General features: G+C 41.8%; 1 protein-coding gene across 1 annotated transcript; it reads left to right on the forward strand.

Moving 5' to 3' along the window:
• Nucleotides 1–29,429: 29,429 nt before the first annotated feature.
• PTP4A2 (protein tyrosine phosphatase 4A2) lies at nt 29,430–59,979 on the forward strand. The gene is made up of 6 exons (XM_079777051.1): nt 29,430–29,809; nt 47,483–48,177; nt 50,507–50,599; nt 55,255–55,385; nt 56,379–56,453; nt 57,469–59,979. The coding sequence occupies exons 2-6, from the start codon at nt 48,082–48,084 to the stop codon at nt 57,575–57,577; spliced, it is 504 nt and encodes a 167-aa protein (XP_079633177.1). The 5' UTR covers nt 29,430–29,809; nt 47,483–48,081; the 3' UTR covers nt 57,578–59,979.
• Nucleotides 59,980–72,089: the final 12,110 nt, after the last annotated feature.

The following is a 72,089-nucleotide window of genomic DNA, read 5'->3' on the forward strand; positions in this document are numbered from 1 at the left end:
AAGATGTGAAGACTAGTCCTAGCTGGTTTGACTTAGTGGATAAAGTGTCGGCTTGCGGACTGAAGGGTCCCAGGTTCGATTCTGGTCAAGGGCACATGCCCAGGTTGCAGGCTCGATCCTCAGTGGAGGGTGTACAGTGGATCATTCTCTCTCATTATTGATGTTCCTCTCTCTCTCTCTCTCTCTCTCTTCCCCCTTCCTCTCTGAAATCTATAAAAAATACATTTTTAAAAAAATTAAGATTCCTTAAAAAAAATATGTGAAGAGACTGATTCCCACAGACATTTTGAGCCCCTGGATCAACCAGCATGAAGTCCATCCTACCAGTCAACTCTCAATTAAGTGAGCCAATAAATTTCCTTTTGCTTAAGCCAATTTGTATTGGTTTCAGTCACTTGTAACAAAAAATGTCTGACTAATATACTCCCCCACTAGACTGCAAACTCCATAAAGGCAGTACTGCCTGGCATGTGATAGGAATTTAGCAAATAGGGATTTAAGGAAGGAAAAATGGAAGCATTCTTCCTCTTCACTTTGTTGGATCCTTCCTTCTGATATCTCCTGCCAGATGACACTCCAGCTATTTATCCTCAAGTCTACCCTTGCTGCTCTGAGGGTGGCTCATTCATTCTCAGCCATGGATCTCTGCTCCCTGATTCCTTTTAAGTTTACTTGCCTGTCCCACTAAAGATTCTGATGGCTGTTCCTCAGCTGTCTGCTCTCCAGAACCTCTTTGCTGGTCAATCTAACCAGCCACACCTTCTAGGTGGAAGATTTCTCTTCCGCATTACTGGAGCACATAGATTCTATAAAAAGCACTCCTCTACAGCCTTTTGAAATTTTAGTGCTTTGATGGATTTTGTAATTATTTTTACCTAGCTTTATTTTCTAACTACAGAGTAGTAGTTGTTAAAAGCACAAGTTCAGGAGACCAACTCCAGGGTTTGAATACCAGCACTATCAGCTGTGTGACTTTTAGAAAGTTACTTAACCTCTCTGAGCCCCAGTTTCCTCATCTATAAAATGGAGATGATAATAGTACTTACTTTAGAGTGTTGTTGTGAGAATTAAATTAATTGATAATGTAAAAAGACAAGGTTACACTGAGGGAAAAGTCGCACATGGGACATTTCACAAAGGAAGTGAAAACAAGGCCAGGTTTCTAAGTTACTAACAATGGCTTAGCTGGTTGTGGTAAATGCCGCAGAATTATAGCCTGAGTAACTTACCAGTAACTTCTAATGAGTTCCCTTGTCTTTATTTTATCTGCAATGTGTTCTTTTTTATATCCTTCCCTGAGGATATGTTTATTGAGAGGGGGCGGGGAGGAGAGAGAGAAACACTGATGTGAGAGAGAAACATTGATAGGTTGCCTCCCGTACATACCCCGACTGGGGGACTGGGGATCAAGCCCACAACCTAGGTATGAGCTCTGACTGGAAATCGAACCTGCAATGTTTTGGTATATGGGCTGACACTCCAACCAATTGAGCCACAATGACATCATTAGTGAAATTATTTTCAAGGGTTTGGAATCTCACTGGGGTTCAAGAGCCAGAATGGTGGCCAATAACCATAAAGGGACGGTGGTGTTTGCTGCAAAACTTGGGGAATAGCATTCTTTATACTGTACAGAGTATGTATTTCATTTGCATAATAGTTAGGATCTATGATTCCAGCACATGGATATCCATGTTACAGAGAAGATATATGACCTCCTCCAGCCATTACCAAACTCTGGAACTGCACATAGCTGGGACAAGGTAAACATTGCAGTTTTAAGAGCATGGGCTTTGCAGTTGGTCATATCTGGGTTTAAGTCTTATTACTGCTTTTTGCCTGCTTGTGTGAACTTAAACTATTAATTTAGCCTCATTGAGCCTCTATTTTCTCCTCTGTAGAAGTGGATAAAGTAATTGCTCCGAAGTTTGTCTTCTGGCCCAATAAAAGGATTGCCAATCACAACATATGCTATACTTTGACAGCACCAACTTTACAAGGTGGTTGTGCAGATTAAATGAGATGGTTCCTGTAAGGCAGTTTCTCAGCACTCAGTATATGTGAGTTGCTATTCTTAGTTATTTTACATGTGGAAGTACTGATAATCATCATCACAATAGCAGGAGAATGTAGAGTCAGGCGAGTTAGTGAGGAAGGCTTTCTGAGGAGATCCTAAGGTTTAAACTGGATTTGAAAAGTGGGGAGGGACTTACTTTGGCAAAGATTAGGGTGAGTGTTCTGAGAAGAGCGAGCAGGTGTCTCTGTGACCAAAATGAGGTACTTGGATGCAGCTCAGCCCTGTCCTCAGGGCACTGTTGGGCCCCTGCCAGTAGTGGGGAATCCCAGAAGCTTCTCTGGCTTGGCTGCAGAAGGAAACAGACATCTCCCACCGAGAGAAAGGGAAGTCACGGAGCTGCTGTCCGGTGGTGCCCGAGATTGGGGCCAAACCGGACCGTGAACCAATTTCTGTGTGAGCAGGGGAGCTGGCAGGGTGAGGGCCTGAGAGTCGCTAGCCCAGGACTCCTTGGTCATGTGGGCAGCTGGGCTGGAGGCTTCTTTCTCCCTGCAAAGTTAGCAGGGCTGGTGCAGTGGCTTCTTCCCAGATGCTCAGAATCCCTGTCTTCTATGTACCATCCTTTTGGGCTCTTCTTCAGGGAAGGAAGGAGAGTGCTGCACAGGGAAGACTAAAGGGAACTCTGAGAGTTCTAAAACTCTGGCCTGGGCTTCCAAAAGGTCATCAGGGGACTGCAGGACAGCCAGCCAGACCAGGCTCTGCTGCTTTCTTCTTCTTTTTTTTTTTTAATATATTTTATTGATTTTTTACAGAGAGGAAGAGAGAGGGATAGAGAGTTAGAAACATCGATGAGAGAGATACATCGATCAGCTGCCTCTTGCACACCCCCTACTGGGAATGTGCCCGCAACCAAGGTACATGCCCTTGACCGGAATCGAACCTGGGACCCTTGAGTCCACAGGCCGACGCTCTATCCACTGAGCCAAACCGGTTTCGGCTCTGCTGCTTTCTTGTTGGGCAAACTATGTCCTATCTGCCCCTCCAGATCTACACTTCACCCTGTTCTGGGTCTGACTTGTTTCAATACCTCAGCAGACCCCTTTGCCTTCTGGCTTCAGACTGGAGTCAGACAATGGGGAGTCTGTAGATGAGAGAGACAAGAGGAGAGAAAGGTCAGGATATTTTTTCCCTTGGCTCCCTCCATAGGCTGGCAGTGTGCCTTGATCGACAGTCACTGCTCTTCTTAAGGAGGCCCCGTCTCCAGAACTCCCTCCAGATTCAGGGACCAGCTTCCCACTGTCCTTCCAGGCCTAGGAGTGGCGACAGCTCCATGTGGTTCTCCTACACTGCCTACATCATCATCAACGAACCCCTTCAAATTATTCTAATGTGAGTGTGCTATCTGTGTTTGGTTGGGACCCTGACTGATACATTTGCCAAATAAGGATTCTTTTGGTGTCTCAAGGAGAGAGAGAGAGAGAGAGAGAGAGAGAGAGAGAGAGAGAGAGAGAGAGAGAGAGAGAGAGAATATGAATATAAATGAGTGCCTCGTTATTGCCTCATATACCTGAAACTTGAGGAACAGACGTTAGACATGTCTGTTCAAGTGTTTAGGCAAGAGCTCAAAATTTGCAGGCTTCAGTTTCTTTCTCTCCTTTAGCTCTTGTTTCCTTTGGATTTGCTTTGCACTCAGACACTCTTTCCACCTGGGAATCCGTAGTAGCTCCAAGCTTATATCCTCTCAACGTCAGGTCTGAAACAGGTTCATCTCTCTCCTAATGGATTCAACAAAGTTCCAGCATTCTCATTGACTTGGCATGGGTCTCAAGTTCACTCTTAAACCAATTCTTGTGATTGGAGGGATGGAATAAGCAATTAGCCAGGCCTGGGTCACATACACTCCCCTGGAGCTTGAAATAGAGGTGTCAACCCCACTGTATCAAATGGCCTGAAGGCAGGGGAAGGTGTTTAAAAAGAGAGTGGCATGGATGCTGAGTAGGGCAAAACCATGAGTCTATGCTACTTGGCTGTGTGAATTTGGATGTGACCTCTGAACTTCTTTCTGTGCCCTCTTCTCCAAGAGTACTAAGAATATCTAATGATTACTGAGCAGTTACTATGTGTCAGGTATTACACTAAGGACTTTAGGTGAATCTTTGGTAGGTACCATTATTTCCCCCCATTTATAGATGAGCAAACCAAGCAGGGTTGTTGTGAGGTTTGAAAGACATATAAGAAAAATAATAGCCCTAGCTGGTTTGGCTCAGAGGCTAGAGCATCAGCCTGTGGACTGAAGGGTCCTGGGTTCGATTATGGTCAAGGGCACATGCCAGGGTTGTGGGCTCAATACCCAGTAGGGGGTGTGCAGGAGGCAGCCGATCAATGATTCTCTCTCATCATTGATCTTTCCATCTCTCTCTCCCTCTCATTTCCTCTCTGAAATCAATAAAAATATATTAAAAAAAGAAAAACAATAAAGCCAACATTTATTGTGCGGCCCTGAGCCAAATATTCTACATGGATTCATATTTAATCCTTGGAACAACGCTCTCAGCCCTGGAAACACAGCACAGCCCCTGGTCCAGTAGGAACTCAATGGCAGCTTCTCTCCCCTTATGCTCCCTGACTTTTCGTGTCGGTTCAAGTATCTTCCCAGTGGTGGCCATCCTAGATTCTTCAAGGTTGCCCAGGGTCTCTGAGCTCTTTTTCCTGCTACTTAGAAGCTGAGAAGAGACTGGAGAAGTCCTGATGGGTTGACAGGGTTCAATCAGAGGAGGGCAGGTGGGAAAATAGGCATGGTGAAGTGATTGATTAGCATCACCCAGTCAGTGTTTTTCCTCTGAGCAGATTTGGACATTTTAAAACATCTCTAGGGGATTGGGATTTACCCTATTGGGTAAGTGAGAGGTAGAGGGTTGATGAGTTCAAGACTTCCCAGAAAGCTGATATAAGGACCAGATACACATTCTGGTTTGCGCTTCAATCCCCTTGACGGCTTTCATCCTGAGGCTAGTTGTCTATCTTTGTCTTGTCAGGTGCCAGGACCTGATGATTTTCCCAAATGATTGTTGTTACCTAAGAGGTTCTTTGTTGAAATCTTTGACCAAGTTTTGTCCTTTGGGATTGAGGGTAGGGACTGTATCTTTCATTTTGTGTGTGTGTGTGTGTGTGTGTGTGTGTGTGTGTGTGTGTGTGTGTGTGTTTCCAGCAACTAAATGCTTAATGTTTAATCAAACTTAATAATAGTGATAATTTATTCAGAGCCTCCTGTGAGCCTGTTACTGATCATTACATTTAATCATCACAACAACCTTGTGGTATAGCTATATATTTTTTATCCCTATTTTACAGAAGAGGAAAGTGACTCTGAGAAGACAGGTGACTTGTCTAAGGTCTCAAGGCTAGCAAGTAGCTAAATGGCAAGCTAGTAAGTGCTTGAAACGCTCTCTTGAACTCCAGCTAGGCACCTCTAGCTGCCTATTTGACACATTCCCTGGACTGAGTTCCTGGTGTCCACTCCCCACAGCCTGTTCAGTTATTTGCAACTGCATCTGTCAGTTGCTCAGGACAAAAACCCGAGTTATCCTTAACTTCTTCCTCACACACCTAGCCCTAATCCATCAACACACTCCTTTACCTCTACCTTCACAATACCTCCAGAATTGACCACTTCTCACCCTCTCTACTGCTGCCTTCTGGTCCAAGCCATCGTCATCACTCACCTGATTATTGTGATATCCTGCCTCCTCACTGGTTTCCCTGTTTCTGCCTTTGCCCTCTTTAATCTATTCATGACAGATTGACATGTCACACCTCTGCTGGAAACCCTTTAATGGGTAAATTGATGACTGAAAGCAAAAGTTCTTATTCTGAGCTGCAAATGGTATTCTGAGCTGGCTTCCTGAGACTTCTCTCACCTCATTTGCAGTCTCTCCCATCCCCATCACTCTGCTATACCCACTTTTCCTCAGACCATGCATTCTCTCACTTCAGAGACTTTGCATATGTTGTTTACTCTGCCTGGAAATCTCTCCCCCCAGATACCTTTTCCAGATCTCTTTCAGGTCTTTACTCCAATGTCATCTTCTTGGTAAAGCTTTTCTTGGATACCCTATGCAACATTTTACACCCTCCACTGATATTTCCTATTCTCCTTCCCTATGTTATTTTTTTTTCCTTTTGGAGACTTACCACCATCTAAGATAATATATCTATTCTGGATTATGTCACTCAAAAATGTATGCTCCATTATAGCAGATTTCTGGTCAGTTTTGCTCACTGCTGAATCTCCAGCTCCTTTAACAATGCCTGACACATACTAGATGCTTAATAAATATTTGTTGAGTACATGTTTACTTATGTCTTTGTTGAGTGAATTTAGAAGGAGAAATGAGGTCTGCTGACTCATTCCATTGCTCCATCCTACCTCTCCAAATTCAATGTCTATAATATACAAGGTTTGATGGTACTCATCCCACACCCCCCGTGCTGCTGGGGTTCTGGGGACTAGTCAATAAATAGCACCCTCCTTGCTTGAAAATGTTCTGAATCATTTGAGAAATAAGACAAAGGAATAAGGCATATGGGGACCAAAATACCAGTCTTTTTATTGAAAACACACACACACACACACACACACACACACACACACACACACACAACTGATCTTGAAGATAGTGGCTATGTCTATGGATTGGTGTGCTTCCTAAAATCAATCTCAGAATTAGACAAATTTTACCACCAATTCATTGGTAGTGCTTCATACTGCAGGACCTAAGGCATAGAGAAATAGGCATACCTGTTCTTCCTCCCAAACTCACTTACTAGTAAGTCACTTCTCTCCTTTTAGGGGAGGAGTGAGTTGGAGGCAGAAGGAAGCCTATGGATGCCTTTCCCATGGAGGAAACAATGAGGATGCATGTTTCTTATTTAACAATCCCCAACTCTTATTTTAAAACTAGAGGCCTGGTGCACAAATTCGTGCACAGGTGGGGTCCCTTGGCCTGGCTGGCGATCAAGGCATATCGGGGGGCTGGCTGACTGGGGGGAGGGACCCCAGGAGGTTGGCCGGCCGGGCCCCCCAATTGGGGTCCAGGGTGAGTGACCATGGGAGGTTGGCTGGCCATAGGGGTGGAGGTAGGGGCTGCAGGAGGTTGACCGGCTGGCACCCCCCCCCCCATCAGGGCCGATCAGGGGGTTGGCTGTCAGGGGTGGGAAAAGGCCACGGGAAGTTGGCTGTGGGAGCACACTGACCACCAGGGGCAGCTCCTGTGTTGAGGACTGCCGCCTGGTGGTCAGTGTGCATCATAGTGACTGGCCGGCCAGTCGTTCTGGTTGTTCCCGTCGGTTGGCCATAACGGTCACTTAGGCTTTTATATATATAGATAACAGCTTTATTGATATATAATTCACATACCATAAAATTCACTCTTTTAAGTATAAAAGTCAGTAGGTTTTAGTATAGTCACAGAGTTGTGCAACCATCACCATTCTTTAACTCCAGAATGTTTTATTGCCCCAATGTCCTTTGAAACACAAAAGTTTTTAATGTCTACAGAGTCCAATTTATCTCTTTTTTCTATTGTTGCTTGTTCTTTTGGTGTCATATCTAAGAAACTATTGCTTAATCCAATGTTAGGAAGATTTACTCCAATGCTTTCTTCTAAGAGTTTTATAGTTTTAGCTCTTACATTTAGATCTATGATACATTTTGAATTAAATTGTTTATATGGTGTAAGGAGGGGTTCAACTTCATTCTTTTGCATGTGGATATCCAGTTGTTGTCTCCACACTCTTGTCTAAAATTAATTGATCATACATATAAGGGTTTATTTCTGAATTCTCATTTCTAGTTCACGAATCTATATGTTTACTATTATTTTTAAAATTCTCAATCGAGGAGTGAGGATATTTTTTCCATTAATTCTAGAGATTGGAAGGGAGGTGGGGGGAGAGAGAAACATTGATGTGTCAGAGACACATTGACGGGGCAGGGGATCGGACCTGCAACCCAGGTACGTGCCCTTGACTGGGAATCGAACCCACAATCCTCCAGTGCCAGGCTGGCCAGGGCAATATGTTTATTCTTTTTATTGTTGTTGTTAATCCTCACCTGAGGGTATTTTCCCCCCATTGGTTTTTTTAGAGAGAATGGAAGGGAGGGGGAGAGACAGAGAGAGAGAAACATTGATGTGAGAGAGACACATCGATTGGTTGCCTCCCACATGTGCCTGGTCTGGGTTTGGGGATCGAGCCTACAACCGAGGTATGTGCCCTTGACTGAAATTGAACCTGGGGCCCTTCAGTCTGCAGGCCGATGCTCTAACCACTGAGCCAAACCAGCCAGGGCAAACATGTTTATTCTTATGCTAGTACTACAGTCAGACTTACTGATTGTTAAACACTTGCTTTTTAATTCTTAACTGTGAATCTTGAAGATCATTCTATAGCAGCGCATACAGATCTACCTCATTCTTTTTAACAGCTGCAGACTATTCCTTTTTGTCCAAATGTTCCCATACTGAGGGATATTTAAACTATTTCCAGTTTTTTACTGTTACCAACAATTCTGCAGCAAACATCCTTGTATTGATTTATTTGTACATGTCAAGCTGCTTTGGGAAATACTTTGAAAAGTAAAAGAACTGTATAAGAACAAGGTTTTTATGATTAGGAGGTTTGCTGTTATCTTTCTGCAACCCTACCTTCTACTTTCTGGAACCCCCAGCCTTGACCATCAGTGCTCTCAATCAGACAGGAAAGTGTGAGGAAACCGATCATTGTCCCACTAGCAGAGAAGTGTGGACAAGGAACCCGGAAGGCTGGTTAACCTTGGAAGCTCTGAAAGGCCAGAGCCAATCACTCACTGTCTAATTGAGACAATGATAGCTGAAGCAACTTCCACCTGTCGATCTTATGTAAATCCTTGCTGATTGGCTATTACTGGCTATGGGTGGATCCCAAACCTTAATAAAAGGGATTGCAAGGCCAGAGCGCGTGGTAGTCCTCCCCCTAGAGGTGGGCTCCCGCCTGGCTCCCAATATTCCCAAATTAATACTTTTCTAGTCTCTTTCATTTGTGTGCGGCCTCCTCCAGAACCCCAACCCTGAACCTGAACCCTGAACCCTGAACCACGTGGGACATGAAAGGGGTTCCCACAGGAAAGCTCTCCATCACTGGCTCTAGCAGTTGGAATAGAGTGTCTCCTGGGACACTGGCTTGGAGTGAACAGCACTGTTCAGCAGTTATTAGATTCAGCCTGGCTGCTCCCAGGTCATGGCCTGTTTTAGTCTGGAGTGCTGAGCTACTGATGCTGGTGTGCAGCACATTGATGACTGCAGTAGCTAAGAGCCATGCCTCTGGGATGACCTTGGCTGTCAGGGTGCACTGGGTGCTGTTTTGCTCTATCAGGCTCTTATGTCTTCTGACCAGGAGAGGGCAGTATTAAGCTGCCTAGCACTTCTGCCAGGCTCATGGAAGGCTCTTCACCCAGTACAAGTTGTTTCTGTCTGGAGCAGCACCATTAAATCTCTTTATTCTTGAAGAAGGAAGATGTGTTAGAGGAAAGTTGGTAGAATATGCGTTGAGGATAATATAGGAGAAAATAAAATCAAGGTAGCTTCCCTCACCATGAAAATAGCTTTATTTTTTCTCATAAATATAATGTACACACACTATAAAAACTTCAAACAATACAAAGAAGTACAAAGCAGAAATGAAAAACTGCCTGAATCCCATGGCATGAAATAACCACTGTTCACATTTTTGGAAGTATTTTTGTAACCTGCATTTTTTTTTACCTGGAAGATGTGGACATCTATTCTTGTCAATACCTTTAATGTTTGAGGCCTCAGGACCTGTAGGTACATAAATGCTTCTTAATTTTTCCACCTGTGTTACCCCAAAGGCAGAGAAGATGAATGAATGCATTGCTGAGCAGGCGGTGTGTGAGATAGTGTGTGGTGCTGAAATGTAAGAGAGAGGGAAAAACTTCTTTGAAATTATTGGGATTTTACCTTTAAAATTCAGATAAATTTTGTATTATACCCCATAACATTAAAACAATTTTTAAAAATCCTTACCCAAGGATATTTTTCCATTGATTTTTAGAGAGAATGGAAGGTAGGGATGGAGGAAGGAAGGGAGGAGGAGGAAAGAGAGAGAGAGAGAGACATCGATTGGAGAGAGAGACATCAGTTGGTTGCCTCCCACATGTGCCCCAACCAGAGCCAGAGATCCAACCTGCAACCCAGGTACATGCCCTTGACTGGGAATCAAACCCGTGACCCTAAAGTGCCAACACTCTAACCACTGAGCACACTGGCCAGGATACCTCATAACATTTTGCATTCTATTCCATGTTTATTTTAATTTTAAAATATTGTCTTTTCTCTTTCAAATCTTTTTATAACATTCTATTGTATGTATGCACCATAATCTACTGAGTAAAATGCAGTGTTTGACATTTAAATAATTTACAATTTTTCTCTAATATAAATACTATTGCAATGAGCATTCTTATGTATATATATATTTTTCTGGTCTGAGTACATGAATTATTAGAATAGAGTTCTAGAATGGGCACTTTTAAATATTTTAAAACATATTTTTATTGATTTTAGAGAGAAAGGGAGAGGGAGAGAGAGATAGAAACATCAATGATGAGAGAGAATCATTGATTGGCTGCCTCCGCACGCACCACACTGGGGATCAAGCCCACAACCCAGGTATGTGTCCTGACCAGGAATCGAACCGTGACTTCCTGGTTCACAGGCACTGAGCCACGCAGGCCAGGTGTAGAATGGGCACTTTAAAAAATAAAAATATCCTCTTCCTCCTCAATGCTTTTGAAAAATTGACACAAATGAAATGAAAAAAAGGTGCCGATGGGGATAGGGGTTGTCCCTTTAAGCTTCCTTTTCTAGTCCTGGCTGGGATTTAAGGGTGGATTGGCTGTAGGGTTGGACCCAATGCTTCTCCAGTATTTAGCACATACTGATTACATTATATGCTAAATACTAGCTTCTTGGTGCCTGTGCTGTGCTAAGCTCTTCTTTCCACCTTATCTCATTCAGTCTTCACAACAACCTGGGAGCGTAAGCATTCTTATTCCATTTTACAGAGTGGGAGCCAGTACAGTGAATCCAGGTGTTTTGGCCAAGGTTACACAGCTAGTAATTAGATGTGGGGGTGTCTCAATTCAGGAAGCCAGGGTCTTTGTCAGCCTAGTGAATAGGACATCTTGGCTGCAGACTTGTTCCTAGGACAGTTGTCTACAAACCTTTTAGTTACAAGACAAAACAAAACAAAACCTCCACAAACATTAAAGCTTTTTTTTTTTTTTTTAAAGGGAGGGTGATGGTGGGGAGAGAATTCTTTGCACACAGAGAAATCTCATGCAACCCAAGAGGAGAAGTAATTAGTCTTATGAGGGATAAGGAAGCAGCTCACTCTTTGTTGTTCTCTTCTCTCTTATTTATTCTCTCTCTCTCTCTCTCTCTCTCTCTCTCTCTCTCTCTCTCTCAGAAATCATAGCCTCCAGCCTCTGCTTCCACGTATGTGTCAGCCTCATTCTTCTTCAGCAGATCAGTTTCTCTGCTGTTCCATGACTATGACCTCCCCCCTGCTTCCAATTTTACATTTTATATTTACAAGTTTAAGCATGCAGCTCAGGCTGAACTAGGATCTCTCAGTGCTAAACCTGAAACCCCAGGAGAGAGAATCTGATCTGATTATGCCGCAATGCGTGTCCACTTCTGGTTCAACCAGTTGTAGCCTTGGGACGCAGGGTTCAGAGGTACGAATACGGCTGTTAGTCTAGTCTGTGGGCAGGGGCAGTTCTTTGAAAAAGGGGATCATTGTGGGCTGGGAAGATTCCTACAAAAGTGTATGTCTCTGTCTACTATAAATCCCTATCTATAAAATCCCAACATTAATCAGCACTCTTTGGGATATAAGTGACAGAAACTCAAGATGACTTAAACACAAAAAGGGAATTTATTGCCTCTAAGAGAACAGTCAAGGGCTTGGCTTCAGGCACCGCTAGAGCCAGTTGCTCAAAAAATACTATTAGGAACCTATCTCTTTCCATTTTTTAGTTAGACCTTCTTCTGTTTTTGCTTCATTCCTAGATAGGCTTTCTCCTCACGGTGATAATATGGTCACGAGTAGCTCGAGGCTTATATTCTCATGACTTCGCTTCCTTTGTGGAAAGCAAATTTCTCCTTTCCAATCATTTTAGCTCTGATTGGATTTGATTGACTTATAAGCCCATTCTGAACCAATCACAGTGACCAGGGGATAGTTTCATCTGATTGGCTAGCCCTGGGTCGCACAACTATTTCTAGAGCTGACATTGAGTGGAATGGGGGAAGGACAGTTCCTTAAAGGAAAAATGGGGTGCTATTACCAGAGGTTCCAGAAACTACTATTTTAAAACAGTGAATTGAGCCCTGACCAGGTAGCTCAGTTGGTTAGCACGTTGTCCCCATATGCAAGGTTGCTGATTTAATCTTCATCGGCACGTACAAGAAGTAACCAATGAATGCATAGATAAGTGGAACAACAAATCCATTTATCTCTCTTTCTCTTCCCATCCTTCTCTCCCTCTCTCAAATCAATCGATTAAAAAAAAAAAAGCACACACCAAAACAACAGTGAATTGAAATTTGCACCAATATCCTCCTAGGATATGGTGAGAGAAGGGTGAGGAGATGCCTTTCATTCTTTTATTCAATATACATTTATTGAGGGTTCTATATGTGCTCGGTATTGTACTAGGCTCAGGATACAACAGTGAATCAGAGAGGCAAGATCTTTGTTCTCATGAGCTTAAATTCCAGTAGTGTACCAACAAATAAATGTTTCTTGAGCACCTACTGTGTATAAAGCACTGTGCTCCAACTCCAATTCCTTTCCTTCCCTCTCCATATAGAGAGAAAAATGTCGCCTTTCCCTCTAGGATCTTACAATACACCAAAGCAAATAAAATCATGATAAGTAAGAGCAAATGGTAAATGCCCAGAGAATTATACAAACAAGAAGGTGCTTTGAGAGAGAGAGGACTGGGCTGGGAAACAATACTACTACCACTGCTAATGGCAATAATAATAATGGCTAACATTCATTCAGTGCTTACTGGGTGCCAGGCACTGTGGGAAGAGATTTCTGAGCATCTCCTTTAATACCACTAATGACCCTATACAGAAAGTACCCTATTTGCCCAGCCGGCATGGCTCAGTGGTTGAGTATTCACCTATAGACCATGAGGTCATGGTTCGATTCCCGGCCAGGGCACATAACCGGGTTGCAGGCTTGATCCCCAGTGTGGGGCATACAGGAGGCAGCCAATCAATGATTCTCTCTCATCATTGATGTTTCTCTCTCTCTCTCTCTCTCTCTCTCTCTCTCTCTCTCTCTCTCTCTCTCTCTCTCCATCTCTCTGAAATGTGTGTGGGTGTGTATGTGTGTGTGTGTGTGTGTGTGTGTGTGTGTGTAAAAGTACCCTGTTTGACAGAGGAAGGAACTGAGGCTCAGAGAGATGAAGTGACTTAAGAACACACAGCTGGGGAGTTGCAGAGTCAGCACGTGAACCCAGTTCTGTCGGACTTCCGAGCCCATAACTTTATTACATAGTCCTAGGCCTGAGTAGTACAAGGGCAGGAGGTGTTGGGTCAGGAAACATGGGCATGTGGTCAACGTGAGGGAAAAGGAGCCTGCAGGAATAGGCTTTGTTTTCCCCTCTACGCAGAGGGCTGTCTCTGCTTCTCCATACAAATGGCAGAAAGTGGCTGTCCCCAGCTCTGGGTCCAGGGCCTAAACCTGACTCTGATGCCGATTGTAAACTGGCAGCCCTGTAGGCCAAATATGATGCACAAGATATTCTTAGCTCGTGGCATTTAAAAGAATGAATTAGTGCCCAATATTCAAAAATTGGGAAATTTCACATAAAAATCTGGAAAGTCAGAATATCTGTCACGTCTGGACCTATATCCCTATGGCAACCATCTGCTAAGCAGAGTAGCAGCTGCTACTTTTAGACAAGGAACAGACTCTCCATTTGCCACAATTGCCCATTCCCCATTGTCTCTCATTGGGCTGTTTCATTCATTTTCATTGCTGATGTGACCCTTGGGAACATGATTAGAGTCACTATGTCCCAGTTTCAGAGTTCCAGGAGATAGAATTCAGTCCAGTTTGGTCAAATGTACACCTCTGGTTCAAAACACCGTGGTGATAGCAGGGCAAGCTTCGGTAAGGTCAACATGGAATCTAGGGGCACCTCTTCAGCAAGATGTGTGGGCAACCGTGGGTTTTCAGGAAAAGGACTGTAGCTGGCCAGGCACTCCAAGATAAGTCTAGTAGAAAGGGGAAAAAGCTCAGACCTAGAGCCCACTTTTAAGGTGTGTAATAGTCTAGGCTTCAAGTCATGATGAAGGCCTGAGCTGAAGCAGAAACAGGGATGGAGGGGACAGGGGGAGATTTATACAATGTTAAGAGGATCATGATTTGTAGGCAGGACAGGGAGAGGGCAAGGTGACCTTTGAGCCTCTGGCTTATGTAACAGGGTAAAATGTGGTGTCATTCATCAAGATCAGGAGAAAGAGCAGGTTTTGAGGGGAGCTAAAGAGTTCAGTTTGGGGCATGTTGTGCTTGGGGTCATGCAAGAAGAGCTGCTTAGTAGGCAGATGGCGTTTTGGGGGAAGATCTGGGCTGGAGATATGGTCTGGGAACAGCGAAGAGGTGGATGTTAAAAGACTTGGGCACCGATTAAACCTGGGAGGGGCCATGAAGAATAGAAGAGAAGGGGAGTAAGAGCAGGACCACTGAGGAACAACATTTAAGGGATGGAAAGCAGCCAGTACCAAAAAGTGCAGTTGCAGAGAGAGGAGAGCCAGGGGGCTGTGGCTCCAGAAGAGAGTGTCAACCGATGTTTAGAGAAGACAAGGAGGAAAGGCCTGGAGACGGTCTTTTGGATTTGGCAATTAAGATCATTGATGAGTGTAATGGGAGCGGAGTGGTTGGGCAGATGTTACAGGGGCTGAGAAAGGAGTGGGTAGGGAGGATGGGAGATAGGGTGTAAACTCTCCCTAGGACTGGGGTGTGGAGGGAAGGAGAGGGTTTGTCCTAGAGGGCAAAGAGTTTGTGTCAAATAAGATTCTATGGGAAGGCCTGGCTGTGGGTAGAAACCCAGGTATAATTAATGTCTTGTTCTGTGTATTGGGTGGGGGGGGTGGGGGGTGGGGGGTTGGAGGGTGGGGAGGTTTAGGAAGGCCTCAGCTGCCAGGTGCTGTCTTGTTTACGGAACCGTAATGAAAGCTCATCCTAGGGGCCAGCAAAGGGAACTACCCTAAGAGGAGGCCCAGACTCTGTGGCTGGGTTTCCCCCACTCTGCATCTAATTTCCTTGATCCACTGATTATCTTGGGCCGGTTTTGCTGAATGACTCAGGAGCTTGAGCAACCTTTGCATACTGGGTTTCAAAGCTCTGGGGGAGGGAAAGTCTGATTCTTTCCTGATAACCAAGAAACAGTCATTAGATATTGCAAGAAGGACAACTAGCCCCACCTTTAGGAAAAAAAAGGGGGGGTGTCTCTAAACATTAGAGAATTCCAGCGTTTGGATCTGGGAGCTGATGCTGGAGTGCTTTTCCTCTCTGCCTCCCCCCGAGTCTTAATAAAAATAATAATATCTAATAGTTAATGAGTTCTTTTATAATTGTCAGGCCCTGTTCTGTGGGGCTTTATCTCTGACATTAAGTACTCTTATCCCATTTGACATGAGAAAGTTGAGAGTTAGAGAGGTGACATGACTTCCAGTAACTGAAAGAGCTGAGAATGGACTGCCACAAGCCCATGTTATTTTTAAAATTTGTTATTATTTTTTACTTATTGATCTTAGAAAGAGGAAGGGAGGGAGGAACATCGATTTGTTGTTCCACTTATTTATGCATTTATTGGTTGATTCTAGTATGTGCCCTGATCAGGGGCTTGAACTCACAGCCTCGGTGGATAGGGGCAATGCTCTAACCAACTGTGCTATCTGGCCAGGACACAAGCCCATGCTCTTTACCACTGTGCAACAACACTGCACACCTCAGGAGGTCTCTTGGTGACCTAGCCAGGCTGTGGAATTGATGAAGATCCCAGGCAAATGGCTGGAAAACACGGTTCTTAAAAGAACCTTCTCTCCAGTTAGGATTTCTACTGGGAAGGAAGGGACAGGATCCTCTGAGCTAGTTCTGAGGCTCCTGGTTACCTGAGACCCCTTCCATGGCTCCCTCCCCTGAGCTTCTAAACTCGGTGATAAAGGGCCTATTCATCGGGCCTCCGAGAGCTGGGTCTGGAAGCTGGCCCTGGCACCGGCCAGCCAGTGGTTAGTCCCTCCCTCCTTGAGCCTGCTTCCCCTGCCCCTCCTTCTGGACTCAACACCTGGTATCTCTTTCTTCTGTCCCTGAGCCCAGGGCGCGTGAGGCCCAGGTAGGTACAGTATCACTTTCTTCCTAAACTGTCCCCAAAGCAGGGACAGCTTGGTGTGCTGCCCGCTCCTACTGTCGGTGCATACTTCCAAGGGTTCCTGTGGAATCCAATCTCCCGTAAACACCCAAAGAGGAGGAAGTGGGCCAAGCAATGAGCCTGCGATTGCATCAGGGCTGACGCACTCCCATTGCCTTTCCCCTCTCTCAGTCTCCAGAGGAGCCCCATGGGACCAAGCCCAGGCCCTCTCCCCTTCATTCAGCCTAGCAGAGAGGCTAAGGTTAAGGCAGAAAAGTAATATTTACACAGTGCCAACCAGGCGCCATGTAACAATAATTAATATCTGACTCAGGACACCTTAGGCACTGGATCAGCATCTCTCATTCTGTAATAAGAAGCAACTAGCATTTTATTGTACGCTGGTGCTATGTGGTTTACATGAATTATCTCAGCTAATTCTAGCAACACTCTTTTTATTTATTTATTTATTTATTACTAGAGGCCCAGTGCATGAAATTCATGCACGGTGGGGGGGTGCCCCTCAGCCCAGCCTGCACCCTCTCAAATCTGGGACCCCTCTCACAATCCAGGACTGCTGGCTCCCAACTGCTCGCCTGCTTGCCTTCCTGATTGCCCCTAACCCTTCTGCCTGCCAGCCTGATCACCCCCTAACCACTCCCCTGCCAGCCTGATTGATGCCTAACTGCTCCCCTGCCAGCCTGTTTGCCCCAAATTGCCCTTCCCTGCAGGCCTGGTCACTTCCAACTTCCCTCCTCTGCCAGCCTGGTCACCCCTAACTGCCCTCCCCTGCAGGCTTGATCGCCCCCAACTGCCCTCCCTTGCAAGCCTGGTCCCTCCCAACTGCCCTCCACTGCTAGCCATCTTGTGTCCACATGGGGGCAGGATCTTTGACCACATGGGAGCAGCCATCTTGTGTGTTGGAGTGATGGTCAGTTTGCATATTATTCTTTTATTAGATAGGATAGAGGCCTGGTGCACAGATGGGTCCAGCTGGTTTGCCATGAAGGGTGTCCCGGATCAGGGCTGGGGTTCCCTTGGGGCATGGGGCGGCCTTGGCAAGGGGCCTGTGGTGGTTTGCAGGCTGGCCATGCCCCCCGGCAACCCAAGCAGAGGCCCTGGTATCTGGGATTTATTTATCTTCTACAATTGAAACTTTGTAGCCTGGAGCGGAGCCAAGCCCTCTGCTCGCTCCATGGCAGCAGCCATTTCTGTTGGGATTTATTTATCTTCTATAATTGAAACTTTGTAGCCTGGAGTGGAGGCCTAGGCCGGCCAGGACAGGTGGAAAGCTTGGCTTCCTCCATCGCTGGGAGCACCCTAGCCTCCTGCTCTCTCCAGCTCCGTGGCTGCTGCCATTTCTGTTGGGATTTATTTATCTTCTATCATTGAAACTTTGTAGCATTGAGTGGAGGCCTAGGCCGGCAAGGGCATGTGGAAAGCTTGGCTTCCTCCATTGCTGAGGAAACCCAAGCCTCCCTCCTGATCTCTCTGTGGCCACAGCAATCTTGGTTGGGCTTATTTGCATATTTGCTCCTGATTGGCTGGTGGGCGTGGCTTGTGGGCATGGCTTGTGGGTGTAGCGGAGGTATGGTCAATTTGCATATTACTCTTTTATTAGATAGGATTATTTTTTTAAAATATATTTTATTGTTTTTTTACAGAGAGGAAGGGAAAGGGATAGAGAGTTAGAAACATCGATGAGAGAGAAACATCGATCAGCTGCCTTCTGCACACTCCCTACTGGGGACGTGTCCGCAACCAAGGTACATGCCCTTGACCGGAATCGAACCCGGGACCCTTCAGTCCACAGGCAGACGCTCTATCCACTGAACCAAACCAGCCAGGGCAGCAACACTCTTTTTAAAAATATATATATTTTATTGTTTTTTTACAGAGAGAAAGGGAGAGGGATAGAGAGTTAGAAACATCGATGAGAGAGAAACATCTATCAGCTGCCTCCTGCACACTCCCCACTGGGTATGTGCCCGCAATCAAGGTACATGCCCTTGACCGGAATTGAACCTGGGACCCTTGAGTCCACAGGCCGCCGCTTTATCCACTGAGCCAAACCAGCTAGGGCATCTAGCAACACTCTTAAGAGTTAGTATGATATGATTACCTTTTGACAGGTGAGAACACTCAGACTCAGAGAGGTTCAAGTTCAGAATTATTCAAGATCACTCAGTTGGGCATTGGAGAGTCGGGTTTTGGATCTGGGTCGATTTGCTCTTTGCAGCATTAACTAATGCAATTATTAGCTTTGGTTTGTAGATGGGGAAACTGAGGCTCAGGAAAGTGAATCCATTTGCCTGAGGTCAAAGTGCAAGTCTCAATTCTTGTCACCTTTAATGTGATGCATTCGTGCTGAACTATAGTGGGCTCAAGAGGAAAGGAATCCTTACTGGAGTTTCCTGAGAATGTCCCCAGTGCAGTGTGGGTTTCACATCACTTCTCCCCTCTCCTATCTCTAGGCAGTGATAGAATCAGCACCTGCCTCTGTGAAGTCATTTTTCATATCGGTTTGTGGTCGGTCATCTGCTGTCCCCGCCTTCCCTCTACACTGCCAGCTCTCTGAGGGCCAACTCTGGCTATTCGGTCTCCTGTCAGTACTCACTAGTGCCTGACCCAGAGGAGGGCTTAGTTGAATGAATAAATGGATTCATTAGGAGCTGGGATTTGAACCCAGGTCTTTTGGGCTCTGCCAGAGCTATTTCCGCTCCCTCACCTGCTTCAGGGCCCTCTCACCCAGGGAGGCCTAGTTACACAAGCTGAGAAGCAAATGGCCGAGGCGGCAGGCAAACTGTTTTAGAATCCTTCCCTCTCCTCCCCTTTTCTTGTTCAGAAGCCAAGGGGAAACATGAAAACTCAAAGGTGCCCCAACCAGTCTCAACCCCCAAGTCAAGGAATGCAAAAGGTGAGGAGTCGCCATGGTAACAGCAGCACCAGGTGTGTTGGTGAATACTTAGTTCCTGCAGCAATGGGCAGGGAAAGCCTGCCCAGAGCCTGTTTGAAGGCTTGCATTTTCTGGCTACAGGGAACTGCATTTCATTTGTTCCTCTTAATGGGACATTACAGGAGACTTTGCTTTTCATTGCTTCCATTTTCTTATAAGTGAAAGGGGAGGGAAAAAACCATTTTCCTTCCCCTCCAACCCACTCAGAGAAAGGCCAAAAAAACACCCGCATTCCCATCAGAGGCTCTGTTGCCGCTGGTCATGAAACCCCATCATCACTGAAATCACTCCTCTGTTTTAAAGGTCTGTGAAAACTGCACCAAATTGATTTTTCCCATATCACTTCTATCTGTTATTTCTGTGGTTTCTCTTTTTCGCTGCTGCATTTCCCAGGGGGCAGGAGAGCAAGTCTATATGGAAACTTGAGGTACTCTTATGTGGTTTGGGAAACAAAAAAAATAAAAGTATTTGAGAGGGTACTAAGTTGTTTTCTTTTACTTACACAGATACATACATATTTATTTTATTTTTTTGGTTAATCCTCACCAGAGGATATTTTTCCATTGATTTTTTAGAGAGAGTGAAAGGGAAGAGAAGAGATAGAGAGAGAGAAACATCAATGTGAGAGAGACACATCGATTGGTTACCTCCCACATGCACCCTGACCAAGGTCGGGATTGAGCCTGCAACCAAGGTACATACCCTTGACCACAGTACGTACCCTTGACAGGAATCAAACCTGGGACACTTCAGTCTGAAGGTCGACACTCTATCCATTGAGCCAAACTGGCTAGAGTCATACATATTTATTTTTACCCCAAGGTCTGTTGAAAAGGATTTGGCTCACAGATTCCAAACTCAATTTAGCTTCAGCCTTAATCACTTTTTTAAAAACAAGTTTTTATTCATTTTTAGAGAGAGAGGAATAGAGAAATAGAAACATGGATGAAAGAGGAACATGCCTCCTACATGCACTCCTACTGGGGATCAAGCCCACAACCCTGGCAAGTGCGCTGGCAGGGAATTGAACCGGATACTGCTTGGGTCAATGCTCAACCACTGAGCCACACTGGCCAGGATGTCTTAATCATTTTTGAGCAAAGGATCTTATGGCCACAGGGATGGAAAGAACTCTAGAAGCTACCTGGCTCACAGGTCCTCTGACTTTTAGGCACCATCAGTAGTCAAAACTTCAAAAAATGCGTAAGGGGCACTGAGATATAGTTGTCAGCTTTTAGTTTGGCCAAACAACATCATGAAAGAAAACAACTATCATGTTGCAACCACCGCTTCATAAAAGGAAGGATATTTTAATACCAAAGAAAGTAAGAAGGGTATACTCTCAGAATGAAAGACTGTCCCTTAAACTGAATAAACTTAGCCCCGTGGTTGGCAAACTGCGGCTCGCGAGCCACGTGCGGCTCTTTGGCCCCTGGAGTGTGGCTCTTCCACAAAATACCACGGCCTGGGCGAGTCTATTTTGAAGAAGTGGCATTAGAAGAAGTTTAAGTTTAAAAAATTTGGCTCTCAAAAGAAATTTCAATCGTTGTACCGTTGATATTTGGCTCTGTTGACTAATGAGTATGCCGACCACTGACTTAGCCTATGAAAAGTCAACTCTGCATCCTTATTTTTCTCCTTTCCCCAGTCTGAGGGTGAACATTTGAGGACCACTGATTTGGTTTACTGTTCTTACCAGTATTTCTTGGGGATGGTGTCTTGGCCTCTGCTCGGATACCTCTGATGGCTGGGGTGCTCACTAGTTATCTCTTTGGATAATTCAAACTGTTGCTTCTTTTTCATTGCCCCTTTCTTGCCTGCTCCCCTCCTTCAGGCTGGTTAATGTCCCTTTTCTCTGCTTCCTTATCTCCCTCTGGTGATCACTTTTGTAGTGCTTATCTCACAGTGTTGTAATTGCCAGTTAACACATTCATCAACAATTAGACTCTCAACTTCTTGAGGGCAGGGTCTACATCTTTTCACTGTTGGATTCTCAGGCTTCATCACATGGCAGAAGCTCACCAATAATTGTTGACTGAAGAAATGGACTTCTACCCACCAGTCTAATAATATTGTGAAATAACTGTCACAATAATCATGAAAATAACTAACATATACTTAATGTGTACTATATTCTAGGCACTTTATGTGATTTTGATCAGGAACAGGCTTTATGTCAGGCCGTTTGGAATAGTATGCAAATGATAATTTATGAAGCATGTTATTTTAAAAGGAACAGTTTATCTGGGGACTTATCCTACAGAACTCCCCTAAAAGAGTTCCATAATGTATATGCAGAAATGTCTACTGCAGTATAGTATTGCTTATAATAGCAAAATATGAAACAATCCAAATATCGATCACTACAGAACCTATTAAATAAATTATAGTTCAGCCATACTATGTAGGCAGCCTTTTAAAGCATAAGGTAGCTCTGGTTGGTGGTTCAGTTGATTGGAACATTGTCCCGATGTGCCAGGATTGGGTTCGATCCCTCGTCCAGGCACATGCAGGAAGAAACCAATGAGTGCATGAATAAGTTGAGCAACAAATCAATGTTTCTCTCTCTCTCCCTCCCTTCTTTCTTTCTAAAATAAATAAACAAACAAATAAATAAATAAATTTAAAAGAAAAAAAAGAATAAGGTAGATATAAATGTACTGACATAGAAAACTGTCCAAGACATATTAAGAGAAACCCATTTCTTTTAAACACACACATGTACACATATATAAATACACAGAAAACCTATGAATGTACAAAGAAAAGTCTGGAGGAACAATATAATACAAATTGTTAATAGTGGTTCTTTCTCTGGGTATGATCTTAGGGGACTTTTTATTAAGCATTCATCTCTGTAATTAAAAAAATTTATAAGAAACTTATCTTATTAGCTCTGGCCAGATTGCTCAGTTGGTTAGACTAGAGCATCTTTCCAATATGCCAAGGTTGCGGATTCAAACCCTGGTCAGGGCACATCACGAATCAACCAATGGCTCTAGCTGGTTTGGCTCAGGGGATAGAGCATTGGCCTGCGGACTGAAGGGTCCCAGGTTCGATTCTGGTCAAGGGCACGTACCTTGGTTGCAGACTCCATCCCTGCAGAAAGTGACCAATCAATGATTCTCTCTCATCATTGATGTTTCTCTCTCTCTCTCCCTCTATAAAAGCCTAAGCGACTGAATGACCAGAACGACTGGAAGGACCAGTCGCTATGATGTGCACTGACCACCAGGGGGCAGACGCTCAATGCAGGAGCTGCCCCCTGGTGGTCAGTACTCTCCCACAGTGGGAGCGCCACTCAGCTGAGACCCGTCCTGGCGGCCTACCAGCCCGGCAGCAGCCACTAACTCCCTCAGTATCCCTGCAGGTCCCATCTCCAGAGAACGGGCCAGGCACCGAGGGATCCCAACAGCGCCACTGGCCTCCTGGAAGTTGGCCTTGGGCACTGTGGCTGCTTCCCCTCCCTAGACACTCCCCAAGGAAGAAACAATATAAAAGCAGCCACCAGGTGGCTCCTAACAACCTGCGCAAATGTCAGCAGACAGATCTGAATGCTGCTTGGAGGGCTGATTGCGTCCAGCCCCACCCCCCTGGGAACCCCACCCATGCATGAATTCGTGCACTGGGCCTCTAGGATATATATAAAAGGAATCAATCAACGAATGCATAAATAGTGGAAAAACAAATTGATAGTTCTCTCTCTCAAATCAATAAATAAAAAAGAACTCGTTTTTTAATAGCTTTATTAAACTATAATTTACATATCATAAAATGCACACACCATTTTTAAGGCTGGGAGCAGGGGAAATTTTTTAAAACACAACTAGAAGGAAAGCCTCCTGACATTGAAGCTAATCTAATCTTTTGTCCCTCTGCCTGCCTTCTGTTCCCTTCCCACAATGGGTTTCCCCTCCCCCCTTCTCAATAGCTCTGCTTGGCCTGGAAAACTCTTTTGCTTTACCTGGGCCTATAAAAGGAGGGCTTGCACTAACTGACTTCTCAAGTTCTTTTAGACATTACTGATAATTTGGGTAAGTTCATAGTCCTGCTCTTCCTCCTACCAAACTCATTTTTAGAGAGGATCTGATCATCTCATTCTCACTACATAAAAATGACTGGTGAGGCCCAGTTTATTTTTTCTCTCTCGTGATGTTTGCATTTGAACAAAAGATGAAATATTTTTTGGCTTTAAACCAAGAAAGAAACCTTCAACTGTGCAGTTTTATGTGCACACAAAGCTGAGGATATTTGTGTGTGTGTGTGTGTGTGTGTGTGTGTGTTTTGGCGGGGGGGGGGGGGCAAGGCAACCTTTTCAGTATCCTTGAAAAACATAGCAGTAGGCAAGTTAGGATCATTGGTGTGGAGATGGGTACTTGAGGTTCTGTTAGGTAACATGGAACCCACTGTGGAGGAAAAGTCAAGATTCTGGCCATAGCACCTGCCAGAATTAAGACAACTGTGCACCTGCCAGGGCAGGAGTGCTCTCAATTTCACAATGTGACCTTGATTGCCCCATTTAACCTGGTGCTTTGATGTCTCAGTGTGTAGAAACATTATCACAGGCAGAGAGCATATATTAAACATTTATACACAAACAGATAATCTAAGTCACTCTGAGACAGGTTGCCATAATGAAAAGAGCTTACACTGTTAAGCTAACATCCAGGATGTAGGTAGACTGTAACCACATTCTCATTTGAGAAGTAGTAGAGGGCACAGTGGTTGAGGCTGTGTGTGTGTGGAGGTGGTCCTGGATAAATACTCCCTGGGATCAAATCCTGCCTCTATCATCTTACTCTCTGGGTGACCTTGGTCAAGTTCGCTTAACTGGCTCTCATTTGTTTTCCCATTTGTAAAATGAGGATAATAATTTCCACCTCCTGGGATTATTGTGAAAATTATATTAGTTAATACATATAAAGTGCTTAGAACAGTGCTTGGCACGCAGTACAATGTTAGCTGTGAACATCATTACCTCCTAATCCCTTCGTTGTGTAGGGAGATTTTCTGCTTCACTTCCAACAGCTTTTGTTTCCGTTGTTAATAAATTCTCTGATATTTTCCAACTTCCAGATGGGGAAACTAAGTCTGGAGGTATCGCACAATGCTGTGCACTGAGCCCAGAAGGCAGCGTAGCGCCAGACATGGAGTTCGCTGCTAATTCTCAGTACCGCCTCGAGCAGATCCCCGCGCTCTCCGAGCCTCAGTTGCCTTATCTTTAGAGGTAAAACAGGAAGTTGAGCCAGGTTTCTCAACTTTTCCCCTTCCCTCGCTCCCAGTTCCTGAGGCCGTTTCCTTTCTGGATTTCTGGCTGAAGTCCAGTTGCACCTGACGGAGGTGGAGATGGGATCCCAATAGCTGATTGGCCGCGGGAAGCATCTCCAAAGAGGTCGCGGCCTTCCCAGAGCACTGAGGCCCTTTGGAGACCCAGCCGCAGCCTTCCAGCTCCCAGCCGCACCAGGAGAGGGACCTCTCCGCCCGCGGCCCCACCCCGGAGCGAGCGCGGAGTCTCCCGGAATTCACAGCTCCTTTCCGTCCCCCGCTGGGCTCCCCACCAAGTTCGTGCAGGGAGGTTGCTAGGAGCTAACTGCCTGGGTGTGTGCACGACTCCCAGGGGTTTCCCGCAGAAGCTGATTGGCGAGGGGGGCTTCCTGCAGCTGGCGGTCACCGACGCCCTGCCCCCTCCGCCTCCACCCTGTAAAAGAGGGCTGTAAAATTCCGGAAGAGAGATTAGAGGCAGGGGATGGGTGGGGCGGTGAATCAGTACATTCCTTCCTCCCCCTGCCTCCTCCCTTCCAGCTATCGCTTTGGGAGGGTGGGGTCCGTTCAGGGCCTTCTCTTGACCACTCCACTGGCACGGTCCAGGAAAGCTAAGTAGTTAGTACTGGGCTGGATCCTCGTAGGGGTCTTCCAAGCTCAGCTGAACTTTGTAGAGTCTGGATCCCCTATTTTGCAGCTCATGACCCCCTTTGGTTTCGGGTTGGGGAATTTTGGTCGTTGCTTCCAACTGGCTCTTTTCCTTGAGAGTGGATCCCACATATTGAGCAAGCCCCTACTGTGAGGTAAGGTCTGTGCTGGGTCAGTCAGTCTTACCTTCCTAAAACTTTGCAATGTAGGCATGCCCTGTCTCAAGTTAGAGGCAAGGAATCTGAAAGATGAGAGATGTTAGGTAACTTGCCCAAGGTCACACAGTAGCAGAGCCAGGAGTAATCCCTGCTCTATTGGTTCCATTAACCTTTTGCACTCGGATGTCGAGTGTGACTCGACACGGTGAGCATTGGTAGCAGCTCGTTTGTCGAATTGTATTGAATGTATCAATAATTTGAAATATAAAAAAATCCAAATAAATAAGTTTGTATGAAAAGAAACTCCAGTTTTTTATTCTACTGCCGCGCTTTGTAAAATCTGGGGTATTTAAAAAATTAAATCCCGAGTAGAATAAAGGAATCGAGAAAAAAGCAAACGAGTGCAAAGGGTTAATTTCCCACCACACCCTGTGGCTTCCTTTACTTTAGGACACTGAAAAACAACACTAACCAGGGGTAGGGAAGTAACATGTATGGACCACCTCCCACGGTGCTAGGTACTTTAAATATATTGTCTTTAATTATTCAAATTTTTTTTCACAACACACCCCTGAGATAGATGTGATCACCTTGCCCATATTACACAAGAGGAAACTTTAGAAGCCTGGAATTTAAGGGGCAGACCTGGAATTCCTGTACAGTCACAGTACAAACCAAGTTAATGTTTGTATAGTGCTTGACAGTTTATAAAGCACTGTGAAGACCTTCATTTCAGAGCAACCCTATTTCACAGATGAGAATAGAAGAGGTTCAATCATGAAGTTAAGCAATCTATCTGTCCAAGGTCACAAAACCAATAGTAAGTAGCAGAGCCTACAATTTTGAAATAAACTCTACACAGTTAATAGTAGCAAAACTCATCCCGTGTATTTATTCCACAATGCCAGATACCATTCTAATAATTGTATTAATAGTTAACATTTATTGAACATTTACTCTGTCCAGTATGGTGCTGAGCTACATACTCAAAACTGCATTATGAGCTAAGTTGTGTTACCTTTTTCAGTTTACAGATGGGGAAATTAAGACTGGATTAAGTAACGTCCCAAAGTTACCCAGCAAATAAATGGCAATGCCAGGATGCCAGATGAAACAGTCTGGAGCCCCATAGTATGAACCAGGTAGCTGGGTTGTGTCCCCACTTCTGTATCAAACCACTTCGCCCAGGATTTTGGTTTCTTTGTCACACCACCATCACTTCTTTCTCTAACCCCTGTGTGTGGCAGGCCCACACAGCTCCTGCTTCAAAGAGCTAAGGCTGCCGAAACCGGTTTGGCTCAGTGGATAGAGTGTTGGCCTGTGGACTGAAAGGTCCCGAGTTTGATTCTAGTCAAGGGCACATGCCTGGGTTGCGGGCTCAGTCCCCAGTGGTGGTGGCGGGGGAGGGGAGAGGGGGCAGGGAGGAGGGGGAAGGGGGGCCGTGCAGGAGTCAACCAATCGGTGATCCTCTCTCATCATTGATGTTTCTATCTCTCTCTCCCTCTCACTTCCTCTCTGAAATCAATAAAAATATATTTAAAAAAAATAAAGAGGTAAGGCTCTGCTCTATAAAATCAGGAATACCACCAGTTTGCCTCACATGGGCACTGGGAGGATTAATAAGCTAATGGCACTTGGAATGCTTCAGCAAAGGCAGTGGATAAGCTCAGGGCACTTGTTACATATAAAACTCACTACTAAGGGTAGTTCACGCTGTAACTAGGCACCTGTAGCCCAACTCCTGATCTGTTTGCGGTGTGCAGTCTTCCTCGGGAACCATTTGGTCACTCATGGTGTGGGGAGTTGGTGGTGCCATGATCTCAGGCCTTTTGCTGTCAGAGGAGGGTATTTCCAACATCTCAAAAGGGATTCCAGGTGAATCTGAGGGGCACCAGTTATTGACTGGAGTCAGAGACTAACATCATGTTTATTTGGGCTTTAGAGGAAGACAGCTGGGCTGAATGAATCCTGCTTCTGTCACTTCATTTCTCTGAGTCTCAATCCCTTTTAAAATGAGGATAATAATACCTTTTTCATAGGTTTATTCTGAAGCATAAACTTGATAATATATTTTAAAACACCTTGCCCATGGCTTAGAATAGGGCAGATGCTTCGTAAATGGTAGCCATTATCGTAGCCATTATTGTTACCCTTATGTTATTATATTATTTACTGACATTTTAGGGCCAGGCTGACAGCTAGTTGGACTAGTTGCCTGTCAGTCATTTGTTCAACAGTCTACTAGACTGTGCCAAGTAGGTCAGTTTAAGTAGGGGAGAACCATGAAAACAGGCATTTATAAATGCTATGATAGGAGATTGCATAAGGTGTTTTGAGATTTTAGCGGAAGAATGAATAATAACCAAGAGACTCCGCAAAAAATTGTGCAGAGGAGATAGTTGTCTGTTTCAAGCCTGTGCTTGGAGGAAGTGGAAAATGCTGCCTGCTGGAGGCAGGTAGAGTGCACGGGGCAGCTGAGCCGGTGCTCCTCACCCAAGGGCGGCGAATCTGATCTTCAGTCCCTCTCGCTTCAAGGCCTCTCTACTCCCACACAGCCCTGCCAGCCAGCCTTGCCCTGGAATACCCCCTCCTGGGCCACCTGCTGGCGGTGAACATCCTGGGTTCTGGGCTGTGGCTTGATGTGGCTGAGTCATAAGACCTTTCTTTTCACTGCTAAGCTCTAATGGAAGCCTTCTGGTCGGAAGCAATGCCCCCACCTTGTGTGGAAGGCCTCATGATGACTACTGACCAGGGTTTCTCCCCACAGGGCCAGATGAATAGGTGTGCGCTGGCAACTGGGTGAGGGGAGAGGCAGCCCAAGGGACAGTAGTCCCTTCTACATAGGTGCTAGTTCTGGGAAGGGGAGACTTCCCAGGGGGGAAAGGGAAGACAGAGCAGCCCCTTCCCCGAAAAGCTTATGAGTAAGCCTCCTATCTTTGTCCCAACCGGCTTCCAGTGCCTCTTTCTGGCTGCCACCTGGCAGGAGCCCAGACCAGTCTCTCAACTCACCGGTGACCACATTGTCCATAGTCTGACAAAGAACTAAATACTTTCTGGCCGCCTTTCAAATGCAGGAGAGAATGGTTTAATCTCGAGGATAATCAATCCCTGTCGTTAAAGGGGACATTAGGTTAGAGACCTTGAAATTCAGGGTCTCCTCTTCATCAGGCATCTTTTTTTTTCTTCTTCCCATAGTTACATTATTGATATGTGGAAAGAGCCCCGCGAGGTAGCTGATAACTATTTCTACTTAATGTTTGAGAATACTCAGAGGAAATAACTTGCCCAAGATGCTGCATCCCGGAAGTTTGAACTTTGGTCCGTCAGGGAGGGTTCTTAGGTCTGGGTGTGCGTGGCGGCAGGGCTGCGGGGGGAGGCGCAGAAACATCCTTTGCAATCGTAGACGCACACGCCATTTATTTGGGGCCTCGAGGAAGGGCAGCCAAGAACTGAGCTGTCCTGGTTCTCACATGTGAGTTGGAAATCCCCAAGCAAAGGGCTCGGTCGCTGTCTCACCCCAAAAGGATCTGGCCCCAGCCCCACCGCCCGAAACGCAGGAAAAAGCCCTTGGACCTTGCAGGTCACACGGCGGCCTTCGGGCCTCTCCCCAGCCCAGGTGCGGACGGGCGGGCCGGGGCGTGGGCGAACGGCTCCCTAGGCCTCCTCCCACGCTCTCCCTGGTCACATGGATGCGCTTCCGCAGCCAGCAGAGCAGAGCGGAGCGGAACGAAGGCCGAGAAGACGCGGGCGAGGCGCCGAGGGCAGTGGGTTAGCGCCCGGCGGGGCAGTGGGCGGGCCCAACCGCCCCGCGCCGGCCGGCCAGCCAATCAGCGGGTGCGGTGGGAGGGCCGACGGGCGCGCGCCGCGCCCCGCAGCGCCCCCTGAGGGGCGGCGGCGGGAGCTGGTTCCGGCTGCGCGCGCAGCGGTGGTGGCGGAGGCGCGATCGTGGGGCTGTAACCGTCGTCCGTCCGGGTAGCGGCTGGAGCGGCAGCGGCGGCCGGGCACGGCACTAGGCGACGCCACCGGGCAGCGGCGGCAGCGGGGGCAGCGGCGGTAGCAGGAGACGCAGCGGCGGCCGCAGCAGCAGCAGCAAGACGGACTCGTGGACACGCGCCGCCGCCGCCGGGCCGGGCCGGGTGTCGCGCGCCGAGGCTGGGGGGGAGTCGTCGCCGCCGCCACCGCTACCGCCGCCGCCGCCGCCGCCGAGGTGACTGAGGAGAGAGGCGCCTCCTCGCTCCCGCCTCCGCCGGACGTCAATGCCCAGGCCCCAGCTCGCCAGCGTGAGTGCGCTGCTCCCGGGCGGCCCCCGCGCCGGCCCCCGGGGCCTCGGGGAAGGGAGGGCGGGAGGCGCCGCAGCCATTAGCGCAGGCCCGAGACACGTCCCCGGAAGGAGAGCCGGCCGGGGCCGGGAGGGGGAGCGCGGCCGGGAAGCGTGGAGCAGGAGGGTGGGTGAGGAAGGCGGGGGAACAGTGTGTGTGTGTAAGAATGTTGTGAGTGTGGGCGGGGGGGAATGTGCGTGCGTGAAGGGGGTGAAGAGGGAGTTGGGGAGAGGGCCGAGTGTGCATGCGGGGGTGAGCGGAGGGAGCTGGGGGTGCCAAAGTGTGGCTGGAGGTGGTTGGGGCAGGATGGAGGGGAGTGTGTGGGAGTGTGGGGTGAGTGTACGGGAGGGTGTGCGGGGCGACAGTGTCCGTGTGGATGGTGTGGGGAGAGCAGGAGTGTCGGAGGAGAGTGACTGTGGGGGGCAGCGTGTGGGAACGAGTGAGTGTGGGGAGAGGATGAGTGCAGCGTGGGAGGTGGGGGAGGGCGTGGGGAAGGGTGAACCTGCGTCTGTCCGGAGTGGGAGCAGGCGTCCTGGAGGCTCGCCTTGGCCGAGGTGGATGGCGGTAGTGAGTCCCGGTGCCCCGAGTTCGGGAGTTCTTTCCAGGAGCGTCCTGTCCCTGGGTTCTTGGGTTCAAGGGTGAGGAAGAGGGTATAGGAGTGTATTCCAGCGGCACTGTCATTTTCGAGTTCTGGGATTTTTAAAAGAATGTGCTTTCCCCCCCCTTCTATCTGTACCTCCCCCTTTCATGCCATCTACATAAATTTCTAAATTTGTCAAGGATGTGGTTGTCATCCCATTTTAGTCTGGGGATGTGAGAGCTAACTAAAACTTGTCTATTGCCCAGGATCCTAGGTTTTTGAACCTTTATTCAGCAGCATAGACTCTTGTAAAGTATTGTTAGCTTTTCAGGGGAGGTGAAAGGTATTTTATTTTTAGGTAAATTGAAGTCATATTTTTAGATTGTGGCTCTTTCCTAATCTTCTGGAGAAGAGCTCTTAAGAAATAATGCTGCTGCTGCTGCTGCTATGATGTAATGATGATGGAGAAGAACCGTAGGCTAGTTTTTTATTTTCTGGAATTTGTGAAGAGACATATAAAGTGTCTAGCAGTTCTGGCATCACTGTAGGCGTTCAGCAAATGCTGCTTGTCTGTTTGGAGTCACCAAACGACAACCACTGCTGGATTAGGATATGGTAGTTATTTGCTGCCATACTCTATATTACAGTAGTTTCAGATAGGAAGTTATGCTTCGTTAAATGTGCAAAAAGAAATTAAGGCTATAAAAGGATACTTTATTTATTAAGGTTTCAGAATCTCTTGTCAGTATACCATTGTGTTGGTGAAGATGGTGAGAAGTTGTTTGCCAGTATTCTGATCTTGACATTTTAAAAGTTGTTTTTTATTGGATTGTGAATGAACTAAGCACTATCATGGACTTTTCCCAGATTCTTGTAGAAGTTAGGGGTTCTAGATAAAGAGTGCCTTATATGGACTTTACACCTTAATGATGAGATTTTTATTAGAAGTTGGGAGTTTTTCAATATGATAACCGAAGAGTTAGATAGTAGACATAATAGAATCACAGGCAAAAGCAGTGATGTGTCAAATTATATTTTTCTTAGAGCATTCTTTTTCTTAATCACTGGCATGCCCTCTGTTTTTGAAAATAGTAAATAATGTTACTATTCAGTGTGGACCTGGATTAATTAGTATTAAGTGCCTACTATGTACCAGGTGCTTTTTATATTCATTTAATTCTCACGGCTATTAAAAGGTGGTAAGTGTCTTCATTTATATTTATTTGGCACATATTGATTGGCTTCTATTTGCCAGGAATAGGGATACAGTGATGAGCTCTCATTGACTTAAAGTGATGAAGAGACTCAAAGAAATAACTTGTTCTAGGTCAGAAGATAATAGGAATTGGATTAAAAACTCAGGTCTTTCTGACTCCAAAGTGCTTGATTTTTCCACTACATAATTACTATCTTCACATTAGGTTGTCTCACTTTGGGGTATTTTACCACACAGTGACCTGTCAGCTTGTACAGGTGAGAGATGTTGAAGTTATAGCAGAAGAGTAAATGGCTGGAGGCAAGGGGATCATTTAGGAGATGCTGACTAGGAGGCTCTTCAGGATCTAAGCAAGGGTTTTATGTGGGTGGAGCTTAGCCTTGAAACTCTCCTGGGGCCCCAGGATGTGTGCTTTGAGACAGAGTTTTTATGAGGCACCTGGAATATGTCTGGGAGAGGAAAGTCTGATTAAAGAAACTCAGCAGCCTTTTATGTTTTTTATTTTGGGGGGCTAAGAGTCAGCTAGTAGTAGTCACTTCTTTGTTAAAGTCTTTGTTCAGCCGTGTGGGGTATTTTCCTCCCCGAGATTGTGAACAGCAAGTGAGAAAATATATATGAAAGCACTTTGTTAAATTATACATTGAAATACAGATTCAAAGTATTATTACCATTAAGACTTTTCTACTAAGGCAATAGTTTAATTGTTACATTTAGTACCTGGAAAAGACTAGCAATTTAGAACACCTATACAAATGAGAAATTGTTTAGAACTGCTGGACCTGGTATATTCTGACTCAAAATAGCAAAAGTCAAACCACTCCCTCCGTGAGTCAGTCAAGTAATATTTAATTTGAACGAACCAAACTTATAGGCAGAAACCATTTATATCAGTGAACTTTGATGGCATTAGGAAAGAGTAAATGTTTTGAATGCTTATGCACATAATTTTCTTAAAAGGTCTTGAAAGCCCCATATTTATATTTTACTTGAAAAGACATTTGTGTGTACAAGGTAAAAAAGATTTATGTTTCTTAAGAATTAACTTTTTACTGTCTTTCAAAGGTAATATTTCTCTCTGCAGTAGTTACAGAACACTATGATTTTGAGGCACAAAATTGGAATTTAGTAGAAATTTATTTTACAGGATTTGACTGTACTTTCTTTTTGTTGGAAGTTGTGATTGGTAACTAGTGAAGCCTCGAGAAAAAGCATTACAAATAAGATGCAGAGGAGCAGTACATAAATTTTTAACTGTTGCTCTTGGAAGAGTGAAACCTAAGTTAGGCAGATTTCTTTCAGTGCTATACCATTAGTTGTACTATTCATAGAAGTTGGGGATCTTTAAAATTTTTTAGTGACTTGAAATCAGGATCCATAGTTTAACGTGGTAGACTTAGTTATGTTGAGAAGACTAATGGTAGAATTCTTGAGGTCTTAACTACTTGTGAAGTCCCAACATTGTGTTTAGGTTTCAATATTCCCTTCTTGAGATAATTTCCTTTGTGCTGAATCACAAATCATCTCATTTACAGTTCATAATAATCCTGTGAGTAAGTGGCATTCTTTCAGTTTTACAGATAAGGAAATTGGTTTATAGATCAATTGTTGAATCCCAGGTTTTGGAATCCAATTTAAATAGTATCCGTAAATAAATGGTAGAGGATAAAATAAATTTCCCCTTGGGGCTTAAAGTACTTAAATCTCTGGCTAAACTTTTTTTTAGTTAACTTTAGCCAGTTTATAGGGCGCTTTGTAGGAGTTAAGTAGATGTTAAGGAAGTCAGCCGTTGTTTTTTTTTTTGCTTGAATTTTAATTTTTTTAATGTAAAATTAAAAAAATACATTATTTTATTGATTTTTAGAGAGAGGAAGGGAGAGAGATAGAAAGAAATATTGATGAGAGAGAAACATTAACATCAGTCGACTGCCTCTTGCATGCCCCCTATTGGGGACTGAGCCCTCAACCTAGGCATGTACTCTGACCTGAATTGAACCGAGACCTCCTGGTTCATAGGTCAATGCTCAAACACCTATGCATACCCGCCAGGCTATTTTTTTTTTTTTAAGGGTACTTCAGGTACTTGCATACATTTTTTACTCTCTTGGGGATGTTGCTGCTTTGAGATTTTTCTCAAGACACTGGTTGGGTTACATAGAAACTGATGATTCTCTAAGTTTAAAAAGTAAGAGCCCTTGATGTTACAATTCAAATTTTGTACTTGGGATGGTTAAATGAACAGTGGATATCACCAGTTATAATTACTTTGGGAAGTGGCGATTTGAGTCTATTAATCTGGGATATTAGAAGAGCCTTTTTTCCATTTTCAACTTCAGAACTAATTTATGTGTAGAGGGGTCTGTTAGCTTTTTCTAGTTATCTTTTGTTTTATTGACTAAACAACATCCTCTAGCTCCTTTGACTTCCTGGCTACTGTAGGGATTTGAAGCCTTGCTGGGTTGCTTGGTGTAACATTCAAGTGGCTATTGTATGCAAATTTGTCGTTCCTTAGAGTTGTAGAGGTCTATGCTGTACCAGAAACTGTCACTACTCTAGCACCTCCACTCTACGAAAAAAGCTTCACAGCACTGTAGGCTTTGTCTACTTTCCACAGTTACCCTGTGGAGTTACCAGGAAGCAGGGGGGAAAATGACTCTTCTCCTGCAGTGTCTTAGGTGGTTTTCCCTGCATTATCTGTTCAATCAGTATAGATATACTGGCACAAAATCTTTTCCAGAAAAATGGCTATGAGGAATTGACACATTATACTAACAGTTATGTGACTGTAATACAAATGGTTGTTGTTTTTTTGCCTGAACGGATTTCTGTCCCATAGGTTCTGTAACACAGCATCCACTCTATTTTAAGTAGCCTAGAAACTAAATTTCATCATTTGAATATAAATTTACATTGCACGGCATTGCCGTTTTAAACTGGAGAGAATTTTAAGACTAACCTTTTTTTGCTAGTTGGGTCTGTTTTGAAAAAATATTTTGACCATTAGAACAGTCTTTACCTTTAGGGAATTGTGTATTTAATTCCTTTCATAGTATTTTTGGGTTGAAATTTCATTCTTCTCAGAAAATGTTAATTCTTTTGGCATAAAATACACACATGATATATTTGCTTTAGCAGATCAGATAAATTACTTTATATTTTTATTTCTGCAGTGGTAAAAAATGTTGGCTCTGTACTAATGTATCATTTGACAGGAGTTCAAATTTACAATTAGGTCTGCTTTCTTCTAGTCATCCTTTAGTCTTAGTTGAGATTTAAGCATAGCTTTTTCTTGCACTCTTTTATAGGAAATATTCACTAGGTTGTATCACCACAATGTTTGTAAGTTGTATTTATATATATATGTGGATATTTACTGTTTTTAGTAGCAAAAAAATTGATGTGTTTTCTGCTTTCCATTATTGGTGAAAAGCATATCATGAGGGAACAGAGTGACTGGTTAGTGCAGAAGGATATGAGTCATCAGCAGGATTTGTCAGCAAATTGGGAAGGATATGATGGAGAAACAATAGATTCTAGTGACATTATTCTTCTTTCCCACATATGTGGTTACAAACAAGTTTCCTTTTGGTGATTGGTTTAAATTAAAATAATTTAGATCTTTCTGGACACAAAGCACTTCAAATTTAAGTCATAGACTATACTTTGAATTGTTTTTCTTTTCTTTTTAAAAAAAATTTTTTTTATTGATTTCAGAAAGGGAGGGAGAGGGAGAGAGAGAGCTAGAAACATGAATGGTGAGAGAGAATCATTGATTGGCTGCCTCCTGCATGACCCCTACTGGGGATCGAGCCTGCAGCCCAGGCATATGCCCTTGACTGGAATTGAACCTGGGACCCTTCAGTCTGCAGGCTGACGCTCTATCCACTGAGCCAAACCAGCTAGGGCTGAATTGTTTTTCTAGTGAGTTTCGATCTTCATTTGGAGGTCATCCACAAGTAGAATCCTCCTATATAATAAAGAGCTAATATGCTAATTAGACCGAACAGCAGAACAACTGTCTGACGAAGCCCGGGCTGCGAGGGCCTAGCCCCTTGCACGAATTTCATGCATAGAGTCTCTAGTTTAGTTAATAAACTCATCTGTTTACAAGGAAGAAGAATTTATCAGGTAGGATTTAATAAGTTGAGAGATTCTTTGTGAAACTTGTTGGTAATTATGGAGTTGCTCAGTAGATCAGAAATGCCCACCAATATGACAATACACTCTGACCCTTGAACAACATGGGTTTGAACTGCCCAGATCCACTTATACATGGACTTTTAAAAATAAATGCCTCACTCTGGCTGGGTGCCTCAGTTGGTTGGAGCATTGTCCCTACACCAAAAGGTTGTGGATTTGATTGCCTGTCAGGGCACATACCTAGGTTCTTGGTTTGATCCCTGGTCATGGAACATATGGGAGGCAGCCAGTTGATGTTTCTCTCTTACATCAATCTTTCTCTCTCAAAAAATCAATAAAAAAGCATATCCTTGGGTGAGGATTAAAATAATAATAATAACAAATAATAATAAATAAATGCCTCTACTGTTTTTTTTTTAAACAACATATATATTTTTATTGAATTCGGAGAAGAAGGGAAGGGGAGATAGAAACATCAATGATGAGAGAGAATCATTGATTGGCTGCCTCTTACACACCCCCTAATGGGGATCGAGCCCACAACCCGGGCATGTGCCCTCGACTGGAATCAAACCTGGGACCCTTCAGTCCGCAGGCCAACGTTCTATCCACTAAGCCAAACCAGCTAGGCCTGCCTCTACTGTTTTTTTATTTATTTATTTTTTTAATATATTTTATTGATTTTTCACAGAGAGGAAGGGAGAGGGATAGAGAGCCAGAAACATCGATGAGAGAGAAACATCGACCAGCCGCCTCCTGCACATCCCCCACCAGGAGATGTGCCCGCAACCAATGTACATGCCCTTGACCGGAATCGAACCTGGGACCTTCCAGTCCGTAGACCGACGCTCTATCCACTGAGCCAAACCTGTTTCAGCCTGCCTCTACTGTTTTTGATTCATGGTTGGGAGTCTGTAGATGTAGAGGGCTGACTGTGTGTTGATCTACATTTTATATAGGGGACTTGAGCATCCGAGGATTTTGGTATCTGTGGGGGTGGGAGGGCTGGAACCAATCCCCCTCCGATACCGAGGGGCAACTTAAGTTTTTGGGGAGCCAAAAGTTATATACAGATTTTCAACTGCATGTGTGTGTGTGTGTGTGTGTGTGTGTGTGTGTGTGTGTGGCGGGGAGGGCGGGTATGTGCCTCTAGCTCCTTGTTGTTCAAGGCTCAATCAACTGTGTTTGTTTTCTCTTAGGGAGCAAAGAGTTGCTTCCTGATTACTATTATACTTTTAATTTCCTAAGAGCTTTTATTGCATCTGAACTGATCTGAAATTATCAGCATGGTCAAGTCCTCACCAGAGATATGTAACCAGAGACTTGGGTCCTTTCCTAAGTTATGCTATGTCCCTTCACTGTTTCTACCAATCTTGTCGTAAAAGTCTTACCTTTCCTCAGAAGTCTTAATTAATCCTACTTCATTCTACTCACACTCACTTTGTATCTTCTGAGTATGTAGTATCAGTATGAAATATTAATGCCCATCATAAAATACTTTTCATCCACATTGATTGTTTTTGGATCTTGATTCTGGATGTTTGTATGGTATACGCACAGAACTCCACAAATATTTGTAAGACCAATGTGCTGCATTTTAGTATCATTCAGAGGTGGTATGTTGCCTCTCATCTCAGTAGGTATTTGGAGTAAGAGGACAAAAAAGATTAAATTTTGCATTACATTTTTTTTTTTTTTGCATTCTTTAAGTGGAAAGAGAAGAGGAATCCATGTTGAAATTGAACTAAGGTAGTGAGCAAAGGATAATAACCCCTTGACATGGCATTATAGAGTATTTCACCATTTTTGCTTCACATTAACATATAAGGTAAAACAACTGTATAGTTTTTAAAGATTGTGAATGTTGTGTTTTACGAAAATAAACATCAAGCTATTATTGGGCAAATAATGGGTAGACAGTATATTTTAAAAGGCCACTAGCAGCTCCAAATAGAATGATTTAGGTTCTTGCCTATTTATCTTGTACTATACTCAGTACACAGAGAGATGGCTGTGAAGTATAATGTGATTTATAAGAAGTAAATTTAGGAGAGGAAGTGAAGTGTAATTTACCCAGCTTTAGGGGAAACTTGAACCAAAATACCCTAACAGCAGAAAAATTTCTGGGGCTTAAACAAAAGAATTTGTGCTGACAAGATGTTATTTGTAATGTTTTTTATTTCATATCCTGACATAGAGAGCTTCCTTCCCCCTCTTTTGGTGGTAGATACTTGAACAGGACCAATACATTTTACAAAATAGGGAAATGAAAGAATTAAGCTGACCCATAAACTGCTAAGTTCTGAAACATATTTTAAATAATGCTAACAATAGCCTGGAAGTTTTTGCTTTGCATGCTGCTCCTGTGCTGTAGGTTATTTTGAAAGGTGACTCAAGTAACCTTTAACCAAGTATCTATTTTGCAACCTCAGGAAACTTGCAGCTGTTATAGTCATTCAAACTGTCCTGATATAGGTCAGAAAACATTTCAAAGTGGTGTTGACATGGTGAATTCAGGAGTCCTTTTGAATTTTTCCTACTGAATTTGCTTTATTACAGTTGCATTAAAAATTTTTTTGCATTGAAGTTTAGAATCTCAAGTACATTTTTTTATTAAAGAAGTAATTGATTCAATGGTTCTTGGGATAATGTATGTATAGCGATGTTGGAAACTTAAGATAATTAAGACCTAAATTGTTCTCTAAGACAGTTACATAGCCTTTTGAGATTGAAGACAGAAAGATGGAAGGAAAGAAGAAAACAAACATTAGGGGATTTAATTTTATGGGGATGCAGCTGAGTTTGAGATAATTTGTATTGTATAAAGGAGGCTTACCGCAGTTAAGTTTAAAACTTAATAATAATAAAGAAGCTTGGGAGTCTTAAAACAACTAAAGTCTATGGAGAGGAAACCATGATACCTTTGTCTGGAAATGAATATAACCAATTTAATAGAGCCGAAGAGCTTAATTTTTAGAAGAGTCACTGAAAACAATAAGATTAATGCCCAATATTTGGATTGTGCTGTTGAGATTTTTAATGTTATTACTGGTATTCAGATAATTTTTTAGAAAATGAAAACTGGCTATAGTGCTGTTACCTCCATTTAAATTTATTAATGAAATGAAAAATAACAATTTGGACAAGAGATTTATCTGGAGAATTGTTAATCTTTAAAAGAACAATAGAGTACAAAATTGAAAATAAATATTTTCAAGTGTAGCAGGAAAATATTTAATGCAATTTTTGTCTTATAGTTATTCGTTGAGGTAGGAGTTACTAGAAAAGGACAACTACTTCTAATCACCAGGGTACATACAAACTTGAAAACCACTCCCTTTTCATTTGAGTGGGAACAGGGCCCACAAGACTTCAGTAAATAACTGTCACTGTTCTCAGAAGCAGGTGTGGTTGTTGGTTAATTGCTTTCCTTTTTTCCAAGTAGCTCTGAAATGTTAAGATATTTTCTCACCCTCAAGGTCGTACTTTCTTTTTATAGAACTGATTATTGATTTCTGTACTGGAGCTTGATTCTCAAGTTCCCTCCTTAAATGAGGAAGTAGAAAAGTGGGAATAACCAAGAGAGTAGAGTAACTATGAAACTTTTTTAGCAGTGAAGAAGCATCTTGCTGTTTTTTAGCTTGTTTACATATATTTTGGACCCTAATTTGTGTAGAATTTAATGAATACCTCTTTCTTTATCAACTTCCATGACTGTAGTCATTGGGGCAGGAGAACTAACATTAATTTGAATTGTCTAAGTTCAAGGATCCACAATCTTAGTTTGATAAATGCAACAGTAGAGGGATGAAGAAAGATAAGTAGCACAGAGAATAGAGCTCTTATTTCTACAGGGCTCTGATGAGTTGGGAGTAGGATATGAGAGATGAGTAAAATTTCATCTTGAGCCCAGTTAACCAGACAATGTTTAATTAGCAAAGTTGAATTCTTTTTAGTTTACAAGTCTTAAGATATTTTTTCTCTCAAATGTTCAAAATGCAAAGATACAGTAATACTTAACAGAATAATTTCCCTACTTTTCTTCCTTGATGGTTGGTGAAGATTTTATAATCTGTTGTAGAATAGTTTCTGAATATTGTGAGGGATTTACGAGTTCTTATAGTTACTTAGAGCCTTGATTCTTTTTTTCAGACTCCATATCCAGTCTATAGACAAATCTTAAAATTGATCCCTTTTTATGTTTTGTATTTCTACTACCTTGGTCCAAGCCATCATTGTCTTTTTCCTGGATTATAGCACAGGCTCCTGTCTGATCTCTGCTTCCACCCTTATTACTCATATAATCTGTCTCCACGTAGCAGCCAGAGTGAGCCTTTTAAGCATAAAATGTCACTCTTGCTTGAAATCTTCTCATCTTTTCCAAATAAAAGCCAAACATTGGCCTATAGGTCCTCTTTTACTTCTCTGACCCTATTCACTCCCTTGCCTTCTTTGCTCTGGTAACACTGCCCCCCCCCCCCCCCCCCCCCCGCTCTAAGAACACTGCAAGGCCCCATCTCATAACCTTTGCAACAGCTAATCCCTCTGCCTAGAATGCTCCCTCAAATATCTATTTGGCTCACACCCCCAGGTCTTGGATAAAATGTCACTTTTTTCAGTGAGGCCTTTCCTGATAGCCTTATTTAGAATTGGAGGCACTGAAGATTCCCCTGCTTTGCATTTTTTTCCATAGCAGTGGCATATTTTATTTGTCTTTTTCTGCCTACAAAAATATAAGACCCATCCTGACAGTTTTTGTTTGTTTACTGCTCTTGCTTGAGTATGTGACATATAGTATAGTGACCGATAGATATTTGAATTAATAATTCTTTTTTTTAATGCTGTATAAACAGCAAACTTTTATTGAGGGCTTTTAAAAATTATTGATTTGAGAGAGAGAAAGAGAAAGAGAGAAACATTGATTTATTTCATTTATTTACACATTCACCAGTTGATTTTTTAAAAATTATTTTATTATTTATCTGTTTGTTTTCAACATTTTTTAAAAAAATTCTCACTCAAGGGTATTTTTCCATTGATTTTTAGAGAGAGTGAAAGAGAGAGGGAAAGACAGAGAGAAATATCGATGTGAGAGAAACATTGATTGGTTGCCTCCTTCACTCGCCCTGGAGCCTGCAACCGAGGTACGTGCCCTTGACTGGAGTAGAGTCTGGGACCCTTCAGTCCTCAGGCTGATACACTATCCACTGAGCCAAACCGGCTAGGACAATAAATTCTTAACTAGCCAAATTACAAGGAAAAAATGTCTAACTTCAGAGAATGATTTTTTTTTTTTACTGTTGACAGATTAGTCATACTTTAAGGGAAGTGCAGGTGTCTGTGTTGAAGTGAAATAAATTTGCCTTAGGAAAAAATTGTTGCAAGGTTTTAGTCTTATATACAGCATTATGCTTTCATGTTGCCTGTTTGTAGAAACCAACCTAACTCAAATTTGCATGACTTCCTGTAGAATTTCTGGTTAGGAAAAATAACATAGTGTGTGCTTATTTGTTTGTCAGACCTTTGCTTTTAGATTTTATTTTCTTAGATCTAGACTACTTTATTGTGCATTTATATTATGTGCTGTTTTAATTTGGTGACTACTGGCATAACCCATCAAATTAGAGGGTTTACTGTATCATTTGCTTTAATTTAGAAATAGGGGTGATTTCTCAGTGGATAGTTTGATGTACTAGTAAGTGGATTGACAGGATTTTCAAAAGGCTGCCCAGTAAGTTTGGGTCACTTAAATGGGGTTGATTTTGTAAAGTTCCTTCATGCCCTTGAATACTCTATTTTTATATTTTAACTTAGAATTACAATTGCCAAAGCAGGACCTGAATTTTACTCAATAATTTAGTATCTTTAACAAAGAAGAACACTGTCTTTCTAGAATTGTATGTAGGTATTGGCCTGCCTGGAACAGAGGGACTAGCCCTCTCGAGGCTCTTTGTAATCCCATGGCTATAGCACTGTTAAGAATGTAATTAGCCGAAACCGGTTTGGCTCAGTGGATAGAGCGTCGGTCTGCGGACTGAGGGGTCCCAGGTTCGATTCCGGTCAAGGGCATGTACATTGGTTGCGGGCACATCCCTGGTAGGGGGTATGCAGGAGGCAGCTGGTCGATGTTTCTCTCTCATCGATGTTTCTAGCTCTCTGTCCCTCTCCTTTCCTCTCTGTAAAAATTCAATAAAATATATTTTTAAAAAAAAGAATGTAATTAGATTGTACATCATTATAGGTCTTTATCACCCTAGAATAAAAAAAAATTAAGGTAACGTGTATATGGAAAAAGATTGAAACAGTTCAAAAGGCATATATTATGATAAATAAAGTAAATCATGCTCCCAGGTAACCATTGTTACCTCTTATCTTTGTGTAGTTTTCCAGATAGTTCATGGATATGGAAGCATATATGATACTCACAAATATTTCTGTATACACTGTTACAGACCTTGCTCTTTTTACTTATTAGTGTCTCTTAGCCATCTTTCCATAACAGTTCATATAAATCTATTTTATTCTTTTTGACCTCTGCATAGTTTCCATTTTATGAATGTGCCATGATTAAATGATGGATATTATATTATATATTGTAGTAAAACCTTGATATAATGGACTTATTTGGGTGAACAGGTGTCCCTTAAAGATGAAAATCCATTATATAATAAAGTAGGTTTTCCGAATGCATTATGTTAAAAATTTTACAAATTAGTTTACCTGTTTTTACTTATGTAGACATGTTTGTGTAATTAAAATTAAGTACATAAGAAAAATTTAATTTCACAGGAAAGCTTCCTTTGTGTATTACAGTAATTTTAAATCTATACTGAATAGATCTAGTAAATGAGTACATTCACCAGTCACAACGAGCAAACAAATGCACATGGCTGGCTTAGCACATTTGCTGCAGAAAGTCACGCCATGCAACAACAGAACCAATTACCACGAGAGATATGGTGTGATCATGTGCTAATCACTCACTGAACATTGTTTACGAGCAGCGAGCCTTGGATTTGAATATGTAGACTATAGCTGTAGATATGTAAGATTTATTTATGTGGCTGAAATTACTATTACTACAGTGTTTTTTCCAACATATGGCCTACTGTTAAAATTTGTTAAAAATAATAATGAACTAATAAAAAAACAACCTGTTAATCTTTTGTAATAATAAAAGTGTAATATGCTAATTAGACCAGACAGCTGAACAACCTTCCGGATGACCTTCTGGACGAAGCCAGGGCTGCGAGGGCCAAGCCCCTTGCACGAATTTTGTGCTTCGGGCCTCTAGTTATAATTATAAGCACATCTTGTTTAAAAACATTTTAAAGTTAACGGGGTGTTAATTTTACATATGACATATGGACTGGAAATTTTGTTTGTTAATTCTGAAATCCATTAAATTGAGGTCAGCAAAATCAAGGGCTTACTGTATTTCATGCATTTTAGTTTTTGATTCTCTTCTAGGTCAATATTGGCAGTAGAGGGTTGACCCTAGACATTTAAACTCTAGCAACCTTGGTTCTTGAACTGAATTTGTTCTGGAAGGTTAAAAAACCAAAGCATTTTTTCCCATTAGAAATCATGTACATTGAATTAATCTGTTCTAGGCCCCAAATGATTCCCTCTTTTCACCTTATATACAGTACATGTTTAATGTACTATTTAATTTATAAATAAACACTTCAAAGACAAAAAGGACATGAAATGTAAATGAAAATTTAAAAAGGAAATATTTATAGTAAAAAATTAAAATTTAATAATAATAAGCAGCAACAAAAGCAAAAAAAAAAGTGAAAATATTCACAGAACTATTTCCTGAGATGTTAACGGTGGTAAACTGACTCATGCTAGAATTCTTTCCTTGTTTGTCACCTAAGAGTCAGGTGATTGATCATACAGGTATAAAGGGTAGTCGGGTTGAGAAGCGAATTGTTCGAGATGGGAGACGTTTGAGAATTGAGGTTTGACTTGTGTTATTCACTTACTGTTATTGGCAGTGCACTCTCTTAGCTTGGTAGGCCTCTGCTTACTTGCTGTTCTTCCAGCCCCCTCTTTCTTTGTCCTTCTTTCGTTATTCTCTTTCTTCCTTCCCTTCTTCCTTAATTTAAAAGAATATTTTGGCACAGACCATCCTTTCTAATCCTTCAGTGAAGTTCTGTGTTTTTTTTGTTTTTTTTTTTTGTTAAAAATGGAAATGTCCCAAATGCAGCATTTTAAAAGTTAGGTTCCATAAAAGTAAAGGGTGAAGAGAATATTTAGATGCATATTTGAATTGGCCACTATTATTTGTCAAGTAAACCAACCTCTTGCCCTAGCTAGTTTGTTCAGTGCTTTGAGTGCCAGCCTGCGGACTGGTGGATCCCAGGTTCGATTTCTGTCGTGGCACATACCTTGGTTGCATGCTGATCCCTGCGGGAGGCAACCAATCGATATCTCTCTCTCACACTGATGTTTCTCTCTCTCTCTCTTTCTCCCGCCCCATCCCCCCTACCCCCCTTCCACCCGCTCTAAGAATCATTGGGAAAAATATCCTCCAGTGAGGATTAACAACAACAAAAAACAGCCTCTTCCATCACCTGGTAAATTAAAGCAAGAATCAATTTTTACTTAAGTAGATAGAGCAGAATTAATGCCAGAGAGAACTTTAGAAGAAGGTTTTTCTGTAAGGAGTACAGGTGCTGAGTTTATGCTACAGTACTTTCCAGCTGCAGTACGCTTACGATTTTTTTTACAGACTGTTTGCTTTGTATTCTTATGCATGTCACAGGAATTAACATTAGTTATCTGAATTGACAGGTGCAAGAACATATAACTGTTGATGTGTAGTTGAACTCTTGTGGATGGGGGAAGGAGCAGAAGCTTGCTTTTATCATGTATTTGTTAACTTTGATAGAACATACTGTTTCATTTGGCAGAAATTATTTTGCTGGGGATCTCAGTATGGGGTTAAGAATTGAAAATCTAATAATTTAATTATCCTTATCCCTGGAAGTGGTCCTTCCAAAATGAGTTTGGGAGGGATAAGATGGGATAAAGTTTGCTCTGTTTGCTGAGCAGACAAACACTGGAGACTAGGTAGAAAACGTAATGCTAGAGCTGTAACTTTTAAGCCTGGACATCACTACAATGCAGGTCTTTCAGTGCCTTTATTCAGGTGACACAAATTAGCTGTGATAACATCATTAAACCAAGGGGATTCAGACAGGTTAGAATTTCCTTGTGTTTTGCTCTGCACTGCATGCAAACCATTGTTCTTTGAGTAGTTACCTTATTAATCGTTTCTCCCCTTATTATAAGGTCACAGAGTTGCAGATGAACATCCAAACAAATATTTGAAAAGTTACACTTACATGAAAAAAGAGTGTGACTTAAATATGTGGATACCTCCATTAGGCAAAATTGAAGGAAAAATAAATAGGGAGTTAGTAGACCTGGGCTGTTGTCTTTGATCTGCCTGTCATTTTGACTTCTCGTGAGCCCAAATATCATCTTTTTTTTTTTTTTTTTTTTTTAAGGTCAGAGTAGTTGATTCCTTTTTTCTTCCAGCTTTAAAATTCCTTGACTGTACAAGGAATACTCTATATGAAATGTGTAATCTAAGGTGGCTGTGTTTTGGAGTTACAGTTAGAATTATGAGTTAGGAAGAGTGTTGCCCTGGCTAGTTTTGCTCGGTGGTTATAGCGTCGGCCTAAAGACTGAAGGGTTGCTGCTTGGAACCCATGCCTGGGGCATGTGCGGGAGGCAACCAATCATGTGTTGATCTCACGTTCTTGTCCTCCCTCCTCCTCCTCCCTTCCCTCCTCCTCCTCCTTCCTTCCACTCTGTCTGAAAATCAATGGAAAAATATCCTTGGGTGAGGATTTAAAAAAGGACCAAAAAAAAAAAGGGAAGAGTGTTGTATGTTTTTGTTTTTCTTAGTTTGAGTGTAGAAGTTTTGTGTATTTACTGTAGTGGGTAACTCTTTTGAGTTATTAATGTTCATAGAATGCCATTTTTTAATTTTTTAATTTCTTTATTGATTAAGGTGTCACATATTTGTCCTCATCCCCCCATTCCCATGCCACACCCCTCCTAGAATGCCATTTTGAATTTATCTGTCATTCATATTTCAGGAATGTTTTAGTTTTGTGCGTGTCCATGGTGATAACATCACAAGTATATAACCTATAAAATAAAATGCCTTAAGAATATCATAAAATGAAGACAGGATAGATGAATAGGCTTGAATTAATCTATATTTCAGTTTCTTCCTGAAAATGGTTCTATAGTCATTATCTTTTATGTCTTTTTCTGTCTGATCACAATTATATTTTTTAGGGACTTCTAAATAAGCATTTATTGGAGGCTTAAGAAAGAGGCAAGTGAAAGAACTTGACTTTGTCCCTATTTCCAGAGGAAGTTATGATTATGTTGACATTCTGACTGAGCCAGCTATAAAGATTACTGTGTTTCATAGCAGTGGCCTAAAATAATATTAAAATTCTGCCATTTCTTTTTCTTGTCTTGTTTTTGGTACAGATTAATACATATTTGGTCAGGAGAATGCTGTGTGAATTGAACTTTAAATGCATTTGTACTTTAGAGGTAGTGATGTGGGAAATAAAAAGGTAAACTGGACTAGAAAATGTGAGGATGGGATTTACACATTGGATGAGTCAGCTGACACTATGGTACAGTGGAAAAAACATGGAACTAACAGAAGACTTGGTTTAGAATTTGGGCTCAACTAATTCATTTACCTTAGACAAGTCACTTCACTTTTCTGATCCTCTTTCCTCATTACTCATAGGTAGTAACAACTACTCAGAGTTGTGAGGAAAAGAAGATAATTTTTTTAAGGAAGTGCTTTATGGAATAGTATCCTAATTGGGGTCAAATGCATATATTTTAGATAGAAATAATTAAATCCTCAAAGTGGAGTTTTGGTAAATATCTTCTATCCATTTATAGATTTATCTTATTTCAAACAAAGAGTATATGTGGAAGACTTTACCATCAAAACAGGAAAAGAAGATCATTGTAAACTTTATGAAGAGTCCATGGAGGGAAGATTGCTTTAAGGATCTTTTAAAGCACTTAAGGACTTGTGGTCTTGGCTGGTGTGGCTCGATTGAGTGTTGTCCCATGCACCAAAAGGTCACGGGTTCGATTCCTGGCCAGGACACATGCCTGGGTTGTGGCTCAATCCCCAGTAGGTGGCCAGTTAAAAATAATGTTTTTAAAGAAAATATTTCAGTTGACTTTTATAGAGTAAGGGAGAGGGAGATAGAAACATCAATGTGAGAGTGAAGCATTGATTGGCTGCCTCCTGCATGCTCCCTATTGGGAACCGGGGAATGAGCCTGCAACCTGGGCATGTGCCCTGATGGAAATCAGACCCGTGACCTTTCAGCACACAGGATGATGCCCAAGCATCTGAGCCACACTGGCCAGGGCTAAAAGTAATCTTGTTAGCACAGAAACTTTGCTGCTTGGATCGTGTTTTGAAAAAAGAAAGACATGCTTGACTTGAATCTCTAGCTTTTAAAACTCTTGGTATATACTTTTATCCTATTCTTTATAGATGGCAATAATTTAGAATTGGTGACATTTCAGATGTCTTCAGGCTCATAAAGAATGTGTTCTTGACTTTGAGCATTGTGTTTATGAATGCTATCAACCTCCAGTTCATTTTACTTATGCTTTTCTCTTCCAGGTTTTTCGTTGGAATATACGTTGCACATTTATGGCGATTCTGAGTGTGAGGGCAGAATTCTGCCAGGCTCAGCACAGCGTTTTTGCTGACAAGTGAGCTTGGGGGGTTCTATGTGCCATAATTAATATTGCCTTGAAGACTCTGGACACCGAGACTGGCCTCAGAAATAGTTGGCTTTTTTTTTTTTATTGCAAGCATATTTCTTTTAATGACTCCAGTAAAATTAAGCATCAAGTAAACAAAAGTGGAAAGTAATCTACACTTTTAACTTGTCTCACTAGTGCCTAAATGTAGTAAAGGCTGCTTACGTTTTGTATGTAGTTGGATGTTTTTGGAGTCCGAAGGTATCCATCTGCAGACATTGAGGCCCAAGTTGAATTTGATTCAAGTGGATTCTGAATACTTCTGCTTATCTTGAAGAGAGAAGCTACTTAAAGAATAAACACGTTGAATAGAGAAAACACTGATTGATAATAGGCATTTTAGTGGTCTTTTTAATGTTTTCTGCTGTGAAACATTTCAAGATTTATTGATTTTTTTTTGTTTTCATTTTCCCCATCACACTCACACACGCACGCTCACACTTTTTATTTGCCATAATGAATCGTCCAGCCCCTGTGGAGATCTCCTATGAGAACATGCGTTTTCTGATAACTCACAACCCTACCAATGCTACCCTCAACAAGTTCACAGAGGTAAGATTGTAGTATGGTGTACTTTTTGGATTGATATATCGGTAAAATCCCATTAAAATTAACACCATTATAAAGAAATCTCTTATTACAAAGCCATTTATTTCCGTGATTGGCATATGATGGTCATCCTACCAGTCTTTTTTTTTTTTTTTAATGGTTTAGATTAATTATAACAGATTTTTAAAAGAATATTTATGGAATTTGGGGAGATCTTAGAAAATATCTAGTGCTATGTTTTTTCTTATATCTTTTCTACATTATTAGCAATTTTCTGATCATACTTTCAATAATAAAAATAATTAACATTTATTGAACACTTTGTACCCAGCATTACAATAAGCAATTTCATACAGTATGTCATTTACACTTCACAATAACCCTGTGAGGTATAGGTACTATTATTATCTCTCTCTTAGAGAGATATAGGTATAGGTACTATACCCTGTGAGGTATAGGTACTATTATTATCTCTCTCTTACAGATGAGGAAACTGAAATTCAGAGCAATTTAGTAGTTTGCCTGAAGGCACACAGTACATAGTAGAACTGTCTCTGACACTAAAACCTGTGTCTACCTCGAATATCCTACCTCAAATATTCTAATCACTTTTGTTGAAAAGCTATCCCAGAACTACTTGCAATAGTAGCCATCATATACAATATAAGGGTTCAGAAACTTAGGGGAAGGAAAGATATTATAGGTAGCTTTTAATCATTCCCTGGTTGTTCAGTCTCAATGTGATTTCTATTGAGGTATTTTATGGAATAGACTTAGAGAGCTGGATGAATTCTTAGGGATTCTAAATCCATCTGTCTCATTTTTCAGATGGCAAAACTGAGTTCAAAAAAGTTTTTGACTTGCTTAAGGCCACAAATATTTACCATGAAAAATTCTACCATATCCTTCCAATGAATGGCTACTATGAAGTCCATTTCAATGGGATTTTATTTGTATCTTGAAACTTCTTAAAATTACTGACTTAGTTATAATACTTAACAACTTTCCTGAACATACTTTATAAGAAGGCCTTTTTGTGAAAAATAAAGTCCTTTAGCAATTAATAACCAAACAGGATATCACTGTTCCTGCTTATTTATACTTAATTAAGTCCTAAGCTCCTTAACTTTGTGTGCACAGTGTACAAGTTGATTCTAGGCTTGTGCCCTTAGGTTGATCAGTCACCTTTAAGCCTGGCTTAAATTATGTGATACTATTTTCAGCCTGTGGATTCCTTGGGCATAGATTCCAAAAGTGGCAGAAGTCACTGTCCTCCTGCAACTATAAAAAGATGTTGGTGGTCCCTTGAAGATAGGTAGTCACTGTATTAGGCATTATTGTAGGAAAGTTTTTAAAGGAGCAAGACTTCTGGCTATAATTACTAGTATTTTGTATGTTAGTTGGCTTTGTAATATAATACCACTTTTTCATCTTAATTTCAAAATAACTTTGTTTCCTTAAATTAAAAAAAAGAACAGTAAGTATTTACCAAATAAAAATCAGAAGATACAGATAAGCAAAAGACACTTTAAAAATACTTAACTGTTGCCCTAGCTGGTTTGGCTCAGTGGATAGAGTGTCGGCCTGCAGACTGAAGGGTCCTGGGTTCAATTCCAGTCCAGGGCACATGCCTGGGTTGCAGGCTCAATCCCCAGTAGGGGGCATTCAGGAGGCAGCTGATCAATGATTCTCTCCCATCATTGATGTTTCTCTCTCCCTTCCTCTCTGAAGTTAATTAAAAAAAAAAAAAAAAAAAAATATATATATATATATATATATAAAATAAATACTGTTTCTTTAAAAAAACCTGTTAATACTTGGCTTCTAAATGTTTGTTTCTGTGATCCTACATATAGATAGGATCATACTGTATATTTAAAATAAATCTTCCCCCAACCTCCTTAGTATTGTTTTCATAGCTGTCATAGTATTCTGTATGGCTGGTCCATACTTTCTTTAACCATTCCCTTGTTCAGACCATTAATGTTGTTTCCAGGTTTTTACCATTCCAAACTGTGCTGAACATGCTTGGCACCTAAATGTGTATATCTTTAATTATTTCGTTAGTAAAAATTCCCAGAAGTAGGATTTCTAGGTCAAAGTATATGTGTTCTTTTAAAGTTTTTGTGTTATGCTACTAAATTGCCCTTTATAAACGTGAGTCTTATTGATATTTCTACTGAGCGTGCAAGAATGTCCATTATATATGTTGCCTCAATGAGAATGATTTTGGTTTTTATTGAAGAACGATGTCTCATTGTTTCAATTCAAAAGAGTAAATTTTTAAAGCTTTGGTTGCAGATTCTAAAAGCAAATTTATTTTTCTTTAAAGGAACTTAAGAAATATGGAGTGACAACTTTGGTTCGAGTTTGTGATGCTACATACGATAAAGCTCCAGTTGAAAAAGAAGGAATCCATGTTCTAGTGAGTGTGTAGTGTTTTAATTTTTTATTACAAACAAATTGCACCTTTCATACATAGATATTTATAAAACTTGGAACCCAGTTTTGCTTTTTGAGTTTATACTAGGAGAATACAGTGTTTATAGCAACCTTTAAATTCTTTTGTATTAGCAGTTTTGCTCATTTGTGCTCTTAAAGTCTACACTTGCAGGATATTTTCAATAAATAAGTAAAATTTAGTGAATACTTATTTTAAGAAAAAGGAAGTTTGCATTTTGTTTTTCCTAGGAAATTAATGCAATAGTTGGCTTTTGTTTCTAGGCTACCAGTTTGACTCTAACAAAGTAATTTCCATCAAACATTTTTTTTTTTTTTCCCTTTTTCTCCCCATCAGACATTCTTAAGTCACATGGAAATATTCTCTTACTTTGCAAGTACAAATTAGTTACTTAATATTTTGTAGCTAACTTGTAGGGGACAAAAAGGTGGGAGAAGAGGATAAGAAGGGAGAAGGAGAAGGCATCTTGCTCCACAGTTATCAGCCTAGTTTCTGATATTTTTTTAGGTTTCTAAGCTTTTGTGTGATTAGATTTCTTTAATAGTTCAGTTTGGACAAAAAGTGATTGGAATTACTTTAAATTAAAATACTCCCTAGCCTCTATATATGCTATTTTATTATACAAAGCAGGAGCCTCATATTAGGTAAAATTTTATACCTTTTCCCCTAAATAGTTATTTAAATTGCCGGAGTATGTAATGAAATGACCTTGTAGTCATTGGTGTTTTAGAGCTATCTGATTTAATTGTGGGAAGATAGTGAAGTAGGATGAGAACTGGAGATTTTTTTAGTAGTTGATGAGGAAGAAAATAATAAAGAAGATATTGGTATCAGATTATATTCCTACTTTTTATTGAGAGCTAGTTTTGCAGTCTTTATTGCATTGGTTAGTAGTTGGGAAGGTTGTTGATGCAAAGAAAATACATGTCCTGTTGGTAAGGCAGTCATCTCCTATCTGATCCATAAAGTTTCCTCACCTTCATTCGGGTGAAAATAGAAGAACTAAATAGCCAAAACATTATGTTTTTTAAAGAATACTATGTACTCAGATGTATTTGAGTGGTATGGCATGGCAGTAATTTGTTTACATTCTCATTCCTAAATGACTTTAAGTTCTCCTGGCTGGAAATCACGGGGGATAAGTATAAACATGTGTTAAATGTAGCCCTGTGTTTAAGAACACACACACATACAGAATAAGTCAAAGACAAGTATCACATGATCGCACTCATATCTGGAATCTAAGTAACAAAATAAACTGATGATTGGAGTGGATCCAGAGACATGGAAGCATGGAACAGAGTGCAGAATTTCAGAGGGAAGGCGTGGGATGGTGGGTGGGTGGTAGGTAATCAACCAAAGACCTTGTACGTATAACCCTTGGACACAGACAATAGGGTGCTGAAGGCCTGGGGGTGGGGGTGGGGGGCTGGAGGGAGTTAATGGGGGGAAAAAGGGGACATATGTAATACTTTCAACAAAAAAGAATTAATATATATATATATATAAAAAAGAACACATAAAAATACACAAAAATTTAACTTCTGATGTAGCCCTGTGTTTAAACAAAACAAAACTTTGCTTCTGAAGCTAGGCTGAATTACAAGTTTTTCCCCCTGTAAGTATAGTGGACCCCCTTACCTGTGGTTTTGCTTTCCACAGTTTCTGTTACTTTGTGGGGTCAACTGTGGTCTTAAATTATTAAATGGAAAATTCCAGAAATAAACAATTGATACATTTTAAATTGTGTGCTATTCTGAGTAATATGATGAAGTCTTGCTTCATTCCACCCAAAGTGCAAAAATAGTGATACTGGCAATTCAGACATGCCAAGGAGTAGCTGGAAAATGCTTTCTTTAACTGAAAAGGTGGAAGTTATCCACTTAATAAGGAAAGTAAAAAGTAGGCTGAAGTTGCTATGATCACAATAGGAATGAGTCTTCTTTGTGAAAGTGTGAAGAAGGAAAAAGAAATTTATGCTAGTTTTGCTGTGCACCTCAGACTGCAAAAGTTATAGCCAGTGTATGTTAAGATGGAAACAGCATTAAATTTATGGGTGGAAGACATGAATAGAAACATTCCAATTGACAGCAAATGTTGCACCAGAAAGCCTTAAGCCTATATGAACACAAGGGATCCCCAACAAGTAAGAGATGGTTACACAGATTCAGGAATAGGTTTGGACTGAAAATATAAAAATTATTGCAGAGAGAGAGATACCACATTTGCATAACCTTTATTACAGTATAATATTAGAATTGTTCTATTTTATTGTTAATAATTTACTGTGCCTAATTTATAATTAAAATTTAACATAGGTTTTTACATATAGGAGAAAACATAGTATATATAGGGTCTGTACTATGTGCGGTTTCAGGCACCCACTGGGAGTCTGTGTTCTCCATTGGTTAGGTGAGAAATTAGTTTATTTTAACAGATGGCAGGGTAAGAAAATGAACTGTGGATTGACTGTAGTCTGTTTGACTCAGTAATGTTGATAAATATCTTTATGAAATAGAAATGAAGTAAAGAACTTGAACTAATTTGTAGAAAATGCTGGTAGGTCCGGAATTTATTCCAGGCCTTTAAATCTAGGCTTTTGTTTTAAATAGCTATGATTAGATAAAATTAAAGGGCTAACAACTTAAGCTTGAAAAAACAAGGACATTTAAAATTAATCTTGGGATTCCTTTACTGCTTGTCTGAGTAAGTGAAGCATGCTTTGTGTTATTGTTTCTTAACTAGGTGCATTTTAGGAAGTATTATTAGAGGAAGTAAACTCTCAACTAAAGTACTTACTGGTTTTATAGCTATTTACAGTTAAACTATAGTGACATTTATAATGATAACACTGACAGCCCTTTAATTATGGGGTGTAGTTGACAAATCAAACATAATGTACTGTCATGGCTAATGGACTACATGAAGTGTTTTAGTGGTGCCAATAATGAGTGCAGAATCAATTTAATGCTCTGTCACTTTTCTCTTTTTCCTTCTCTAGTATCTTAAAGTGTCCTTATCGAATTTCATTAGAATAGTCTTATGTTTAAAAAAATATTCCCAGTGTTTTTACATTTCTGTCCTTGAAGCTAGATGGAAAAGAGGGTATGAAAAATGTGAGTGTCCTTTCCCCTTTCTTCAAAGCTGATTTGTGTTGGTTTCTTAAGACCTCTTGCAAGGTAGCAAGGAAGATAAAACACCTGGCTGTTTTTTAAATAAGACCAACCCATGCATATCTATCTATACTTATAATAGGGTAGTATGCAAATTGGTTGGGATGCCGTCACATAATGACAGATAAGCAGGAGGGCAGGGCAATGAGCTACAAGTGGCAGAGAGCTACAGGAGGGCGGGGCAGTGAGCTACGTGCGGCGGAGAGCTACGAGCGGCTGTGGGCGGGGCGACCAACTGAGGCAAGTGGCAGTGAGCTACTCGTGCACGGATTCATGTGCAGGGCCACTAGTGTATATAAAAGGCTAACATGCAAAGTGTCCCCTCAGGAGTTCGACCGGGAGACGGGGAGTTTGATTACTCGCTATTATGTGCGCTGACCACCAGGGGGCAGTGCGGAATGAAGGAAGGCCCCGATCGGCCCTGATTGTCAGCCAGGCCTAGGGACTCTATCCTTGCACAGATTTCGTGCCTCTAGTGATGAATATAAAAAGAGAAAGTGCCTCTAGTGATGAATATAAAAAGAAAGGGATACTTGAAAGAAAGGTCTCCGTTTGCTTAGGGACCCTATTATGTGGCATTGTGCTTGTTCAATGAGATATGTATAATTTAGGCAGAGCTTTAAAAATATTTGCTACATGGCTTTTAAATATGTATAGATAAGCACAAAGATGATAGTATGCTTCTGCTATGGTATGCTAACTATACCATATATACCTATTCTTAACAGGATTCTGGTCACTGCTGAAAAATGATCCAAGATAGAAATTCAAGTGTGCCAAATAACTTAGCCTTCTTCAATGAAGTGTAATCAGTGTCTAATTTTATCTTATGGAAATCTCTTATGATAATGATAAGAAATTAGTATTCCTCAAATATTTTGTCTGAATCAATCTGTAAACAGACATAGAGAAAACTGTAAGCCAAGACAAAGTAAGAGAAGATACACCTGTCGATATGATTTAAAAGTCCACTCTGGCAAAGAAATATACTAATAACTGGTATCTTACTGGTCTCTACAAATATTTGTGAGGATTAAACCCCAAACAGTTCTAAGATATAAAGTCTTTTCTTTAGAGCAGTGGTTCTCAACCTTTCTAATGCCGCGACCCTTTAATACAGTTCCTCATGTTGTGGTGACCCCCAACCATAAAATTATTTTCGTTGCTACTTCATAACTGTAATTTTGCTACTGTTAATGAATCGTAATGTAAATATCTGTGTTTTCCGATGGTCTTAGGCTCTACAGCAGTGGTTCTCAACCTGTGGGTCGCGACCCACAGGTTGAGAACCGCTAGCAGGGTCGCCTGCTTTAGAGAAAGGCTCTTTGATAAGAAAGCTCCAATAGTTCAAGTAGGCCCACCCTGTGTATTGTTCATCTATTCAGTATTAGTATGCTAATCCTGGAGAAAATGCCAATTTAATATAAGAGATTTTTTTCTTTCCAGGATTGGCCATTTGATGATGGTGCGCCACCCCCTAATCAGATAGTGGACGATTGGCTAAACCTATTAAAAACCAAATTTCGTGAAGAACCAGGTTGCTGTGTTGCAGTGCATTGTGTTGCAGGATTGGGAAGGTAAGGTCTTACCCTTTCGTCTGTGAATTCATTATCAAATATTTTACTTGGGTAGAAATTTTCATTTATTACACTAAATATTTAATTGCCTGAAAGGAAAGGAAATGAGAACAAAAGCTGCTTTTGTGTTTCATTGGTTGTCTGATTCTGATGCCATACTAGATTTAGTGGGTGATGGTTCAGTTCTGAAAATGACTTAATGTAATTGTCTAATCTTTGAGCTAAAAATATACTCTTAATTCAGTTTTCTTGCTGTATCAAGTAACCAAAGGTTCAGGTCTTTGAAATGTGCAACAACATTAAAAAAATCTTTACATGCTTAATTTGGGATTGAGATGTGTGGGAAGTTAGAAGGTGGAGAGCAGATGGCTGAACTTTAAACTCCTGAAAGGAGATGTGGAGTTTAATGGAAAATGAAAAGTAATTTTGATTTTTTTAAAAAACCTTTTTCCTTGAGCATTGCATGGAATGGTGTTGCAACACTCTCATCAACAGAAGGTTAAAGGTCAATTTATGATGTGTACTTTGACTCAAAACATTAGTGCAGGCAGTGGTGACTCAGGTTCTTACCTCTGCTTAGCCCTTTTGTTTGTTGTTTTCCTTTTTTTTATAGTTTAGTAAAGTTTCTAAGTTTCAGTTCTTATCTTGAAGAGCAAAGGTAGTATTATTAATTTGACTTGGGTTAATTTAGGTAGTCTAAAGTCAGTGCCCTGTAATGGACTTTTAAAAAAAACTTCATTTCCTTTGTTACACTAAAAAATACATACTTATATTGAGACTGATCCTAATTATCAATTTTCTGACCCTCTCTCCTAGCTCATGAAAAGGATTTTGTTGAAGTGTAGCATCATTTTAGTAATTGATAAGGAAATGATATTGAAATTGATTTGTAACAAAAATCAGAGACAGCTTTGGTAACATGTAATCTGGATTAAAAAAAAAAATTTAATTCTAAAGATGTGTGGGTATTTACAATTGAGTTTCTCTCTGCAGGGCACCTGTGCTGGTTGCACTTGCTTTGATTGAATGTGGAATGAAGTATGAAGATGCAGTTCAGTTTATAAGACAGTGAGTATGAAATTTTATATTCAGAAACATATAAAGCAAGATCATACAAGAAGAAGGAATTATGGAAAGTATCCATTTCTAGTCTGGAATAACTTGCTGCGTTTGGCTTTAAAATGTTGTTTGTTTGAAGATTGATTATCAAAAAAGAGCAAGTGATAAAGAGACTTGTAAAACTACTAGCTCCCAGATTTAAAGGATATCTAATTTAGGCAGCAAATGTGGACATTGTAGAATATGTTTGGTATATGACTTGAATATCTAGGAATCTTTAAAATTAATAGCTAGGTGTGGCAATAAGAGTCTCAGTGATCTTGTGTCTCTTTTAATAGATGTCCAAAATATCTTTAAAATGCAATTTCTATGACCAAGAGGCAAACCAGAATCTGTAGAGGAGCAGTTAATCACCTGGGACTTATAAGTGACCTGTTCAGGCATAAAATCAGGATGGTAGTACCCAGACAGAATATTGTCTGGAGTGATAGGCCATGATATTTTGCTGTCCAGAATTTTTTGGCATTTATTTTCTTAGCCTTTCCTCTTTCCTTTAAAAAAGAGGAGAAAGAAAAAAAAAAAGAAAGAACGAAAAAAGGCTATTAATGATGGCATGAAATGAATGGTAGCAGCTCAAGGAAGGTAACATATTTCAAGAAATGCCATCTGTGCCTGCTGCTTCATATAAATACTCATGCATCCTAAATACTTGCTACCAATTCTAATCTGAAGAATATGTTAAGCTAATTGGTAAAGAGTATAGTTAGATATCTCTGGATAAATCATTCTGATGTTTATTAAACGGTTAACAGAGTAGTAAGAGTCAGCAAAGAAAATTTGTCTATTCCTTTTTCTCAGAAGGCACAGAAAATTCTTATTTAAACTTAAGAAGTGATGTTGTATGGGAAATGTTGATTTTTGGCTTTGTGGTGTTAGAATGGCCTTAGGCCATAAATAATGCATTTCAGTGAATAAGGCAGCTCTTTTTTGTACACGATAAAGTTTGCCATTCTTGTATTTTCAGAAAAAGAAGGGGAGCATTCAATTCCAAACAGCTGCTTTACCTGGAGAAATACCGACCTAAGATGCGATTACGCTTCAGAGATACCAATGGGCATTGCTGTGTTCAGTAGAAAGAAATATAAACGAAGGCTGACTTGATTGTGGCATTTAGAGGGAACTCTTGGTACCTGGAAATGTGAATCTGGAATCTTGACTGTGTCATCAAAGTGGTGATGGATTCAGTACTCCTCAACCACTCTCCTAATGATTGGAATACAAAAAAAACCACCAAAAACAGAAATCCCTCTATAACATGAATAAAATGTTTAAGAAAAGAAAAAGAGAAAGAAAAAAGGGATTACTTCAGTGGAGAATGGTTTTGCTCTTAGTGTTGGAGTTTGAATTTCTGCCAGGATTGAATTATTTCAAAATCTCCTGTCTTTTTAAACTTTTTCAAAATAGGTCTCTAAGGAAAACCAGCAGAACATTAGCCTGTGCAGAACCTTCTCTTTGGGGAGCACACTCTTCCATTATGCTTGGCACATAGATCTATCTCCCTGTTGTGGAGTTTCTTTCTTTTTTTGTTATTTGGGGTTAGGGGGTGGGGGCTACAATTTTTCTCTCTTTTCTCCTTTTCCCTATCCCTCTTTTCCCCTGATACTAGTTGTAGATGGAATAGGAGAAGCCCTTGTTGCTGTATATGTGCGTGCAGTCTGGCAGCCTTAAGCCCACCTGGGCACTTTTAGAAAAAAACAAAAAACATCAAAAAAAAAAAAAAAAGGCAGTGGCATATATATTATATGATCCAGGTGGTTTTTATTTTTTACTGATGATGGGGTGTTCATGTAGTTTCTTTCCTTGAAAACTCTATACAACATTAGGCAAAGTAGCCAAGAGCCTTTTGTTTGAGTTTTTGTTTTGGTAAGTTAGTGGGGACATGGCATTTTAAGAGGAGTCTCTTTTTTTCAAAGAACTTAGCTGAGAGTCATATTCTTCTCTTTCCCAACCAATGAACTAAGTGGGTATTCCAGAAATGTTTGTTTTCTGAAGGGGAGTACTCCAGTTCATCACTAAAGATGTGTCCAGACAGAGCACACTTTCTACACCTTGTAGAACTGTGGGTTGTATGTAGCATTACTCTGCTTTCCTGTCTGATGATGTCAGAGAATGCTGGTAGTTAAAAATTTTTATTTTAGAACTTATTTGTACTCTGAATTTTCAGGAACAGGTAGTGGAATAGCAGCAAAGACACAATATTTTGGACTTGAGAAAATGCCTGTTATGGGTATTTTCCAAACTGCCCCCTATATGTACAGTTCAGTTTAACCACTGATTGCCTTGTTATTTTCTTACTAGGTTCTTTATGAGATAAAACCAACAATGCCTAGTGAGTATGTGTCCACAGGCCTAACAGGGTAGGAGAGAGATGTAAAGCAGCCCAACCAGTAGCAAAAGGACTGTGTTGCTAGTGAAATTGGTGTAGTGTCATTTTTGCCGATTCTTTGTGGGGTTCAATGTGCTGATCTAGAAAACTATCGTTCTGCTCTTTTGTGGAAGGCAGTTGTGACCAGGCTGTATTGACAGAGCAAGTTGAAGGACACCATCAGAGCCTCTTGCACTCTTCATTTAAATACTACACACTTCCTAGTGCTCTGCTTCTGAGAATTTGAATAAAGGTTTAGGGTCATCTTGTCCTGCTGGAATTTGCTATGCAGAGCCATAAACTTCCCATTTTGTTAGGATCAGCTAGGCCAGTAGGAATGGACCGGGATTTTGTGACTGGTGATACCTCAGATGTTGGCTGGCGCTGTGAACTGCCTATCTCCTATGCTGGAGTTGTTTGAGCTCTTTAAATGAAAATCTGTAGATGCTCTCTTCCCCCATCTCACAAAACAAAACTAAATAATGCTTTTTGGAATTGTTTCTAGGATTTTAATGATGGTACTATCCAGAATTCTTTATTTCAGAACATGACAATAGATTCCTTTAATATAGGCTCAAGATCAAAACAGAATATTCTCTAAGCTCAGATAGACTGTTGACTCCAAGGGTTTTGATCAATATCATACCAAACCTTTTTCCTTTGACATGCTCTGATTTTTGTTGTTTTGCGGGGAGGGGGAGACAGGGAGAGACAGAAAAAACGTGTGTGTGTGTGTGTGTGTGTGTGTGTGTGTGTGTGTGCATGTGTGTGTGCGTGCGCGTGCGCGTGTGTAGTGTCCACCAGTATCAGTGCCTGCCTGAGTTAGGAAAATTACATTCCTGGTTCTGTATGAGGAGAAGAGTGTGTAAAGCAACATGAAACATTAGCCCTCATTTTGTTTTAAATTGCAGACTAATGTTAATTGTTCTCAGAACTGGATTTTCTTCCTCAAAATTAATTTTTTTTTATCTTTTGGACTTAATGAAGTATTGCTAGCTGAAGCCAGTTTGACATGGTGAGAGAGATGTCAGACTGATGAAAGGTGTGCAGCCTGATTTAAAACCAAACCCTGAACCCTTTTAAAGAACAATAAACATATTTTACATGCTCTTTGTTTGTGCATTTGTTCTCCACTCCAGGTTGAGTTTCATTTGCTTCCCTGGAAAACTTGGTATTCTTAAGGTCTGCTTTAGGTCCTGCTAATTTCTGCAAGGAGGTGAAATAGAGGTTGGGAACTTCAAAGATTTCATGCCACTCAGGTTTCAGTAAGGGCAACCTTACTGGGATACATCTGTTACATTTTCTGGTTCAGTTCTTGGGCACAACACTAGGAATTCAGCATCTTGTCTCATTCCAAAGGACTTTGTTTATACCATAGGTTTTGATGAAGCATTGCAACTTGAACTCTTAAAGAACTGAGGGAGGAGAAAATCTATATGTCATAGGATTGGAGGTGGGCAATTTCCCTTAAACCATTGGTAAGCATTTCACCCATCCATTTAGATAACAAACTTACATGTTCAGGTACCAAGAATGAAAATAAAAGACACTGATCCCACTTTGGATTACCCATCTATTAAGTGGAGTTAGCTATGTAGACATAAACAGAGTGAGTGATTACAGTACTGTGTGACACAATTCATTGACCCATTCACCTGTTCTTAATTTTCCAGTTCATGTGCATTATCCAGCTTAGATTCAGTGTCCCATGGTTAGTTACAGTCACTTTTGGTTGCTCCATCTCTTGTTTCATTATATGGACTTGCCTGGCTCAACTCCCTTTTTGGTTTAGTATGCCACTTATGCACTTGTGCAACTGAACTTGCTGGCTAAAGTCATGACCTCTGTGCTGTTTTTTTTAAAATTTTTATTTTATTGATTTCAGAGAGGAAGGGAAAGGGAGAGACAGAAACATCAATGATGAGAATCATTGATCGACTGCCTTCTGCATGCCCCCTACTGGGGATCGAGCCCACAAACCAGGCATATGCCCTTGACCGGAATTGAACCTGGGACTCTTCAGTCCACAGGCTGATGCTCTATCCACTGAGCAAACAGGCCAGGGCATGACCTCTGTGTTTAAAGTAGACCTTTGTACCATCTGCCAATCCTACTACATTTCTGTCTCATATTTTCATGCTCCTTGAAAGCTTACACTTTCCCACTTGGTCTCAGCTTATGACATTTTTAAAAAACAAAATAGAAACAAGAAAATGTCCACAGGCTCCTACTATCACATCTACTCACCCATTTATATCTGCTTGTATGCTCTGCCTTTCCTCCAGTTGTAGGGCAAGCTCTTCTACTTGTACTAGATTCCAACCCCCTCTTACTCAGTGGGCCCAGATTTAGCCATTCTTCTGTCCTGTTCATTTCCCTCTACTAGGTCAGTCCCATCAGCCTATAAACATGCTATTTATTCCATGTTTGACCAATATCCATCCTTTCAGATACCACCCCCTTTCTCTTGTCTTTATAGCAAAACTCAGTTATTCACTCTACTTTTCTTTTTTGAACCCACTTTGAATGAGGATTTTGACTCCATTGAAACTGCCTATGTAAAGGTCACCAGAACCTCCATGGTACTTAATTCAACGGTCAGTTCTCAATCCTTAGCTTTTTTTTTTTTTTGTGTGACATATTAGCATATGACAATTGATCACTCATTTGTTCATTTTCATTTACTGTGTAGGCAGTATAATGCCCCCCCCCCCCCCCCCAAGGTGTTTACATTTTTAATCCCTGGGATCTTACATGGCAAAAGGGACTTTGTGGCCATCACTATGTTGAGAACCTTGAGACGGGGAGATTATCCTGGGTATCTGAGTGGGCCTAAGATAATTGCATGGGTCCTTAAAAGCAGAGAATCTTGCCGGGCTGAGGTCAGGAGATGTGACTAGGGAAGAATGGTTGGAGTGGTACAGTGTTGCTGACTTTGGAAGATAGAGGAAGGCGCCTCTAGAACCTGGAAAAATGAAATGGTCTTCCCTAGAGCCTCCAAAAAGGAATTCAGCCTGCCAATACCTTGATTTTAGTCCCACCTGGGACTTCTACAGAACTGTGGGATAATAAGTCTGTTTTAAGCAGTAACCAAAAATTTAGGTTAATTTATTACAGCAGCAATAGAAAACTAACACAGATTTTTGCATGTTCTGTCACCCTGCTATGCTTTAGTTTCCTTCATAGCACCATCATTTCAGACTTAAAATTTTTTAAGTTGAATTCATTAGGGTGACATTGGTTAATAAAGTTATATAGGTCTCATGTGTACAGTTCTATAATACATCATCTGTATATTGTGTTCACCACCCCACGTCAAATCTTCCATCACTATCCCCCCTTTATATTCTCTTCTACCTCCCCCACCCCTTTTTCCCTATGGTAATTATCATACAGTTGTCTGTATCTATGCGTTTTTTTCCCTTAATTCCTTCACCTTTTTCACCCAGCCCCCACTCTGACAGCTGTCAGTCTATGAATCTATCTTTGAATCTGTTTATATTTTGTTAGTTTATTTTGTTCATTAGATTCCACATATAAGTGAAATCATAAGGTACTTGTCTTTCTCTGTCACAGACTTTTTATCGTCTCTCCCCATCAGAATAAGTTCCACAAGGGCACAGGTATTTTTTCTCCCACTATATCTTCACCTAGAATAGTGCTTGACATGTAGTCAGTGCTCAGTAAAAATTGAATGAATGGGCACTAATAGAGTCATAAGTGATTGTACTGTGGAGAAGGGAGTTATTAAACCTACCCTGGAGCACCTTAGGAAGTTCCATGGTGATCATATTGGAGCTGGACTTTGAAGTGTGAGGTAGAAAAGGTTGATGCACGAGATAGTACTTTGCATGCATGAGGATGGACAATAAGTCTTGGCAAAGGTGTGGGGAAACTGGAGTCCTTATACATTGCTGATGGCAATGTGGAGTGGTGGAGCTGCTTTTGAAAACAATTGGACAGTTTCTCAAAAAAGTTCCAGTTGTCAGATTACCCAGATTAAACAGCAGTTCCAGTATGTCCAGTATCCAACTTTAAAAAAAATATATAAGTTTTTATTGATTTCAGAGAGGAAGGGAGAGGGAAACATCAATGATAAGAGAGAATCATTGATTGGCTGCCTCCTGCATGCCCCACACTGGGGACCAAGCCCGCAACCCAGCCATGTGCCTTGATTGGAAATTGAATAGTGACCTCCTGGTTCATAGATTGAGGCTCAACCACAGCTATGCCAGCTGAGGTCCAACTTCTGATGTATACTGGAGAGAATTGAAAATGTTAGTGGTTTCCTGGGGTAGGGGTGGGAATAGAGAATGACTGCTAATGGGTATGTGGTTTCTTTTTGGGGTGTTAAAAATGTCCTGGAATTAGATAGTGGTGATGGTTACATGACTGTGAATGTGTTAAATGCCTCTGAATTGTACACTTACAAATAAGGGTGATGTAAGGGAAGTAAACTTCAGGCAGAAGAAATAAGTTGTGGAAGTTGAATGAGCCCAGTATGCTTGGGAGAAATGGCATGTTTGGTCTCTGGAGGGTATGGATTTGTGCCAGGCAGGTTTGGTCCTCATTAGACTCTAGATAATACACTCCTCCCTTGTGCCTCCCTCTCTACCCGCAAGGCCACAACTAATTGGGTCAGAGATACAGTTGGCCCAAAGCTAACCAGGGGCCAGATTCTCAGTTTCAACTCAGGGAGACTCTTGGATGTGAGGAGCCAGCAGGGACAGGGCATGTGTTGAGTCATATGTGACATGAGTAAACATGCCAGAGGGAGGAGGAGGAAGCAGCAGCCTAGGGAAGCAAAATGGAGAGACTATGCTCCAGCCAAATTCTGAGTTCCACTTTCCCATGGGGTCTGATGTATGCTTCTCCTAGAGTCCTTTTAGTGGTCTCTGCCCCTTCCCTTGCCCCTTATTTAAAGCAGTTTGAGCCACTTTCTTAATAACCAATAGAACCTTGATTTGAAGGGATGATACAAATAACATGTTAAGTACTGTGCCTGAAGTACCTATAGGAAGAGTGATGACTTATTTGGTGAGTATTTGAGCACCTGCCACATACTGTGCACTATTCTAGGCACTAAGGATATAGTGGTAAATAAGACCAAGTCTAGCCTTGTAGGGCTCAAATTCTAGTGGAAATATAAATAAAAGTGGAAAAGAATAGACAGCTATAGCAATAGGCAATATACTTTGAGAGTGATTAGTGCTAGAAAGCTAGGAAGAAAGTCTGTAAGGGGCTAGTGTATGGAATCAAGGTCAGGGAAGGTCTCTGAGGAAGGGGAAAGAGCCTACTATGTACAAATGCTATGTGAGGGTGGAGGAAGCACTTTCTAATCAATGTGCATAACAGTATGAATAACTTGAAGGATGAGCTTGGTATGTCAGGGAGCAGCAGTGGGTAGTATGGCTGGAGTGTGGTAAGGAGTGAAGGCGAAATTTAGGTAGAGGCCAAATTGATTTGGTGCAGCTGGGAAGGTTGGGGTCATACTGCAGAGGATATTATGTATCTTAACAAGAAATTTTTAAGTTTACTTACTGTATCTCAATCAAGAGGAAACATCAGAGTTAACTATGTGATTCATTCAAACTGTCTATGTCCAGGCACACCAAGGCCATTCTGAATCAGGGTCTCGAGTTGGCAATCTCTGCTTTGGGCAATGGGGAAACGCAGGAGCTGTACAGTCAGATCTGTGTTCATAAAGGTTATTTAAGAAGCTCCTTAAATTAGATGTCATACCTGTTGTGCAAACTCAGTGCCTGATTTGTGCTAGGCATGCCATAAACATCAGTAGAATGGATCAGAATGAACTGGAGAGAGTAGAGGCTGAAAGGATGGTGGGTTGATGAAGGCTCGCAGAAGTGTTGGGGCCTCAACTAAGGGAGCAACAGGAGAAGAGGGTAGAAGACTATCTTTCCTTTTAGCCACCAGAGCCCAGGTTACATGAAAAGGTGGCCAGTAGACCTGCATTGACATTTAAAGGGATTAATTTACCACAACGGGGATATCTGGCCAGTGTGGGGAAAGATTTGTGAAACTGCCCTCACTCTGTTCCCCCTGCAGATCGCACAATGCCAATGAAAGCAGTGAGAATACCTCACTGCTTGCAACCTTGCCAACCACCCTGGGGGAGTTCACTAGCAAGTGTGACAATGTGATGCCTCTGTCTCCTTTGCTGTTTAGGGGTCAGGGCTGTCAGGAAGATGGAAGAATAAGAGGCTAACATTAGCCAAAATGTGCCGAGTAAGGCTGTGCTCAGAATTTTATTATTGCCTTATTATCTCATTTAATCTTCATTGGCTTCTACTCGTTGCTATCCCCATTTTGTAGAGGAGGAAACAGAAATGAAATAACAAGTAGGTGGCCGGGCTACTGTTGGAATCTGGGCCCATTTGATTCTAAAATCGGCACTTACCTGCTCAGCTGTACGGCAATAGTAGAATGGAAAGATGTTATGTTCAGGATGTTGCTGTGGGTTTTTTTGCACACAGTAGGAGTCCCTGTTAATTGAGCTGCATCTCTATGTTAAGTGTGTGTGGGGGGGGAGTGTATGCATGCCTGTGTATAACAGTTCTGTCTAGTCAGTGTGAAAGGGGGCAGCAATAGAATTTGGGGAACCAGCTAGTATTGTAAGAAATACTGATCATGCTCTGTTAACCGTGATTATTTTATTCTGATTAAAGAAGGCACATTCTACCCTGGCTAGAGCTGACCTGGAGATGCAGCTCTTCTCCCCATTTGGAGCTGCCTGTTATCATGAAAAGATTAACAACTTTGCTGCAGAAACCAGAATCGCCAGCCCTTTGAAGGTCCCTAGCCCTTTTTTGCATACCTGCAGGCCTTTGCAAGCCTCCAGCCTGCTTACCTGTTAATTGCCCATCTGGCACTCCCTTTGGCTATTTTCCCTATAACTCCAACCCTTGCACATCACTAAGCCCTTTGAAGACCCCTAGTCCTTCTGCATATCTGTAAACTGCCCTTTCGCCTACTTTTCCTTTGTGCTTTTACTATATAAGCCACTGGCTCATGGTGGGGTGCAGAGCAGATTTCTGTGGCTGACCTGCCGCTCTCCCACACTGCCGGCAGCACTGGAATAAACGCTCATATGATTCAACCCTGTCTCTGCTTCATTGGCTTCAGTAGTGACGGGCAGCACGGACCCATTGTTTGTCCGGTTACAAGTGGATTTAACTTGTGCAAACTGTGTGTAATGGGCCCTACCAGTAACAAACCAGGTCACCTGAGCAGAGTGGTTTATGGCTTGTAATTGGCTCCCTATTACCGTTGGCTGGTCCTCCTGCACATAGAGTATTACTCCAGGATTGGTATTTGACTTAAGAAATTTTCAAATTGATTTTATCTTTAGTGCATTAACGTGTGGCCTACATTCCTGCGAGGCTTTCGGGAACCTGCCTGCGCATGCTTTAGCCATCATCACTGGACCGGAGCTGCCCGTGCTGCAGCTTTCATTCAGCACAGATAAATCACTTCTCTGAAAACACTTCTCTACCTAAGCCCCATGACTTACATTTTTAGGGAAACTCAAGTGTAGGTCCCTTGAAATTGGAGTATATTTTTCATATCATGCTAAAATATACAAATGGGAATTTGTCAACACCAGTCGATTTAATCTCTACTGTCCTGTTGGAACAGAACACATAAATATTCAAGGAAAGGCGTGGAACTCAGCCTCACTTTCTAGGGTGCCCAACTGTAATGCCTTTTAAAATCAGGAAATAGGAAATACGATCCCCAAACGAAAATGCTATCAGTGTAGCTGAGTACATGAAAAACAAGAACATTTTGCAACTTCATAAGAGTTCGTGTAGGTAAATGTTTTTAGTGAAAAATTTTTTTCAGCTCTAGGAGTGCAGAATAGATCACTGCTGCATGAAAATACCAATTAATCATTTTCTAATGCTTTTATGCAAATGATTACATTTGACGTTCATTTAGAGTTGCCATTAACACCTGGAACCCTAAGATTGATAACAGCTAAAATTTTAATGAATTGCATAAATAAAAGAATGTTAGGTGTTTAGATGAATGTATCGCATCTTTATTCATCACTATCAGTCCTCTTGAAATGTAGAAGTCAGAGGATGAGACAAAATAGAGAAGCCTTTGAACTTATCAATGTTTTCAGTAGTAAAACAGGATGACTTGGAAATGCTAAATTCTGCAAGTGTTTTTTTCTGCCTTTTGCAATAATTTGCCCACATGAGAGGCCTGTGTGCACCACAGAAGACTTTATTTTCTAATGCCTGGAGACAACACTGGTCTTTTTTAATTTTTAAAAAAATATATTTTATTGATTTTTTTACAGAGAGGAGGGGAGAGGGATAGAGAGTTAGAAACATCGACAAGAGAGAAACATCGATCAGCTGCCTCCTGCACACCTCCAACTGGGGATGTGCCCGCAACCAGGGTACATGCCCTTGACCGGAATCGAACCTTTCAGTCTGCAGGCCGACACTCTATCCACTGAGCCAAACCGGTTAGGGCTTTTATTTTTTTAACTAGAGGCCCGGTGCATGAAATTCATGCATGGGAAGGGTCCCTAGGCCTGGCCGGTGATCAGGGCCGATCTCCGTGGTAACCAGCAGGGTGATTGGGGGCCCCTCTGGCACCTGCCTTGGCTGGCCTGGTGCCTGTGGGCTGGGGCCAGCTCCTGTATTGAGCGTCTGTCCCCTGGTGGTCAGTGAGTGTCATAGCGACTGGTCGTTCCTCTGTTCGTTCTATTTGCATATTAGGCTTTTATTATATAGGATGAAGATTTTCTTTGCTATGCATAATCCTTTTTTTAAAAATCCAGAATGAAATAAAAAATAGGGTTTTGTAGATGTTTTGGGAAATACAGAGGAAGCGAAGAAAAATCCCTCATTGGCCTGCCATCCAGGGACAATTGTTATTAACATTATTATGTACCAGAGGCCCAATGCACAAATTCGTGCATGGTGGGGGTCTGGCCAGCCCTGCCCCAATCGGGGCCTGTCAGGAGGAGGAGATGGCAGGAGGTTGGCCAGCCAGCCCACACCAATCATCAGGTGATCAGGGCTGGGCCGGCCGGGGGGAGGGGCTAAGGGTGATTGGCTGGCGGGCCCAGCCCCCGATTGGGGTGGGTGGCCGATTGGGGGCTGGGCTGGCCGTGGGGAGGGGCTGTGGGTGGTGGGCTGGCCAGCCTGCCCCCAAATGGGGTTGGGGGGGCTGATCAGGGGTCAGCAGCCAGGGGAGGGGCCGTGGGAGGTTGGCTGGCCAGCCCCACCTCCGATTGGTGTGGGGGGGCTGATCGGGGGCAGAGCTGGCTGGCAGGAGGGGCCATGGGCCAATCGGGGTGGTGGGGACCCACTGGGGGCAAGGCTGGCCAGGGGGACGTAACGCAGGTGGTTGGCTGGCCGGCCCTGCCCCTGATTGGGGTGGGGAGGGCTGACCTGGGGTGAGGCTGGGCAGGAGGAGGCGCTGCAGGAGGTTGGCCAGCCGGCCCCACCCCCGATTGGGCGGGTTCACTGGCCACAGTGAGCGTCATAGCGACAGGTCGTTCTGGTCATTACGGTGTTATGGCCACTGGCTTTTTATATATATAGATTCCTTTCCTTTTTGCTCCTCGCCCCCAGGTATAATTGTAGTTACAGAATTATGTATCTTGCTTTTTCCCTAATATAACCACAACAATATTGACAATTTATTGAATGTTTACCAAGTGCTAAGCACTGTGCTTAGTGTCTTAAGTATATTATCTTTAGAGTGGTAGGTGGATTAGGGTAGGAAAGCTCAGAAATGCGTAAGTAGCTTGCCCAGTATCACACCTCCAGTAAGTGGCAGAGCCAGAATTCTAGCCTAAAATGTCGAACTTAGAAACTCTGATTATGTCACTGCTCTATACTCCCCTTGCATTCACTATGTGGGAGCTGTCCTTATGAACTGAAACCAACTTGTCCCCAGAGGACACTGCTTTCTCTGGCCTCAAATATGGAGGCTACTCACAGTCCCATCACCCAGGTACCACAAAAGCCAGTGGGAGATGAGGAGTCAGCTCTCCAGGCCACAGCCAGACCATTGCTCTTCTGTCCTTGGGTGATACCAGCTTAAGACAGTTATCATCAGGCTGTTACAACCACTGTCCTTTATTGCTGCTGTCCTCTGCCACCCTCCCCATCACTCAATGCACGTAGTTCCTTGGGCATTGAAGGCCCACCCCTGGTCATTCCCTCTTCCTGGGCAAATTCAGTGCCTCTTCTAGCCCCTCAGCTTTGAAGGCCTTTATTACCTTAACCCCAATGACACATTCCCATGAGAGTGACTGCTCTGCTCTGTAGTCAGGAAGTTGAACAATGTCTGGGGGAAAACAATTGTGTGTGTGTGTGTGTGTGTGTGTGTGTGTGTTTATATACTTATACATATCCATATATTAGTTTACTATAAATTTCTTTTAAAAAAATATATTTTATTGATTTTTTTACAGGGAGGAAGAGAGAGGGATAGAGAGCTAGAAACATCGATGAGAGAGAAACACCGATTAGCTGCCTCCTGCACACCCTCCACTGGGGATGTGCCCGCAACCAAGGTACATGCCCTTGACCGGAATCGAACCTGGGACCTTTCAGTCCGCAGGCCGACGCTCTATCCACTGAGCCAAACTGGTTTCAGCTTTACTATAAATTTCACTGATAAAAAGGATGAGTAACATACAATTTAAAAATAATAAAATGTGCATTACTCTATTGTAAATTCCATATTAGCCAATTGATTCTTACAGAATGCTTTTGTTGATTTTTGCCAAATTCTTATATCCTAGCCAACTTACAGTTGCAATAGACAAACCCAATATAAATGTTGGTTGATATTTTCCTTTATGGTAAAGACTCGAAAGTAAAACAAGGAAGACTTCAGTTAGATCTTCACTCATTTATCAATGAGTGACTTCTTTGCAGAATTGGAAAATAGTTTTTGAATACTGGAATGCTGTTTCCTCATTTTTTTGGTGCTGTTTATAATGTAATGGCTACAGGCATGATGCAATTTTAAGTTTAATATGCATTACTAACATTTTCTCCATTACTTTCTCAAGTGTGGACAGTCAACAAAACAGTAAATCAAGCTCTGGTTTGTAGCATTTGCCAAGTTCTAAGGTATACATATTCCTGCCAGGGCCAATTTCAAGCTGCCAATGGACATTACTAAACACAGAGTTGGGAAGAGATGTGCAGTGGTACACAATTACAATATTCCCACCGTACAAAGACAATAAATAATAGCATAGATGGCGGTGGGGGGAGGTAGAAGCAGGTAAAGGGGGGATAAATGGTGATGGAAGGAGACTTGACTTGGGATAGTGAACACACAACACAATATACAGATGATGTATTATAGAATTGTGCACCTGAAACCTATATAATTTTATTAACCAATGTCACCCCAATACATTCAATTAAAAATAATAATAATAGAAAAAAAAAGCACTAGAGAGAAAGATAATAGCCCAGACAATAGTAAAATAATTAGGAAGTGATGAGTTTTAAGAACTTATGATCTTTGTCTTTAAATATAATTTATTTAATTGTAAGTTTCAAATAATGACTGTATTTAATCCCTCTGAAACTTTTAGGAGAATCTCTCCTTGCCTATTCCCATCTTTGGGTGGTTTGTTGGCAATCTCTGGCATTCCTTGGCTTGCAGCTGCATCATTCCACTTTTTTGCCTTCGTTCCCACAGGGCATTCTCCCTGGGTGTCTCTGTCTTCACATGTCTGTCTTATAAGGACACCAGTCATATTGGAGTAGGGGTCCACCCTACTCCAGTGTGACCTTATCTTAACTAATGACCTTATTTCCAAATAAGGTCACATTCTGAGGTACTGGGGGTTAAGACTTCAACATATCTGGGTGTTTTTTTTTAGGGAGGGGAACACAGGCTAACCCATATCAGGCAGGAACTATGATATAGGGATTATGTCTGATACCTGACCTTATCTCCTCTCTCCCTGTGTTAGTTCATTCTGTCTTGTTACACCTCCTGACTAGACCGTAGACTGGCCCCACCCCTGCTCACCCTCTACGTGGCTGTCAGAGTGATCTTTCCAAAACCTAAAGTTGGTCATGTCACCTGCTTCTGTAGCTCCCTTAGCTTTTAGGTAAAGGTTTAGCCCAAAAGACCCTTCGTGCTCCAGCTTCCTCCCGCCTCTCTACACTGAACCTTACCCACAGCCAAAAACCGATTGTAGCTCCCCGAGGGCATCATTCTCCTTCACAGCTCTGGGCAAGGCATTCCTTCTGCCTGGCATACTTATCCTCACGTTTCTTCACCTGGGAGACTCCCCTGACATCCGTCCACCCTTCTCTGAGCTCCTTGGTGACCTGTGTGCACCCTGAACTTGGGGCTTACTGAATTAACTGTTTTTCTTGTGCCTTGCTGACAAGACAGAGCGCCCTGTGAGGACAGGGACTGTCTTTGGATCCCATATTGTTAGACATTAGTGTCATTTTTATCTTTTCACTATTATAAGGAATACTAGAGGCCCAGCGCACAAAATCACACGAGACCCAGACGCCCTCCCACTGCGCTGGCGGGACCCAGACCCTTGCTGTGCCATGAGACCGAGACCCACTGCGCCGCGAGATCCATCAATGCACCTCCTGGTGACGGGTTGTTTGGTCGTTACAGCGTTATGGTGTTACGGTCACTGGCGGTTTATAATATAGATGTGATGAATAGCTTTATGTGTAAATACTTTTAAAAATTTAAAATGATTTCTTTAGGGACAACTCAACAACAAAAGACAAACAACCCAATTTTAAAAAAGGACAAAAGATTGAATAGACATTTCTCCAAAGAAGATAGACAATAAAAACATGAAAAGAGGCTCATTGTCATTAGTCATTAGGAGGATGCAAATCAAAATCACAATGAGATACCACTTCTTCCTCACTAGATTGACCAGAAAAAAACTTTTAAACAAATGTTGGGGGATGTGGAGATAGAAAAATTGGAACATTGCTATTGGGAATGTAAAATGGTGAATGGTGCAGCCACTGTGGAGAAACAGTTTGGCGGTTTCTCTATGGCTTATACATAGAATTTCATATAATCTAGCACTACCCTTAGGTATATACTAAAATAACAAAAATTTATACACAAATGTCCATAGCAGCACTATTCATAACGACCAAAAGATAGAAATGACCCACATGTTCACCAATGGCAGAATGGATAAACAAAAT

This window comes from Cnephaeus nilssonii (genome assembly GCF_951640355.1).
Source record: "Cnephaeus nilssonii genome assembly, chromosome: 7".
Classification (NCBI taxonomy): Eukaryota; Metazoa; Chordata; class Mammalia; order Chiroptera; family Vespertilionidae; genus Cnephaeus; species Cnephaeus nilssonii.

Coding starts and splice junctions, on each gene's coding strand:
- PTP4A2 (XM_079777051.1), top strand. CDS start 48,082: ATGAATCGTCCAGCCCCTGTGGAGATCTCCTATGAGAACATGCGTTTT. Junction 50,600..55,254: donor AAGAAGGAATCCATGTTCTA/GTGAGTGTGTAG, acceptor TTTTCTTTCCAG/GATTGGCCATTTGATGATGG. Junction 56,454..57,468: donor GCAGTTCAGTTTATAAGACA/GTGAGTATGAAA, acceptor TTGTATTTTCAG/AAAAAGAAGGGGAGCATTCA.